The 71,098-nt window shown below is 43.3% G+C and overlaps 4 protein-coding genes, 1 non-coding gene and 1 pseudogene across 8 annotated transcripts in view; 2 read left to right on the top strand and 4 right to left on the bottom strand.

The window, feature by feature from the left end:
- Positions 1-1,727: 1,727 nt before the first annotated feature.
- Positions 1,728-3,602, top strand: LOC139285802 (cobalamin binding intrinsic factor-like). 3 transcript variants are annotated; one of them, XM_070906452.1, is made up of 6 exons: positions 1,752-1,788; positions 1,924-1,962; positions 2,147-2,227; positions 2,360-2,501; positions 3,106-3,242; positions 3,349-3,602. In XM_070906452.1, the coding sequence occupies exons 3-6, from the start codon at positions 2,155-2,157 to the stop codon at positions 3,408-3,410; spliced, it is 414 nt and encodes a 137-aa protein (XP_070762553.1). In that variant the 5' UTR covers positions 1,752-1,788; positions 1,924-1,962; positions 2,147-2,154; the 3' UTR covers positions 3,411-3,602. The 3 variants fall into 3 exon arrangements, with proteins under 3 accessions (XP_070762554.1, XP_070762553.1, XP_070762555.1); XM_070906453.1 differs by lacking the exon at positions 1,924-1,962 and having other exon boundaries at positions 1,728-1,788; XM_070906454.1 differs by lacking the exon at positions 1,752-1,788 and having other exon boundaries at positions 1,828-1,962; positions 2,150-2,227.
- Positions 3,603-4,991: 1,389 nt separating this feature from the next.
- LOC139285862 (cobalamin binding intrinsic factor-like) lies at positions 4,992-6,351 on the bottom strand. Its single transcript, XM_070906533.1, has 4 exons — positions 6,283-6,351; positions 6,026-6,167; positions 5,280-5,413; positions 4,992-5,173 (listed from the first exon to the last, which is right to left on the bottom strand). The coding sequence occupies exons 1-4, from the start codon at positions 6,347-6,349 to the stop codon at positions 5,112-5,114; spliced, it is 405 nt and encodes a 134-aa protein (XP_070762634.1). The 5' UTR covers positions 6,350-6,351; the 3' UTR covers positions 4,992-5,111.
- Positions 6,352-22,827: 16,476 nt separating this feature from the next.
- On the top strand, positions 22,828-33,057 carry LOC139285221 (ATP-binding cassette sub-family G member 4-like). 2 transcript variants are annotated; one of them, XM_070905732.1, is made up of 15 exons: positions 22,828-22,878; positions 22,927-23,086; positions 26,449-26,566; positions 26,925-27,057; positions 27,312-27,362; positions 28,045-28,190; positions 28,796-28,919; positions 29,117-29,231; positions 29,349-29,491; positions 29,893-29,991; positions 30,165-30,333; positions 30,491-30,591; positions 31,320-31,478; positions 31,571-31,689; positions 32,832-33,057. In XM_070905732.1, the coding sequence occupies exons 1-15, from the start codon at positions 22,828-22,830 to the stop codon at positions 33,055-33,057; spliced, it is 1,914 nt and encodes a 637-aa protein (XP_070761833.1). The 2 variants fall into 2 exon arrangements, with proteins under 2 accessions (XP_070761833.1, XP_070761832.1); XM_070905731.1 differs by having other exon boundaries at positions 22,828-23,086.
- A 2,784-nt stretch (positions 33,058-35,841) lies between these two features.
- On the bottom strand, positions 35,842-54,933 carry LOC139285280 (alpha-2-macroglobulin-like; annotated as a pseudogene).
- On the bottom strand, positions 41,406-41,478 carry trnak-uuu (transfer RNA lysine (anticodon UUU)). Its single transcript has one exon. It is a non-coding gene; the product is annotated as a tRNA-Lys (tRNA).
- Positions 54,934-69,230: 14,297 nt separating the features above from the next.
- The window catches only part of LOC139285377 (serine/threonine-protein kinase pim-2-like), a 2,853-nt gene continuing 985 nt past the window's right edge, over positions 69,231-71,098 (bottom strand). The window contains exons 3-8 of the mRNA XM_070905941.1: positions 70,717-70,811; positions 70,578-70,625; positions 70,231-70,443; positions 69,770-69,947; positions 69,458-69,646; positions 69,231-69,322 (exon numbers count right to left, since the gene is read on the bottom strand). Of these exons, the coding sequence (XP_070762042.1) occupies positions 69,231-69,322; positions 69,458-69,646; positions 69,770-69,947; positions 70,231-70,443; positions 70,578-70,625; positions 70,717-70,811 (815 nt within the window). The remainder of the gene's footprint in view (positions 69,323-69,457; positions 69,647-69,769; positions 69,948-70,230; positions 70,444-70,577; positions 70,626-70,716; positions 70,812-71,098) is intronic.

Genomic DNA, 71,098 nt, shown 5'->3' with positions numbered 1-71,098 from the left:
ACTGTCTACGCTGCTAGTGAACCTAATCCAGTGATTGGAGAAAAGTTGTTTTTTTTTATAAATGAAATTTCTAGGACAGAGAAACTTGCAAGGGGTCATTAGGGGCTGACAGCTCACTTTTGCTCTGGGTCCCCCTAGTGAGTTAATCTGGCCCTGGGTCTGTGCATGAGTTCATGCTGGACATACACTGGACCCCAAGACCTATTTCATTACAAACAACAATACTGGCTTGGTGTAGCCAGAGAAAAGGCTGCTATCTGGATGGTTGGGATCCTTAATGATGCTCCGAGCCTTATTCTTGCAGCACCTGGTGTACATATCCTTCAGGCAGTGTAGAGCACCACCTATTGTACGTTCAGCTTAACTTTGCAGAGCCTTGCAGTCCTGTTCAGTGTTGTTTCCTCTGTGCTGTTAGAAGTCCCTCTGTATTTGAATTTCTTAAAGCATCTGAGGTGAACAGCCCCTGCCTTGCCGTTTTCACCACCGAGTCAGTATGCAGCGCCCATGTCAGGCCCTCAGTGATACGAACACCAAGGTGTACTTGAAGATGTCCACCTTCTCCACCGAGGACCCGTTGACAACAAGGGTGGCATGCTTCTTCCCAAAGTCCACTATCGGCTCCTTAGTCTTTCTGACAATCAGGAGGAGGTTGTTGTCCTGACACCACCGAGTCAGGTCTTCTACGTCCTTCATGGCCTTTTCATTGTTGCCTGTGATCAGGCCCACCACAGCTGCGTCGTCAGCAAACTTGATGACGGTGTTGGGAGTTGAAAGTGGCTAGCTTTGGGGTGCTCCGGTGCTGAGGACGAGGGTGGGAGAGGCGTGTCCGCTCCCCCCTCACCACCTGGGGTTCTGCCTTGTGAGGAAGTCAAGAACCCACATGCACAGCGAGGTGTTTAATTCCAGGTCCCGGGGCTTTGTGACGAGTCTGGAGGAAACTAAGGTGTTAAAAACTGAACTGTAGTCAATGAACAGCAATCTTATACATCGCTCACTTTCTTCTCTAGGTGAGACAGGGAAAGTGTGGAGGACGTGTTCTACGGCATCTACCGGTTGGTCTATCGGTTGGGATGGTAGGCAAACTGTTTGGCAGAGGAGCGCCTTTCATCTATGTTGCTGTTTTCACTTGAATAAATCTACTGTAATCAGAATCTTGTACAAATATATAACCAGTAAATAAATAACTTAATTAATTTATTAACAATAAATGACGATAAGGTGCAACAATTACATTGATTTGTAATTTCTATACTGACAAAAGCTGACAGAACAGTCACAAGAGGTCAAAACTCCATAGGATACCGTGATTTTTGATATTAATAAAACGTGGATTCATATTATAATATAACTGACCATGAGGTAGCAGTTCATGGTAACAAAGCTACACACACACACACACACACACACACACACACACACACAAATACACTAACCATTGTGTTTATAAAGAAGAGAAAGACATACCAAGGTGATCATGTCACCTCCTTGGCAAGAGTCCTTCGGTTGACGAGTGTGAAATTCTTTAGTTTTGCTTGTGTCCATTGTTCATTGTTCATGATGGCACATGTTGTCCTTGTAGATGTGAGAGGAATATGAAAGGTAGCATGATGCAACCGGATATCAGCCTGATGTGCGATGATTGGTTGCTTCAGTACGATGTGATGTGTGGAGGAGAGCTATAAAAGTTACTGAGCAGTAGCTCTATCCAACAGGACCAGGTGCTGCTTGAAGAATAAAGATTTCCTATCAGATCTCAACAATCTTAACTTCTCCTGCACTATTCCACAGGTCTGTCCGAGGTTAGAGTGAGGAGGTGAAAGAGGCTAGAAAGACTGTTGGAACCAACTTTTTTTATATGTATTTTTTTATTTACTGATTTACTGCTTTGACTTTCTTGCATCAAACCTTTTGACTGTTGAACAGGAGGCGGTACGGCAGGCCTATGAGTTACCCAGTCCAAAGGTTTTTTTCATTTTACTTTTTGGGTTTTACTTTAGACCGTTTCCAGCCAAAGGATAAGAGTCCTGTACTGAAAGACAAAAAACACACAATCTTGATGTAACCTGACGTTTCAACAGTTCTTTCTGAAATTTGTTAGAATTTTAAGGATGATACATTGGATGTTATTTCTGTGTCTTGTGTCCAGCAGTCAGAATGAAGGCGCCTGCTCTCCTCTCTGCGGCCCTGCTGCTGCTGATGCTGCTGCTTCCTGGGTTTCCAGATGCATGTAAGCTGCAGAAAAGTTTAAAATGTCCTCAGTAAATGGCCATTGAGAATAATGAAATGGTATTATTGCAGTTATTGTTTGTCCTCTCCTGATTTTATCTTTTGTACTAACTTTGTTTCTCCTTTTTTTCAGGCTCTGCTCAAACTCCCATTGGAGTCCTGGTGGCAAACTCTGTAACGAACCCTCCCAATCAGACTTACAGCACTTATGTGGTTTACAGAGGAATCTTACTGGGTGGACTAAGGAGACTGCAGGACTCCAACACAGGCTTTAAGTAAGATCATCAAATTTGCTGTTAGCATGAGCGATTATCTTAAAGTCATAACACGCGTGCTTCACTCTTTCACCAGTTGTAACTTTACACTTAGCAAGGGTTCTTTCTACAGACACATTTCCTCCCGTTCTCTCATTTTCACGTTTCAAAGTCGCCTCTCATGTAAATGGGTGTGTCTCAAATGACTACTCTTGCTCAATCATATTTTCTCCAGCTGAGCAACATTGAGTCAAAATGTGGCTGCCCTTGAAAAACTAACCCACACTTGTATCTGACCACACAGTCATCTACAGTCATCTGTGTAAGACCACAGTGCTTCATTTACAATGGTATGTTGTGAAAGAAATTGCAGCTCCTGCGATTTGGACATTGCGCTCCGCCATATTGCAGCATCCTCCTATCGAGTGATGTTAAATTATTGAATTGATGGGGAAAAAAATGCATCAGTGAGTTCATTGTGTGTCATTAATTAAAGCTTCAAGTGATGCAGCCTGTGAGAGAGCAAAAACAATATCTCTCTTTGCTATCATAACATTTCTAACTTCATTCCGTGTCTGCAAAGGGCTGAAGTCCTTCACGAAGTCATCTTGTGTTGTCCTCGCAGGTTCACCTACACAGAGGATCCAAACTACGGGCCGTACCTGCAGAGTGTGAACGGTCTGGCTGGAAGCATTGAGAAACGTACCTACTGGGAGCTGCTGGTCAAGACAACAAACGACACAATCACGAGACCTAATGTTGGTGAGTCAACCAAGAGAAAACCTTTCCGTCTGTCTTTTTACAGTCAGCAGTCGTCTCGTTGCGAATCAGCTCGTGATCTTTGTTTTGTCTTGATTTTGTTTGGCAGGTATTGGCTGTTACATTCCGAGTGCAAACGAGCAAATCATCCTGAACTATAACAAGTACTGAAGGGATCAGCGACCCCCGAGACATCAAAATGGGATCAAAGCCAGAGTCGGATCAGCTCAGTGAGAGTACTGACAAGGAAAGAGTTGAAATGACTTGAAGATTTCTTCTAATTACTTAGGCTGTGGGATAACGTACGTGTGTGCTACTGTTACACACATGCTTTGTGTGAATCTTTCTGAATTAAAAATCGAACTGGGCTAATCAGTGTCCTAAGCCTATTTGTGACTGGAAACCCTCCTTTCTGCAAAGAAACCAGGTGTGAGCAATAGTTACTGTGATGCAAGCCAAGTTTGTTGTACTTCCTCAATCATTAGATGTGTTCCTGTTCCACTCTTCCGAGTCTGTGGTGTGCTCAAAGTGACAAAGTTAGGTGAAATTTAAAAAAAAAAAAAGTCAGTCAGTTTTGATTTGATGGTTACATTTTTAGTACAGATTTAGCTGAGGCAGCACCAGAAATATCATGGAAAACCAAACACTGGCATTAGTAAGTAAGTATAATTGGCAGTGGCATCCAAGGTCAGCTTGATCAACATCTGTTAATGCACATATATTACCTGTTTGTGCAAAACAGCAAAGCACATTGTTTGCTTGCATTCTGTAAAAGACAGTATACTATATAATACATTCTGTAAAGTGTTAGTATTTAGTATGGAAATGGGACACAGCCTCAATCCCATTTCAGAGGTTGCCTCCTTCAAAGAATGTGCCCACAAAGGCAGGACCTTTGGAGAACTAAGGATGAGGCGGTTTAAGTGTCCTCTGAAAGAAAGGCAGCGCTTTTTCAGCGTGGCATTTTGGATGAACAGTCTTTTTTAGCCGGTTACAGGATGAGTTATCCAGTCTTGAAACACAGGCTTCAAATGGAACACAATGTGCAGCACTGAAGCTTTATATTCAGTGTGTCGTTTAACTGCCTTTGGTTTCTCGGAAAGGACGCTCGGGTTTATACAGGAAAAGTTACGGGAATGATCCGGCTCTTTGCCTGCAAATATTTCAGCAGAACGTTTTCACCTTGCATTGTGTTCTTTTCACAAAGCCGACTCTCTCTGAAAGTGCGGTCATGGTTACAAAGTTTCCAAGATGTGACATTTGCTGACGTTTTAAAAGTGGCAGAGACGGTCGTCCTCTTGCCGTGGCACGGCATTTAAAAACACACCAAAGACTCAAAATTGTCATGTCAAAAATCAAGTGCAATTTCAAGGCAGCGTCAGTCCAAACAAAGGGATCAGTGTGTCTCTCTGCCGGTGAGGACTGGGTTACGGCTCCAGTTGCTCATTTTGATCCGCTTTTAACTGAACTTTTAGCTGCACGACAACACGTAAACGCGCCATTCCTCTACGTCAAACTCAGATGCTCTCATTGGATGATCAGGGTCAGAGGACCTGCTTGCTAGTTAATGAACAAAACGTAGTGGGCAAAGAAGTAACTCTGCAAGGTAGTGACGCTTTCACGAGAAAAATGTCGGACAGCGAACATGACCTGAAACACACGTCATACATTCAGCGATAATATGTCGGCTGTGTTGACAACAGTTCATGCGGTTATGTTTATTTCCTCTTGCAAACCAATGAACTCAACACATGGGAGGGATGTTTTTATTCAGATGGCATTATCACTCAGCATTAAGCACAGATGCACGTTGTTTGTTTGTTCAGGTATGAAAGACGTTGTTATACAGGGGATTCCAGCACTGCTCAATCTTCACCACTTTGCAAAATTCAGAATGATTTGCTCGTTTGCACTGGGAATGTAACAGCCAATGCCTGCAAACAAGATCCATATAGAGTGTTATAATCTGATTTACAGTAAAAAAAAAAAAAAATGACAGCAAGAAAGACTGATCGACAGACATTTTCACCGTGGACTCACCAATATCAGGTCTTTTTTCACCCTCTGGAGTCCTGACCAGCAGCTCCCAATAAGTATGGTCTTTATCATTTCCAGCCAGACCGTTCACGCTCACCAGGTATGGGCCATAGTTTGGGTCCTCTGTGTAGGTGAACCTGCGGGACCAAATGGAGGAACAATTGATGTCCACCAAGTGAGAAGAAATAATGACCAGCAGGGTTTCCCCCAATGAAACTGGTTAGTGGAGGTGAACAGTGCAAGTCCAGCTGGTCAATACAAACTTTAACCTTCAACTCAATGCACGAGTTCAAGTAGAATTTCAAAAACACAATCATCTGGTCTTATTGATCGACTTGTTCATCTTGGATTACGTTATCCTCATCTTGAAGTTATCTATAAACAACTCGTGTGTTTTCTTACGGTGCGTTCGCGTTTTAACCAGCAGACGTTGCCGGTGAGCTTTGCAACCACTAATGTTTTCAACCGAGCAGCCACACTGTGCCTGTAAACATCCCAGATTAGCATTGGCTGTTTTGCTAAGGTCGCTAAGGTTGGTGTTGCATAGACACACTCCTGTGTGTTAGAGGATTGGATCTGACCACAAACAGTCTTGAGAAAGCCCACTTTAAAAATGCGTATATTGTGGAAATGATTCCGTGAAAAGCCTACGAATCTCGTCTTGCAAAGTAATCAGCAAGTTTAGCTACTTGTAAGGTCATTTTTGAGGACTGTCACTCTCAGGTGACAGTTGGTATTAATCAGCTTACTTAAAGTTTGCATTGGCGTCCATGAGTCTCTTCAGTGCACCCAGTAGGATCCCTTTTTTAACCACATGAGTGCTGAAGGTCAAGGGAGCGGTGCCAAGTAAGCTGTTCTTCACGACTACGTCAATGGGAACGGGTTCATCATCTGAATGATAGATGACAAAAACAGCAGAAGACAAACAAGTAGAGGGGTTCCTTGATATTTAGTAATCATGATAATCAATTGCAATAAAGTTTTCGGATTTTTTTCTGAAGCTTACTTTGAGTCAGAGTCCCAGGAAGCAGCAGCAGCAGTAGTGCTGTGGAGAGCAGAGCAGGCACCATCATCATGGCTGTTGGCTGTATTAGTGGCTGTACTTCCTCAGTCGCCGTGTTTTATTGCAGTCATCATCATGTTTACATACCGGAGCAGAGTCAACTTTGTTGATCTTAGTTTGCAAATGCTGATAATGTTTTCCACAGAGCCAATTCAAAATGTCACCTTGAGGTTATGAAATAATGCTTGCACTGCCAAAGTCTGTAAACTGCGCAATGAACAGTGACTTTCAAATATGCTGCTCCTCCACCACCTCCCTACATTGGCGGTTTATTAAGTCGCAAATCACGCCGGCGTGATCAAGGGTTCAAGATGTCACAGCGTAAAAACGGAGTCACATTGAGCGCCGCGGGTCGACTTCTATCGAAAGCGCTGGCTTCAAACTCCACGGTAGCCCTTGTTTGATCTTGATAGACCAAGTAAAAAGGGAGATAGGACAATATGCATTTGTTACAAAACTCGTGCTTACGCGTATGTGAGATGGGATGGGGCAGACGTTGTATTTATTTAAATAGCTTTGTTTTTTGTCACATGATGAAACGGGGGGGAAAAAAAAAACGCCTGAATTTGACGACTCCGTTCTACAGGCTGAACGTTTTAGGGAGGTGGGGGAGGCGCCAACTGAGCAGAGAAGTGGACGTGGGAGTGCGCTATTTGGGAACCCCGCACACTCTGGGAATGAAAGGCCTAATCTGTAGCACTCTAGCGTTATTGTTTACAAAAACTGTTTCGAAGAGCGAAACAGCTAAGAAGACAAAAGACGCCTATGGCTACACCTGCTTTTTGTTGTAAGTAGTTGTATGTTAGCTTGGTGCGACCTCGATTTTCACAATTTCACCGTTCACGTGTTATGTTTGCTACCTGCGTTTACATTTGCGACCTTTACAATGCTTCACTGAGCATGTTTGTGGCTTTGACGGGAAAAAGAAAAACAGCATGTTTCAGATCTGATTTGTATGCGTTTTGTGCGTTTATGTGTCCAACGTGCTGATACAGTACGCCAAAGTGAAATAATAAAAATAACGACATCAGGTCATACAGGTGATGTTGCGCAGAAGACAAAGATACCAAACGTTGGCATGGTAGACATTTTTAGAGTGGCGTATAAAGGCAAGATCCAAAGTATTCAAAAAAACAGCTCTAAGTTTTAATACCTGTAAACTGTTGCACATTGTTATATGTAGGACCTTTAAGTAATGAATGTCATTAAAGTATATTTCATAGTACTGGAGTCAACTTTGAAGTCTTTTTTGAGTTACTATAATAAAACACTCCAAATCTTTTAATCTGGGTCTGTACACATCAAATGTAAACAGGCTCTTTTCTTATCAGCCTACCTTTGTTACGTCAGCCTACTTTACTGTAACATTTAGTGGTCTCTGAGATAGAGCAAGCAAACAAGTGCCAAGTGCCAAAAACACTATATCAAGTTTCAAGTGGGCATCAGATGAGGAAATATGTGTTTGACTTCATGTGAACAAAACACTGAAAAAGGCCGTTCACACTGACACCAATGCGCTTCATATGAATATGTGCGGAAGAAAGTGCAAAGTCAGCAAATCAGGTGAATAGATATTGGTTTATCAACTTCACGCCAATACATGCAACCTTGCTCACATCCAGCAAATAACACCTAGCAGCTTAAACTGATTCTACACACACACACACATGCTAGTGTCAAAGGGCAGATTTCAGGATTTATAGAACTGCATTGCCTGCATATGGATATGCCAATTAGAATTAACTTGGATATTTGGCTACTATGTGGTAGAAATGTGTTATAAAGACCCTCACGGCAGAGCCAGGGAGTACAAGAGGGGATACAAGAGGGAATCAGGAGACATATGATAGCAGCTGAATGGACTACACCTTTCATCGCGCCATCTGGTTGTCACCACAAACCCTGACGAGCCAGGAAACAAATAGATGGTTATGTGATATTTTTTGTTTATGTAAGAGAACACTGGAAGATGAGCCTGTCAATAACAATCAGAGAGAAGACTGTGATTGCAACAGGCAAAATGTACTCTGCAGCCCTCTAGTGGCCTCTCTTTTAAACACACCCACACGCATGGCCCTGACACGGCTGACGATGCAGCCAGCTTGCCGAGTCATGATGCTGCAGCACAAGCACATCAGGTGCCGTTATCAGCAATACTCTTGTTCATAAAGCAAAAGGGAAAAATCCACTTGTACAGATGATGAGTTACAAAGAGGGTGGGTTACGGCTGTGATCAGGGAAAATGTGTCAGTTGGGTGTGAATGTCCAAATGTCCTCTGGATTGGAGTGATGCTGTGCCAAGACCCCAGGCTGACGATCAGTTACCTAGAAGTCACCGTTGCAACCGAGTGTCATGACATCGTGCCTTTATAGGGGACTTATCATCACCTCGTGCCTAGCAGTTCATGCCAGGATATAACACTATTTATTGTTGCTCTGGAAAGTTGAAGTTTGATGTGCAGGATTAAAATTTAAACAAACAAAATATGACTACATATATATATATATATATATATATATAAGCTTTAGAGGTGCTGGTTGGCAGATTTTGTTACCTTTGAACAGACAGTAATGTAATGCTCTTTGGATGAAAGGGAATAAATGTATTTTCCTGAAATGATGTCACATATGGTAAATGAATAATGTAATGACAGACATAAAGTATGCCAGCCTCCCTTAACAATACTAATGCTCGGAATACCGATGGGCTTAAAGTACTGTAAGCACCACTAACAGGACACCTCTTCAACACTGTGAAACGAAATGAAAGTATTTTCTGCCAGAACCCCTTTCAACAAAAAAAAAACGATTCTACCGTGATCAAGCAGTGGCCTACAGTTATTTCTGGCTCTCTGCACATTTGTGCGAGGATGCACTGGAGTAAGGTGGGTAGCAACTGAAAGGCTCATCCAAATCGGATTTAGTGTTTGACAGAGAATGTGAATATGTGTGTAACAACAGCCAGGTGTCAGTCCCCTTGAACTTGTTATATCAAGGGACAAATTAGGTCTGGAAAGGCTGTTAAAGCTACGGGTGAATATGCTGCAGTGTCCTCCCCCGTTATTACCAGCCCTGGGGCCCCATGAGGGAGTGCTGTATCTCCAATTCTATTTACTCTTTATACAAACAAGTTTAGGGCTAACTCTGGTGTTTTCAATGTTAAATTTGCTGATGACACAGCGATTGTTGGTTTGATCACTGAGGATCAAACAAAGACGTGGGTGTGTGGGTGGGTTTGTTGATTGGTCAGGCCAGTTTTCTTCAACTAAGTATCAAGGTATTTGAATTGGTAAAAGGAAATTATTTTTGACCATGCGGCCATCTTGCTGAAGCCAAAGTATGTAAACAAACTACGATACCCCCAGTGACGCAGGAAATAGTCAGGACAATCAGAGGCTGCCCTACAGTCTGCACGACTATGACGCAGTCCGGAGCACATTCCAGGACCCCACCGTCGACGTCAGCGACGACATCAGTGGATTCACTGAGTCTGTGGTGGATTTAATTTCAACAGAAGCAACTGTACCCACAACTACAGTTAAATTATTCCACAACCATGGATTACCAGAACCATCCGAGATGCCATAAACGCACCGCAGCCTTACAACCTAGGGCGGCAGTCTGCCGACATGGACAATTATAAAGCAGCAGCCTACAATGTAAAGGGATTACGAGAAGAAAGTGGAACTACAATTCCAGGGGGGCAATCCCAGAAGCATGTGGCAAGTGCTGATGCATCTCTAGCAAGGTGAGCTAAACAAATTTTATGCTCCCTTTGAGGCCATCCGCAGCCAACAAGCAAAAACAGGTTAATAGATGGATCTTTCTGAGCATGACATCGAGAGGGCCTTCAAACTTTCAAACACCACGAAAGCAGCAGGACCAGACGGTATGAGTGGGCAAGTCCTCAAACTATGTGCTGACCAACCAGCGCCTGTATTCACAATGATATTCAACCTGTCCCTGGCTCAGTCTGTCATACCCACATGCTTCAAGTCCATCATCATTCCTGTGCCCAAGAAAACAAGACTTGCCTGCCCAGCTTGCCTGAATGACTACCGCCCAGTGGCACCTCTGTAGTGATGAAATGCTTTGAATGGCTGGTCAAGGATTACATCTACTCCTCACTACACAGCGTACCGGACCAACTGTAGTTTGCCTACCCTTCCCTACCACTTTCAACTCCAACACCATCGTCAAGACGACACAGCTGTGGTGGGCCTGATCGCATATAACAATGAAAAGACTTACCTGAAGGAAGTAGAGGACCTGACCCGCTGGTATCAGGACAACAACCTACTCTTGAACGTCAGCAATGGACAGCTTCAAGTACCTTGGTGTCCACATCACCGAGGGCCTGACCTGGACACTGCATACTGACTCAGTGGTGAGAAAGGCAAGGCAGTGACGCTTGCGGAAACTCCGGGTATCCCCTCAAATATTGAGGGATTTCTACTCCTGCACCACCAGGAGCATCCTGACAGGGAACATCACTGCCTGGTATGGAAACTGCACTAAACAGGCCTGCTAGGCCGGGCAAAGAGCGGTACAATAGGCAGTGCTCTACCCTGCCTAAAGGATATTTACTCTAGGTGCTGCAAGAATAAGGCAAGGAGAATCATTAAGGATCCCAACCACCTTGATAATGGCCTTTTCTCCCCGCTGTGGTCGGGAAGAAGGAACCGGATACACCAAACCAGCATTTGCCTCCATTCGCAGACTTTTTTTCATTCCGTTTAAATGCCCATCCATTGCAGACGTCACTGTGGGTGTGAAGCAACCAGTCTGAAGTGCCCAATCATCCCTATTTGACACCAGGTGTGTTCACTGGAGAATTCCTCCCCTCTGGCAAGTAAGACGGACAGTCAGAGATGTATGAGAAACAAGAGGGGGGAGAGCGACAAGGAGAACAGTGTGTATCTGTACATTGTATGGTGTTGTGTATTTCAAGCCTGAACATGCCAGGCTCACGTTTAACAGTAGATTCAGTCCGTGAGATATGGGGTCCTTGTTGACAAGTTGTGGCTTGTTGCCATATTTGTCACATCCCCCAAAGACTCTGAGGAATTCAGCAGCGTCTCCGACTTCCACAGGCTGTGTCAGAGCAGCCTGAACACGAAACACATGGAAACATGTGAACACACACACAGGAAGGCAGGTGTCAATGGTATCTCTATAATTTGAGGTTTCTCACTGAAAACTGCCATTCAAGTTCAAAGCCGGCAGGTAGGCGGTATTATGTTTAGAGGTCATTTCAGTGAATGCCAATTCATGTGAAAAAATAAAATAAGATTTGACCATAAAAAAAAACAAAAACAAAGCTTTACTTAAGGTCCAACCCCAGGCTTTTTTGAGAGCTTTCAACCACATCTCATGATCTTTCTCATTGGATGGCATTCACCTTGTTGGAGTTCCCACAAAACTGCAGAGCAAAACTGAATGTGTCTGGGGGGGGGGGGGGGGGGGGGACTGGTAAGTGGGACGAGAATTCAGAAATTGGAAATGGATTTTCCCTGAAATATCAAAAATTGCCATGACAGCGATTTGGCTCAAATGTGTGCACAAGTTTTATCACTTGAATACGTCACTTTTGCATAAATGACGTTTCTTCAGATATTAGAAACATTACATTGGTGAACTTGGAACACGTGGAGCGGGAGTTGGTGGGAAACGCGGCCCACAGGTTACAGAAATGTGGGTTACATAAACATAAGCCAACACCTGTCACCCGCGATGAAGATCACGCAGACAGAAATCCACATTTCCACGAAGCGGAGGGGTCATTTCTCCTCGCATGTGACCCGGCGCTGACGGCAGGGTCTGCACAGCAGTTTCGTGTCCCTCCTCCGTTCATCCCGCTCCGTCCCGGCCCATCCGCCCCCTCCCCTCCCCTCCCGCCTCCTGTCCCGGCCCCGCCCTCTCTGCCCGCTCCCCGCCGCGCTCTTCACCGGCGTGCAGCGACGCTGTAGATGCGGCAGACGGGAACGGAGCGTGTGTGTGTGACAGTGAATGCAGCAGCCGGGGAGGATAACGACATCCTGACAGACACCGCCGAGGACACCGACACTCCACCCCGCAGCAGTCAGCGTAAGCTTGTCTTATTCCTCCTCCTCCTCTCTGGGAACTATTACTTTTCTTTTTTCTTTTTTCTTTTTTTTATCTTATATGACTCATCTTTCCCTGTGGTGGATGTGCCCCCCCCCCCCCCCCCCCCCCCTTCCTCGTCCAGTCATACTGTCTTATCACAGTGTTCCGTGGGTTTACGCAGTCCCGTCAATGCGCCTCCAAAGCGGAACAAGTAGCTCATTGTAACACACAGTGAAACTGTAAAACTGGATCAGTAGAAATCGATTAGAACACACCTCAAATGTTGTTGTTTTTTTTTTTACATCTTGTTGAACTTGTGAAACCCTTTCATCATGCTTTAACTGCAGTGTTTACTTGGAATAAATGAATATTAATGGGACAAGTCAGTCAGTTGTTGTTCATGTGATATCATCATGATATCAGTCTATAATGTACGTCGAAGAGTGACTTTGTGAAATGTCGTTTCCCTTGAAAAAACAAAAAAAAAATGTTTGGGTGGGGGCTAATGTGACTGAAACTGGGAGTCTCACAGACACATCAAACGCCGTTGTATTTATTCATTTGTTCTTTCGTGTCCCTTGATTTTTTTACTTGACTTGTAAAAAAAAAAGAAAAAAAAAAAGGGAAGCAAACCCTCCTATTATCTCAATTCATTCACTTTTTTTTTTTTTAAATTTAATTCACAGTCAAACTCATAGTTAACGCTGAATGGTCCTTTGAGAGCGAAAGAAAACAATCCCTAAAACAACAGGAACAACGGTGAGTATTAGTGGTCTTATTTGTCCCTTTATTAAGTGTTATCAGCTGAGATATACAGGTTTGAACGCTGATGTTCTAGGAATGGTCTCGATCTCTGAGGAAAATGAACGTGCGCTCGTCGCTGTTGAAACCTTTTGAAATGGCTGGAATACTGAACCAGTTGAAGTGACTGCTGGAACGCAAATAGTGAGAGAAAATGTGAAGTGTTGAAGAGTTTCAGCTGAGCGAAGTTGGATGTGCAATTTTGTAACAACAACAACAAAAAAAAAACGAATGAATGAAGTGTCCGTTGAAATAAAAGTGCTGAAACAGGTTGAAGGTTCGGTTCAAGTTCAAGCACTGAAAGGAACTGAAATGTCAGCCTAAGTGCAGGTGATGCTGAAAGGACTGAAAGTGCCGGTTGAAGTGGACGTCCTGACAGAAGTTAGCGCCATGTCAAGCGTATAAGCTGATACTGATGCCAGCATTGTTTTTTGAGAGTTCATATATGTCGTTATTTATCCCTTAATTACTGATACAATTGTTATCAGCCGAGATATACGGGTTTGAACGCTTACGCACTAGGAAGGGTTCCTAGTGCATTCATTCGTCTTTATTTCTTCTCATAACAATTGTTAGAACGTCATTTTACATATGTGGGCTGACAGACACGGCGACGGCGACATGTCTGCAGTGCCGGTTGGGCTCTAATATATAATATAAACTCAGTGTATTCACAGTTTAAACACTGATGTTGTAGTAAAACTCATGCAATTGACATTAAGTGACTTTATGGGGTGAAAGAAAACACATCAATACACACACGTTAGCTATTATTTGCCTTGTAATGATAAGCATGCAGTAGTGTAGTAGATCACTGTATCACTTATTACTGTGACTGTTCAGATGGGACAGTTTTCTCTTTGAAATTTCACAGCAACGACGACCCCCCCCCCCCCCTCTGCTTCAACTTCTGTCTCATGAATAAAAAGTGCTGTTCACGGAGCCTCAGTACGCCGTAGCTTTGACTAAGAATGTACACAAGCTTTTAGGGGTTTTGGTTTTTCTTTTTCTTTTTTTTTTTCTCTGTCAAAGCCTCTGCAGTGAATTAGCTCTTATTCTTACAAAGTCATGGGAGACCAGCACTGTTAACGTACTTCCCTGGGTCTGATCTTAATATCCTTACGCTCAGTTCGTTATGTAAAAGCCGCCAGTCTTAGGAAGGAGGCTGCTGCTCACTGGCAGAACAATCCGACAGTATCTGAGGGTTAAAGAGGCTGCAGCAGCCATGTGCGGCTGGCTGTTCTACCTCTTTTCTGCGTGCGGTCGTGTTAACTAAACGTTCGCATTCAGCTGACACAACAGCTCTAATTCTTGCAGTGCATACAGTACTCACAGCAGTCTGCGAGCCATCCTTGGGTCTGTTTAGAGGTACTCATTACACCTGCCTTCAGCCTGCACAGAGCATACATTTTCATTTATGTACGGTTGTGTGGACGGGAGCTCCGCCATATTGTTTGTGACAGTAGGAATTCACTGCGTTTTGATATGTATAAAGCAGAACACAGCCAAAAGTATAATGCATAATTAATATTTTTGTAATATAATACTTTATTGGCCCTGGAGGGGAAATGTGGTCCGCAGCCAGTATTAAACATATTGCCGCAAATGACGCTAAACGGCAAACATTATAAACCGACATATGGAAAGCATGTGGTTGGAACTGTACACAGTTACTGGGGAAAAGGGAGTGCACGTGTTCAATTGCTTTTTTTTTTTCATTCGGGTACCTGAGGAGAAATAATGAGGTCAGGGGTTCAAGCTGCTTCAGGTGATCAGGACAGCCCCCACTAGCATTGTCTCTGCTTAGGACCTCAGCTTCAACCCAGCATACCTGCCAGTAGGACACACATAGCCAGCTCTTACTAAACAAATTTTTTTTTTTTTTACCAGACCACAATTGAGTCGTCCCACAAAGACGAGGAGCTGCGGCACCTTTCGGAGATGGCAGCTGCTATTGTGAAAGACAGTAACTGCAGTTATAGTCCATCAACTCAGTGGTATCACCTTTAAAAGTAGAGAGTAGTAAAGATATAATATTGCAGCGTTTAAAAGCTCACACATAGTCAGTTTGAAGTGGCAGTTCGGTAGAAGTCTGGATTATTTAATTGACTCCTGGCTTTGAAATAACTGCGGCAATTAATGTGTTGTAAATCCGTCTTTATCAGTTGCTCTTTTTTTCCACTTTCGTTTCATGGTTAAACGGGTCTGAAAATCATACATTTCACCCATATACAGGCGCAAATAAAGGAGATTCTGCTCACTTTTTTTCCCCCCCTCTCGCTGGGCAAAAGTTACCATTCAAAGGGTCATACAGCATGAATTAAGAGAACAATTCTTTGTTTGTGTTCATTTAAGTGGGATTTTCAGGCCTCTTTTGCAGTGCAGCAAGTGCGATCAGAGTGTGGAAGAGACGTCGACCCGTGTTTCCAACTCACGGAGCGCTGATTAAAAAAACAAACAATTTTCAGATGCATGTCGATGCCCGACAGCAATTCGGGTTCAAAATCTCTACTGAAGGTGACTTTCTGTGAGGATGAATATTGCTATTAAACTGCGGACGGCCCTCCTCCTGCGCAAAAAGAGTGAAGCCCTTTTTTTACGATTCTGCTTTGTTTGGAATGATTGAAAGTAGCCGGATAGCATCAGGGGTCATATACTCTCACGGCTGAACACTTCAGGGAAAGGGTTAGGGTTACTAAAACACTACAATCCAAAGGAAATGACATTACCGTGTGGACCAAGTGATCTGTAAACGTAGTGAAGGAAATGCAGCAGCAACTGTCCACCGCTGAACGTCATGTCTCTGTGCCGTCATCATGTCTCTATCCCTCATCTACATTTTCCCAGAGTGACCCAGAAACATTCCACCCAGGAGAGCACGTGCTCGTTGGTATCAATAGCTGGTTCTGAAACAGTGAAGGGAGAATTTTTACTTTGAACATAAAATGTTGGTGACTTCAAAAGACAGTTGTTTTTTTTTGGCTTTATTGGCCTTTCATAGTAGCTCCACACTCTTAGCCCTGTGCTAAGACCCCAGTTTTCCCAGGGTTCACAGCTCCGTTAAAGGCAATCCTAGTCAGATCCTACTTTATTCGTCATTTCACACTTACTGCATAGGATATGGGATATCCCCAGTGGCACTGTTAGCTCCTGCAGAGCAGTGCTAACCTAATCTTAAAGTATTCATCATCAAATAACATCTCGAGAAGTCGTCACGCCCTTTTAGCCTTAAATACATGGCAACTATGGACCATCATTTTCAAGTATAAATCTTTGACCCAGGGTCTGGACAGCGACAGACAAGTCACTTTTTATTTTCTGGTTGCAAAGATAAATACAGATTAATGACTGAACCTGTGATGTGTAACTTTTAAGACGAGTTATCACAGAGAGGGTTCCTAACTTTACTACGGCCACATAACCCTCGACTGTGTCTTACTTGACTTAACAGAATGTCACGGGAGCTCTGTTTTCCTTGTCCACGCTGAAACACAAAGTTGGCATTTTAGAATGTATCCACTCGGTTTTACGGGTCAGTGTGGACGGAGGGCAAAACAGAGAAATATGTGCATTTCCAGATTCAGCTTTTTTGCCGAGAGTTAGATGGAAACATCTATACCGTTCTCGTTTCCTGGGCTAAACGCTAAATATGAAGAGAGAGTCGGCAGTGGCTTCTTGACATCTTGCGGTCACCATGAGAATGCCAGGTAGGACGGATTAGACCAGGGCTCAGAGATGCCAAGTGTGAAAAGCCTGAATGAAAGTGGGTGCTTGCTTAAGCTTTATTTCGTAGCATTATTAAGTGCTGAAAGCCAGAGCGCATAAGCACACGACAGGGTATGTGTGCTCTTACTTTCAGAGAACCTATGGTACACATCTGTAGGTCGGACTTTTGTTCTGGGTTCATTCCGGTTAAAGCGGGTACTTGGCTCGGTTTTGTATCATCACTTTGATGTTTCCATTTAGCTGTGGAACTGACCCGCTTTTATTTGATTCTAATGGGCCTTTAATCCAGCTGCATTTGGGCATCAAGTCTTAGAGTCAGACAACAGGTGTAACAGGGATGAACTGTAGATAATCTGAAGCGGTAGGATCCCAGGTCACTGAGTTCTTTGCCTCTCCTCTCTCCCCTCTTTGGACCGTCCCTCTCGTCCAGAGCAGCGCAGGCCCATCCAGGTTGACTCGTGACATGCTGGCATGCGTAACGTGTCTCTCCATTTCCCTGCCTCCTTCTTATCAGGACCATTTGACACCCAGAAAAGACTTTTCTTTGGCTTCTCTCTCCTTGGCTGTCAGTGAAATGTGTCTGCGTGGAAGTGTGATCTGGGGGGCAAGTGAAGGAGCAGTCAATTCCCATACATTAACTTTGGCTTGGTGCTTGGTAGTGTACCTGAGTCTGCAGAATTTTTTCCCAAGCCAGTAACTCCAGCCCCCTCCGGCTCCTAGCAGATCAAGGGTAGAAAAGAAAGTTGATTTTAATCCCCAAGGGGATTAAGAACCCCATGAGTGATTAAATGAGACCTCTGTCTCAAAAAGGACAAATTACTGTACCACCTCAGACTTGGGAACCGTTTTTACAGTGGTCTGCGCTGAACAAAGTAGCTTAGACGTATCTCCATTTCGATGATCATTAATCACCTCGCGATCACAGGGGAGGTTGCATATTTCTGCTGCTTAAAGTCCCGCCTGGACAATGGAAATGGATTTTGTCTGACGTTGGTCATACCTAAACTGTCTTTTCCCAGGACACGTATATACATTTCCATTGAAGCTGGATTAATGACCAGCAGAGGTGTTGTACAGAACATGTGCAAACACATCTTTAACACCGGTTCTTCAAGCTGAACTGAGCGTACTGAATCATCTGTGTCACTGACCAAATCAGTGGCTGTTTGCACTGGAGGTCCCCTGAAGATGATGCTTATCAGCTCATGTGTGTGATGGTGTGATTTTTTTCCAGACCACTAAAGTCACAGAAACAATCATGGTGTGATAACTCTGTTGCAGGTAGGTGGCTATAAACAGTGCATATATATATAAATATATATATATATATATAGTAGGTCATCATTGATTAATCTGTCAATATTTTCTTGATTAATCTTTTGGTCTATGTCCATCACACTTTGCCAGAGTCCATGGTGACTTTTTCAAATTTTGTTCGATCAAGAGTCCAGAACCCAAAGATATTCAGTTGACTATGATATCCTCACACTGAAGACGCTGGAACCACCACATTTTTGGGCATTTCTGTTCGATAAATCCCTTAAGCGATTAATCGGTCAGTGACTGCAAAACATTTAAATGAGGAGAGACAAATTGGAAGTGTATAACTTTATATTGCACTTCATCGACGAAGCATCTTCAGTAAGCATATATGAAGATAGGAGATAGGATATATCGATCTATCTATCTATCTATATATATATATATACAGTGCTTCAATTTATTACACCACCTGTCATAAAAATGAGAAAACACAAATATTTTAGAAATCTGTCAAAAACTTGTTACTAAAAACTTTATTGTTATTTATTAGGCAAATAACAAACTGGAACAACTAAATAGTCCTTATTCACATATATTAGCCAAAAATCTTAATATTCTGTATGACCTCCTTTGGCCCTGATGACAGCTTGCATTCTCGCAACCACTAAAACAAATGTTTCTGTTCAGGAATGCAAGTAAATAACTGTGATTTGAATAAGATAAGAATGATGTGCTTTACTATATTTTTCTGCTTTTTTGTAAAACAGTAAATTTGAGAATTCATGGATAACAACAATAATTCTATTTCAGCATTAAATATATCATTTTGATTAAAGAGCTTGGCTTGCACATACTGGTGGATTAACCATTACAGAAACATCAAATATTTTGGTCATCAGCAATACTGTTCATGTAGGCCAGCGGTGGCAAACACCTTACACTGGGTGGTGGGCTAATACATTTGTTAAGCACTGTATATATATAGCCATAAAATCTCCCTGCAAAAGGGCTGTATGTGCAAAATGTTCACTGTATTTAATTAGATTTTCTTTCAGTATCCCCTCCTCGCAACTCATGTAGGATTCATGTTCTTATGGTTATGTTTAGGAAACTCAAATATAGACAAATGTGAGACTCTTCCCTCTCCGTCACTGCCACTGTCTGAGAGGGGGAATCCACCACAATGTTCGAATGCGCGACAGGCTGGACACACTCTGAACTACAGGTTCCTTCGTCCTGGAGTAGAAATGACATAGTTCTCCGTGTGTGAGGACCTGTGAACCTGGCCTGAAATGGTGACCTTGATCGCCAGGACAGAATTGGTGCCGCCCAGCCCGTCTGTTATAAATGTGCTTCATTTTCTCTCGGGCTCTAGCCAGTTTTCTCCCTTGCCAATTCTCCTGCAACATACAGCCTACACCTGAAACCATTTACACAGTCAATCAGGTTCTTTAGTTGTCCCTCAACACTGACCAAATGACCACGATCAGATGATGTGCAAACACTAACTGTGTCAGGGCTGACTTTGTGCATGATAGGCGGACAACTGAGAGTGCGTCACCCAAAGTTGTTTTAACACCCGTGCCGACATGTGGGAGGAATAGTTATAGACCCTTGAACACTTTGAACAACCCTGGAATTGCCAAAGATGAAAATAACAGACCTGGTTGTTATTGACTGCGGGGGATATGCAGCTGGATATCTGGTGGCCTGACACAAGACTGTCAAAAGACACTTTGCTCCTGACCTAGAAGGAGGCAACACAGTTCAAACGGTTCACCAGTGGCAGGTGGTGGGTGCAGTGGGGCAGGCTTAATAACATGGTTTGTATTTTGATGCATCCTTTTTTACCCGAGGTCAAAAGAAGTACCATAAAATACAGTCACGTGTCTTCTGGACCACCCATATGCCCTGACTGGTCATGAGACCACTGCAAAACCAAGTTAGGAAATTTGGCTGGTAACTACAATTTGGAAAATTGAGTTTCCCACACCAACCAAGGCACCCATTTCCTTACCAGCAGACCATTGTGAAGGAAATAGCCATGTGCAATCTCCAGCAGCTCCTTAACGGAGGGATCTGACCGCCGCTCCGTTACCGGTCCTGAAGCAGACAACGAGAAATCAGTTCACACGTGACTCTTTTCAGGGTCCCTTTCATTGAACCTCGGAAACCAGCTGCAAATTACCAGGTCAATTACCAGATCAAAACCTGAAGAGGCGCGATCAACTCCACCTAGCTCGGCCTACCTTCTCCGAGCAAACTTAATTCATCACGCTCCAAAGCGATCGCAGCCTGCTCTGCCTCACACTCCATGTTTTCCAAAGTCAGTTCCTTATCATCTTCAACCCCCGATGATTTAGCTTTTCATGTTCCGTCTGCGGCAACCGTAACTCCTTCTGCTGTTCAAAGGACAGACCTGCTCTCTGACGGCGACGGCAAAGACACCCCAGGAGCGCCCACAGCTGTACCCAGCGGCAACGCGTTCACCTCATACAAGTTGGCGTTTGAAATGGACTTAGCAGCGTCCTTGAGCCTTTTCGGCGAGGTCGGCAATTTTCGACAACCGCTCCTTTGTGCAGCCATCCGAAAGCAAGTCTGATGGAGTCTCGCGAAAAACATCCCAATAGCTGATGATGACATCTGCAACACAAAACACACAACCAGGCAGCCCTGCAGTATAAGAACACCACACTACCATATATACCTAGACCAGGGGTGTCGAACTCATTTTCACCGAGGGCCACATCAGCGTAATGACTGTCCTCAAAGGGCCAGATGTAACTTATAAATGTAACTAAATGTAATCGAATGTAATGTAAAATAAATGTAACTACTCCTTAATGTTAAATAACTCTGAATTTATTACTTATTCAAGTCACAAACATTGCAGTTGCATAGAAAAAATATGTTTGTTTGTTGCTCTGTTATAACATAAATCCTTTTAATTTGTCAGCTTATGAAACCCACATAACTCCATCAATCATGGATCAAACTATCCAAGTGAATGAAGAAAAATAACATAATAAATAACTCTGAAAAAACACAGGCATTGTGGGAAATGTAGTTTTTGGTCAAAGCACTCTTTTGACCTATTTATTTTTAGACACTCAGACCTTTTAAGCTCTCGCGGGCCACATAAAATGACGTGGCGGGCCACATTTGGCCCGCGGGCCTTGAGTTTGACACATATGACCTAGACTAAAAATCCTTGCCAGTGAACGGGATCCAGGCAGAAACTCACTGGATTGTGTTTCCATGAGACATGGTTGATTTGTTCACACCTATCGGAGGCCTGACTGCAAACGTCTTCATTATGAGGCAGCTTTATTTATAGAGCATTATTTATAGATTTAAGTGAGCTGTCTGTGCTGATCAGGGAATGGGCTTCTACTCAGACACACATTTTCTCTCGCTCTCTCTCTCTCTCTCTGTCACACACACACACACACACACACACACGCAGCCCACTGAGACGCGCTGTTACTCACCGCCGTCTCTGCATTGTCAGCACTATGCAGACGCTCAGCACTCTGTCTCTTCCACCTGGCTGCTTTATGCGTTGTATCTGGTGTAGCCTCTTCTTCTCCTTAAAAAAAAAACATTTGGCCATAAACACATTGAAATTTGGACATAGATGAGATCGCCGAAGTTATTACAATCGAGGGGAAAAAATGAAGGTCTGCGCCAAATGTCATGGCAATCCATCCAAAAGTGGTTCTTTCAGTTTGGATAAGTGCCACGCCACATCAAATTCAAGCTGACCATCTGCACTTCAGTCATTGCTTGGTTTAAAATCAATTCTTCTAGTTGCTAACACACTGTGTCTTCATCAATGCGTCCTCAGCGTTTGATTGGAGGTCTCGCACTCACCTCACTTTACCCACTTTTACCTGTTGGCAACAATAAATCACGTCATAATTATGTGGTTCATTTGCGTTTTCCTTTTAACATTCTTTCCGCCGCATCGTGAACTGTCTATACACGTGCACTTATAGAGATGAAATGCCGAAGGCGCCTTTTTTCTCGTGAAGTCTGGGTTGCCGGCTCTTGAGCTCAGGCCTGCTCTTGTATCACAGATCGTCTCCGAGAGCTGAACGACATACTGAGCCTCACAAGTTCTGTATGTTGCGTATGTTATTTCCATGTTAGCATGCATATAGCGGTCATGCTCTGTTGGTAGTAAAGACACGCCGCCACCGCCAAAGCAGATATATTTGAAGACCTATCCTTTCCTCAGTGTTTTGGCCTTCCTTTCATGCCAACGCTGGATTCTCCAGCTGAGGACGTGGGGAGAAAAAATGCCAGCCTCATATTGTAGTGTGGTGCTGTAAAACATGTATTACATAGACATATTATTAACAATCCAAATCCAAAAGGTCCAAGCTGTGTTTGTGTTTGTCTTGGCACGTCTCCCACTGGATATTCTTCTTTCTTCTTTCCTTGTACTTGTTTATTGCCTTCAAAAGCAAACGTTACTCCTCACGATCGCTCCAAATAACTGCCACACTCATTCATGATCTGCACACTACCTTAGAAACGCTGACTGCTGCCCTTCTTTTTGCTTTCCCTCTCCCTTCTACCCGAACCCTCCGCAGACTGAGAGCTGGTATGGACAATAAGGCGTTGGAACCTGAGTCTGTGAGTATCCCCATGGAGGAGGCCATCATGTGTAATGGAGGGGGCCAGCCTCAACAGCAGCCTCCGCAGCAGCAGCAGGACGCATCCATGCTGACCCACCTGAAGAAGATTGAGAACCAGATCACCGAAGCACAGCGTTTCTCCCACCTACCCAAACGCTCAGCCGTGGACCTGGAGTTCATCGACCTTTCCTACACCATCCAGGAGGGACCATGCTGGAGGAGGAGAGGTAAGCTTTTTTTTTTAATTCTCCAAGACATGTGGTGCTTTGATGATGGCGGTGGAGAGCGCTTCAAAATCTCCCACAGACGTCCAGTTGCGCCCTCACGACCTGAACGGAAGCATCTGTATTCGCTGTGTTTCTCTGTTCATTTATTCAGGTGATTTCCTTTGTCTGAGCATTGTAGGTTCACGTGTAGGTTCACATGCTAGCCGTGAGAAGTTGTTTTCCTTTTCGTATAACGGCATCTGCAGTCAGCTGGGATTCACAACCGTTCCGGTGTATACCAGCGTCAAACTCAGTTCCACTCAGTGGCTTTTAGGACGCCGACGTCTGGCAGAAGTTGTCGGGGATAAGAACTGCTAGCTTCGTGCCGGTCTTGCTCTGTTGCTTCTGTCCGGCCCAGCAGCTACAGCGAGGTAAATAACTCACCTCCGTTTGGCCTTGCACTAGCTCTGTTCTCCTGCAAGTGTCAGTCTGAGTGAGAAAAATCTACTTACTGGACATATTTCGCCCCCTCTCATCTTATCAGTAAACTAAGCCGGCGGCACATGGCTGACTGACTGAGGCCTCTGGCGGTGAGTGCTGAACCGGTGCTTACAGTTGCTGTAGCAAACCATGAGCGGTATTGATCGCTCTTGTCAGGATCATTTCCCCACATAAGAGACAGAGAGAAGAGAAGAGGGGGCAGGGCTCCCCGGGATCCATCAGTGTCCATTGATTTCACACAAAGGATCAATGGACACTGCAGAGTGCAGTCACAGACTGTAATACACAAATGCAGTCGCAATTCACGTACTGCCATTGTGTGTATTTGAATCAATACAGATCGAAGTCATTTACTTTTTTAGTATGTCGTTTGTTCGTTTTAAGTATTCACAACAATGTTCAAACACACACAAGTACACATTATCAGTAAATGTTTCACTCGGTTCAGGCCTTTAGACGCATTTTTTTAATACAGTAAATAGCTCAGCAACCACATGTCCACGCCCTGCTTTTATTTATCCTTTAACCAGGAAGTAACGGCCAAAGTGAAAACCACTTTCAGCAATCTCAGTCAGTAACAATGGTGGCTCATTACACATTACAGTCCAGCTCGAGGGTTTGTTGTTGTTGAAACAACACATTTTTTTGTGTAAAAGTGAGATTTTTGGCCTGATAGCAAATAGTTACTGTTTCAGTCGTAGCATTTAGAGTGGTGTAATGTTTTCCATTTCTCCCAAAAGTGCAAAGGGACAGTGTTTGGACACCTGAAACGTGCACAAGCTGATGTGAAAGACCATGAATGTGAGTTAGATGCTGTGAACCAGCCGGTCTCTATCCCTGACTCGGATGTTTTGCGTATGCTGTGTGTGTGTGTGTGTGTGTGTGTGTGTGTGTGCGTGTGTTTGAGTATATCGTCTGAGGTTTCCAGTAAGTGCTGCCTCGCCTGAGACAGTTTAGATCATCAATAATGTAGCTCACCTGGTGAGCCGAAGGACAGAGGAGAGGAGAAGTGAAGGGTGTGTGCCAGGAGACAAAAAAGTAAATTCCTCTCAAGCTTTGAAGAAAAGACGAAACGCAAATACATTTCACTTTGTATTGATATGCTGGGTCTAAGATTTCATTTCATGTGTTTGAACTAGTTTGAAGTGTTGTTTCAATAGTTACACAGTACGGCTCCTTAGAAAACCCCCTTTGAGTGTGTGTTTGAGCAGCCACGGTTCAGAATGTGTCACACAGCAGTGTGTAAATTAAGCTTCTCAGCAATAGTACCCTGGCTGTGGTTTTGAATAGTTCTGACTCCTTTGATCAATCAGTATATCCAACTTGTGTTTGTGTGTGTGTGTGTGTGTGTGTGTGTGTGTGTGTGTGTGTGTGTGTGTTTCAGCATCATACATTTACTGTACCTCGAAGGTATATTTTAATCCATACATGCATGTAACTAACAGAAGATATCTGTTGTATTTTAGCACAAATAAAAGCATGTCTGGTTGAACTAGTCATATAATCCAATTTAAGAATATGCAATAATCACAACCTACTAAATTACCCTCCTTTTGCGAAATACAAAATATATCCTGAGGTGCAATAAAGGCATGCCTGAACACTCTTAGCACCATTAACATACCCTCAGAGCAAAGTAATGTCTTGGAAACGTGACAAATATGACATTGAACTCTGAGCTCAAATCTCATCATAGCCGTGAGACAAATGTAGTCTAACAAGTCTCACAAGTCTCACAAGTCCATACGAGTTCAACCAAAACATAGCCGAGAGCCAGGATGACAGCAGAAAATGTATAGCTTGTAGCTACATATAGATATAGACATGATGAGGGTATATGAGTACACGCTTATTTTTATGATCAAAACCAGTTTTGAAAGAAAAATACAAATGAAAACAATCCGTTCAACTTAAAATCACGAGGTTCCGATCTTTTTTGATGCGTTTGTCAGCAAGAAATAGGAACTTATACATAGGGACATATCCCAAACACACCTCAGTGTTAGTTATATTTAATCAACTTAGCAACAATTGAACATCCATTATCCCGTTCAGGGTGGCAGCAGCTTATCCCAGCATGCAATGTATGTAGCCTGAATTATAAATGTGCACAATGGGCCTTCAGGAGAGCAGGTGTGATATATAAGTAATAATGTATATAATGTATAACGTTGATTTTTTTTTTTTGAGAGTTTGAATTGTAATTTACAACCGATGAAGACTGAACTAAAGGTGCAGTTACGAAAGTCAGTTAAGGTGAAACTCGGCCCATCGAACACAATGGGCAGTGTTGGTGGGTGTCTGTGAGGCTGGTAAGTGATCGCGTCCTTGTTGCAGCACTCTCTACTGTCTCTACTGTTTCTATACACTCTGTCTGTACACCCTCCCCCGGTGCAGAGGGAATTGGTGAATTGACCAAATTGCCTTTCAAAGCTATACAAAATTGTATTGTTATTAGTGTTCTTAACAGTGTTATATTAACTATTATTATTACTTTTTCTGTAAGGCCCTGTATATCCATTTGCTAATTTTGTATCCTTGTTGTCATGTTTGATGTTCATTGTATTGTTTTTTTCTCATCCCAGTGTCCGACCTGTTAACATTATCATTATGATGACTTTACTTTTACTCTTCATCATAGAGCCCATTGCAGGTTTATTTTTTTAAAAAGCACTGTATAGATAAAGGTTATTCTCATTGTGTTTGTACTTAATGATATTTTTGAGATGTTTGAGTGTTCATAATTTGGAATTGTAACGTTTACTCTTTCAAGAAGCTAACACAGTGACAGAGAGTGGTGATGTTGACGTAAGGTCTTGTTGAATGACGTGATTCTCTCCCCCTTATTGTTGATAAAGCCATTCCACCTTTGTTGTTCCCAGGTTTCAAAGCCTTACTGAAGTGCCTGTCTGGGAGGTTCTGCAGTCGGGAGCTGATAGGAATCATGGGGCCCTCAGGGGCCGGGAAATCCACCTTAATGAACATTCTGGCTGGATACAGGTGAGAGTGCCAAACTTCCCCTCCATTTCACAGTTAAGTAAAAGGGTTGTAATCACGTCCTCAATATCATGAGGCGAAGTAGCTTAGTCTCATCCAGAAAAGCTACTTGTGGACAAACCACCGAAAGCAGGTTAGCTGCACAATTAGGAGAAATTAGATTTCATCACAGGTATAGACACTGCAATACTGAAATGAAGGCTTTACATAACTGGTGTAGGAGCCCATGTGTTTGTGTATCACGTCTTCAGTCTATTGCTTCCGCTATAGTCTGTCTAGCCCATTGAACTTTCCAGTGTGTGTGTGTGTGTGTGTGTGTGTGTGTGTGTGTGTGTGTGTGTGTGGTTTTCTTGCTGCCCAGGGAAACAGGGATGAAGGGTCAGATCCTGGTAAATGGGAAACCCAGGGACCTGAGGAAATTCAGGAAAATGTCCTGCTACATCATGCAGGAAGACATGCTGCTGCCGCACCTCACTGCACGGGAGGCCATGATGGTGAGCCGTTGCTGACGGGCCTCGTAGCACAGCCAATAAAATTTGAGCTCATCCTCAAAGTGTGCTTTTGTTTTTAAACTTTGTGCTCATGATGATATCATTTGTATGTGTAAGTCCGGTCTGAACTCGTAATGAAAAGGTTGGTAGTTGCAGGGATGGGCTTCTGACCTGAGACTGCCACCCACTTGCTCCCCCAGTTTAAATACCTGCTGCATTGCAAGATTATTTACGCATTTGCTTCCTCTTTGCTGCAGGTTTCAGCCAACTTAAAGCTGGACGAAACTATGGATGTGAAGAAAAAACTGGTGAGCAAACAACAAGCAAACATCTACTAGCTTAAAGTACACAGGAAAAAAAAAAAAGGTAATAACAATAATACATCCTCTTGAATACTGAATCCTGGCCTTAATCACACCAAAGTCATATCTTGACTTAACTTGCCAATCACAGTTAATATGGAGGAATGCCCGCTCTCTGTGGACACACCAGTGTACCCGATTTGGGTAAAGGGACAATTCTCCAGGTATACGCACTTCACTCTTTGAGCTGTTGTCAAATATTTGACTTTGTAGGCTGCAGGGCAATCAAGAGCTGATGGGACATAGGGAAAAGATAAATACCATGTAATGTCCCAGAAATCCAGAAATGTATAATGTCAATGTTGTGTTTCCGCCGACCCCCGCGTGGCCAAAAACTCTACTAATGCAGCTTTAAAGTTGATTTTTGTTATTTATTTTCTAACATAATTGTTTCTGTTCTGATTCTGTGTGAATGTATCATGCTGTTAATCACTATTAATGACTCTGAACTACTAAATTACCATATATTTAATTATATCCTAGGGAGTAATTGTTACAACTGCAATGTTTGTGTTTATGTCTGCATCACTTATAAGCCGTAGTGTTTATGGGTACAAATGTAAAAAGAAAGGCTTTCTGTTTGCAAGCTGGCAGGTTCTCCTCTCACTCTCGGACTTTCTCTGTCCAGGTGAACGAAATTCTGACTGCTTTAGGGCTCCTTGACTGTGCTCACACTCGTACAAGCTCGCTGTCAGGTGGTCAGTGTAAACGGCTGGCCATCGCCCTCGAACTAGTCAACAATCCTCCGGTCATGTTCTTCGATGAGCCCACCAGGTGAGACAGATGCTGATGTGGGTGTGACGGTTAGATTTAGAACCTTTTCATAGTCTGAAATGCAGTTAAATCAGATACTTTGACCCTCACCATATTAAGTCAACAAGCTACTGCTGGTGTAACCGGAGGTAACGGTGTGTCACCACTCACATGTCTGTACGCTAAATATGAAGCTACCATCGGTCGCTGCCTAGCTTAGCTTAGCACAAAGGCTGGAAACAGCTAGCCTGGTTCTGTCCAAAGGTAACCAAAATCCGCCTACCAGCATCTCTAAAGCTCCCTAAATAATAATGTTGTTTAATCTTTACAAAAACCAAACTGTGCAAACAACAGTTTGCCATTTTACAAGGGAGTTATGTGCTGGACAAGTTGCCAGGCAACCAACAGAAACGGGAAGTCATTTGTCTCGGCCGAGAGTACGTAAAATGGTAAAATTGACGTTTTCACACATCAGTTTATGTACAGATTAGACATGTGAGTGGTATTCAAAATGAATCAATGAACGGAGCTTTTTGTCGTAATAGCTCGGTACTTAGTCCTTACCTCAGGTAACTTCCCAGCTGCTCATTAATTTTGTCCCATTCTGTTTGTCTCTCTCCATTCAGTGGCTTAGACAGTGCGTCATGCTACCAGGTGGTCTCACTTATGCGCTCTCTGGCGTTGGGAGGACGGACCATCATCTGCACGATCCACCAACCTAGCGCCAAACTGTTTGAGATGTTTGACAAGGTAAAAAATCTGTCAATGAATGAGGACATGAATGGATGGCTGAACATTTATTTTACGAGAAGCTGTGGCGCATGCCAGGACTGCAGTATCTTACATAGACCACTGGCTGTTAAAAGAAAAGAAAATACAGTTTCTGTCTTCAAACTTTTTGAAAGGTCATTTGCTTGTCAACCTAGAATACTTTTGTTCTTCCACAGCTTTACATTCTTAGTCAGGGACAGTGCATCTACAAAGGTACAGTCCCTTACCTCATCCCCTATCTGAAGACTCTGGGCCTTTACTGTCCTACCTACCACAACCCTGCAGACTTCAGTATGTCCACTTTTTCACATTTATTCATCTATATGCTACACTTTGCTGAGGATGATCCGGAACATCACTAATTCCTTCATTGTCTTTATGTCTTTCTGCTTTTGGCCCCTGGTTCAGTCATTGAAGTGGCATCAGGAGAGTATGGAGACTTGAACCCTGTGCTGTTTGAGGCAGTCCAAGGTGGAATGTGTGCATTAGAGGAGAAGAAGAACCAATGTGATAACAACGGCCCGTCAGTCTGTGCAACAAAGAGCCCAATGGTGCGTAGTAGAAGTGGTGCTGTTTTCAGTCTAAGTTAAGCTGACCGCCTCCTGGCTGTAGCTTCGTATTTCTAGTTGAGACATGAGAGTAGTATCAATCTTCTCATCTAACTCTCGGCTAGAAAACAAATCAGTGTTATTTCCCAAAAACTATTCCTTGAAAATAAATGTATTTATCATCTACTTATCACCAACTTACTGACCTATACCAAACATGGAGCCATTGTAGTATCCAGTGAGGAAGAAGTGGTTGGTTTCTGGGGGGCAAAATAGGTTGGGGTAGAACCCACACTTAATTTTTGCCGGCAGAATGTCGTATTGTGCGGCACTTTTATGATGCCGAACATAATTACAGACACATTTGTCAGTGTTATGAGATTATCTGCTTCCATTTTCCCCAGGAGGCCGGACACGTAGAGAGCCACACTTTTGCCACAAGCACACTAACACAGTTCTGTATCCTCTTCAAGAGAACCTTCATAACTATCTGTCGAGACCAGGTGGGTGACAGCATTTGTTCAGAAATGTTGCATAAGTATTTTAGCTGTGTACTGGTTCCAAACACAAGGAAAAGGTCTAGTAGCTAATTAAGTATTCTTAAAATAAAGTGAAAACAACCATGCAAGTCTGAGACTGGATGTTTATTTTTTTCCTGCTTTTGTTCTGTTCTCAGGTTTTGACCCACCTCAGACTGATGTCCCACATCGCCATAGGTGTGTTAATAGGCTTGCTCTATCTGAACATTGGCAATGATGCCAGCAAGGTCTTTAACAACACCGGGTTCCTCTTCTTCTCTATGCTCTTCCTCATGTTTGGAGCGCTCATGCCGACCGTGTTAACCTGTGAGTCTCATCGAGGGGATTGACTCATATTTACATTTGATTTTTTTTTGTCGATACTGTTGTGCCAATCAAGGAGGTCAAATCTCAAAATCCCATATGTTGTGAATTGATATTGACAGATGTCTTGTGAACGTTTTTTATGAACCTGATCTGTTAGTTCCTCTGGAGATGTCTGTGTTTCTGAGGGAACATCTTAACTACTGGTACAGCCTGAAAGCCTACTACCTGGCCAAGACCATGGCTGATATCCCATTCCAGGTGAGCTGGCAATGTTGGGGTTGGAGGGGAGGGCTCGGCGTCCTGGATCTTTTCCACAATGTTGTCAGAAGTAGCCCGCAGCGATTATGTTGCAGCCATTGCAACCTGTTCACGGCTACAATCTACTGGACCGATTAAAAAACCAAAATTTGTAAAAAAAAAAAATAGGGCTTGGGTTTTAAAATTGCTGGAATTACCCTTTAAGCGAATTTTCCTCAGGCAGATAAATTGGATTACGAATTTACTGTTTGAAAAGAGCACTTGAGTAAGATCATCTGAATTTTGTTGTTGCTAACTTTGAAGGAACAGTTAACCCCAAAGTTACCTAACCCAACAATTTAAGTGTCAATAATGGCATCAAAATCTAAATTCTTTTACTAGCTCAGTGGTTCCCAAAGTGAGTGCCAACAAAACTAAAATTAGACTCCTTGGCTAAAGGACAGGATTTGGCTGGTTGTCCAATGTCACATTCAGTGTGGTGCTGCGCGTAGCCACATCATATATATATATATATATATATATATATATATATATATATGTGATGTGGCTCTCTCAGCCCTCATTTATAAGCTCAGGGCCTAACTCTGTGTGTGTGTGTGTTGTCGTAGCACCAGCTTCAGTACAGTTTCAACTGACATCCGCGTGAGGGTAAATTAGATAAACAAAACTTTTGTTTGGAGGTGAGCTGTTCCCTCATTAAATAAAGGTTAATGAAGGTGTTCTTTTAGGTGATCTGCCCCATCATGTACTGCAGCATAGTGTACTGGATGACAGAGCAGCCTCCCGAGGCCAGCCGCTACCTACTCTTCATAGCCCTGTCCACCTGCACTGCCCTGGTAGCCCAGTCCCTGGGCCTGCTCGTTGGGGCCGCCTCCACCTCACTACAGGTACTCCAGGTTTGCGTTGTTAAATGTAAATATATGGCTTGGCTCATGTTATACATATAAAACCCGAATACGTCCTCTGCATCCTTACACAGGTAGCCACATTTGTTGGACCTGTCACAGCTATCCCAGTGTTGCTCTTCTCTGGGTTCTTTGTGAACTTCGACACGATCCCCAAGTATCTGCAGTGGAGCTCCTACGTGTCTTATGTCAGGTGTGTACCAGTATTTTTTTTAATGCATTTGCAGTGGGCCATAAGCATGACGGTCTGTCCAGAGCAAAATATCATATATACATTTAGTACATCCTGGGTCTTATTTCTTTAAGATTTGGCCATCATTTCTACTCTCACCAAGTTCAGTTTTTAGATCTGGGAATGCAGCAGCAACTATTACTTAATCTGTCCGTTGTAAAAGTCCATCAACTTACTGGTGTTTACAGTAGACAGTATTTACCATAGCTGTGAGCGCTCACAGTTTTCCTGTGCTACAAGGAACTGTTGTTACGGACTGGCAGTTCTCCGTTTCAGAGGCGGTTTACACTTTCATTCATCTTTCTGAATTGGGAAAGACAAATGAAACGTTGCTCGAGGGCTGGCTACAGCAATACTGAACTTTACCATAAATACACCAATATAACAACGAGCCTCATGCAAGAACATTTCTCTTACTTTTTCCAAGTCATATTCTATACTATATTCTATTCTATACTGACTATACTTATAAAATAAGTAGCTTGTAATAAACCAAAATTGTCCTTTAACAACTTCAGCGCACATTGGTATAAAACTTGGCATGGATATTCGGTGATTGATTTCTAAGTAGTTCTGTAACACTCTTGACATTTACATAGAACCACTATCATTTCAAAATGTTCCTCTTGACAAACATTGTGGCCCGTAAAAAGCTAAGTCAAAAACTAATGGCTGGACATCCATGAAATGTTCTGTGAATATTCACTTGAACACAAGGACAAGTCCATGTTCCCCAGAAGATGACCCCTTTCCGTTTTAGACACTCTGCGACCCCTTTTTTCAAGGCCCACCTTCAGCTTTCTAATCTAATAACCAGATTGCCATGTTATTAGCTGGAGCACTGATTTTTACTGACCTTACTTTTTACCAAATTTTAGGACAAACTTTACGTTTTTAACCTCATTACTAACTCGAACTCTACCAAAATCATCCGCATGTTGTTTCTTCCATCCAAAACTTTCATATTATGGACTACTGTGAACATTGTAGCCTAGATGAGCTATTAGTAGAGCTGAAGAAGAGTTTTGACTCAGAATAAAGAGATGACTTACTTAGCTATTTGCAAATGCGAATTTGTCTCAGTGTTTGTGTCTCGCCCATAGGTATGGCTTTGAAGGGGTGATCCTGTCCATCTACGGGATGAACCGCTCAGAGCTGGAGTGTCCAGGGAAGGTGTGTAAGTTCCAACAGCCTGAAGAGGTTCTGCAGTTATTGGATGTGGAAGACGCAAAGCTCTACATAGATTTCATTGTCCTGGGCATTTTCTTCATCATCCTACGGCTGGCCACCTACCTTGTCCTCCGCTACAAGGTCAAGTCCGAGCGATAGGTTTTGCTTGGCTCATCTTCCAAATCTCAAGGCCCTCCCTAATGTCATTCCTGGTCTCTTTTCTGTGCACAGAAAACAACCTATCTCATGTGGGAATTTGTTTCCTTTCATTGTACGCATTGCTGCTAAACGGACAGAACATAAATTCTGATTTGTTCTACTGCCAACAACTGTGGAGGGCAGTGACTGACGACGCAGAGCAACGGAGAGTCATCTTATAAATCAGCATATACCTGTTTTACCTCAGACATCAGGACTTAACTCCTGCACGCAAAGCCAGATCAGCAGTGAGGAGGGCACAGAGACTGAGCCACATTCAGCAAACATGTACTGTACATTTCATTTTCCATCCGCCTTTGAGAACAAGGCAGATGTGATGCAGTAGCACTTATTAAAGTGGACATGCATATTTATTCTACACTGTGTGCTGCCATTGTTTCAGCGTTGGAGTGTTAGGACTTTGGTCCATAAAACTGCCCCCTCGAGAAAGCAAATACAAACAGAGTGTTTACATTGCTCCATTGGTCAAAAAAAAAAAAACCTAAGGACAAATGGTTGCACTGGAGAATACGTGTGGTGTATTGCGCCTGAAACACTGGATGGAAGCAGCTTGAGATCGTTTTTGTTCTATATTTTTGTTGTCAAATGACAGTTTGGAGTCCCAAACCACTAACTTCCTGTGTGCGAATATCAAATCATTGTATGAGCTAGATTTTTTTAACATGTACATGATAGTAAATTAAGCTTTATCATGATTGTGTACCGAAATTTGGTATTTTTTCGTACTTTCGTAATATAATCTTTAAAATCTTAGTTGAAATAAAACGTGTTCAGCCTTAATCATTTTATACTGTACTATATTATCTTTAGTATTATATGCACATGCAATTATATAAATATATTTAAGCAAAATAGATGAATTACTCTATCACTGTTCTTTTGTGTCCACACTGCATCCAGTTAAAGTCACGAGGACAAAATGTGCTCATGCTGTCATGTTTGGTGCTATCTGAAGTTTCGTTTCAAGTTTTATTTGAATTATGTGTAAAAAAAAAAAAAAAAGAGAAAAAAAAGTATACTGAGCACTTGGAGAACAACCAAAGAAAACCAATTGTAACTGGAAGTATGCCCACATTTTACTTACAGCGTATTGACAATCTTTCTGTTGTTGTTGTTGTTGTTGAGGGGGTGTATCATGACCACTTGTATGTTCATTCATCCTCTTTTGAAACATATATATTTTGGAGAACAATAAACAGTGATCTAATTAATTCAATGAAATATCTCAGTTTATTAATGGCCAGTGAAAAAAACGACATCATCCCCTCCCACTAGGACGTTCCCGGAATACCTCCGCAGAAGTTCAACACACTCAGGATATCTTGTCGTTATCTGGCTAAGTCTAACAACCGCGATCCTGCTAAGCGGCCAACTCGGGTTTTTCCCAGTCTCGGTGTTTGCAGCATCTGACCAATCAGAAACATGGACACACGTCTACTGGCAGCAGAGCAGCATATTTTACAAATGAAGAGCAAACTATGATATCAGACAAATGCGAAGAAGTTAAACACACCGCCCAGGCTAAAAGCAACACAGCTGCAGCTGCTAAATGCAGGGAGGACATTTCATTTTAATATTCTATTAATTAATTAATGTCTTGCTTAGACGTATTCTTATTGCGTGTTTCACAATTTTAGCCTTATTCTGTCAGCTGCAACCCCGGTGTTTCAAACAGACAGGGAGAAAATCACAAATAAATATAAAACCTCATTCAAAGCAATGGGTGAGTAGGCTTTAGTGTTTCAATCAGTCTCTGTTGTAGAATGATGTCAGTATACAAAAGCACAATGAAATGGCTTTGACATACGGCTCAAGAAACCGACGCAGATAAGTCATTCCCTCCGACCAGAATCTGTATCTCTCATATAAAACACCGCCAGGGAAAGCCAAAGTTCTCTGCCGGTCTCTGAACACTCTTGCCCCCCCCCTAAGAGACCCTCTCATGATCTGCACCGAGCTCCACGGGATCTTCTATGATTGGTGATGCCACTTTCCAAGAGAACTGATTGGTCAACATAACCTGCTCCAGAGCTCACACGTTACTGTAAGTAAGAGTGAGTCGCTTAAATAAATGTGTCTGATTGTTCACACTGGTCGCCGTCTCACTCCTGACTCCTCGTAAGTTTTACACCAGTAAAACAAATAAAAGAGTAACTATATTCCTTGACAAGTTGAATGGCAATGTCCTTATTTAGGTTCATTCACAGCAGACAGAATACTGGGCTTCCATAGGAAGGCTCATTCAACTTTGGGCACATTTCACCATGTGTATTGATAACACATACACACACACACACACACACACAAGGATTGTCCGCTCAGCATATTCCGTTTCATTCAATATTTTCAGATTTCCTCAGTTTTCTGGTCAATTTTCTCATGAATAATCTCCTAAACAACATACAATACACTGTAGTTTCTACAACAATGTCTATGCTTTTAAAGTCCACAAGGGGGGCAGTATGGTAAGGGATCCTTCTAGGTGTTAAACTAAGCTAAGCTTTACTTAGCCTGATCATGTTAGCTCGAAGCTGCCTTTGTGGAAAGACTTCAGCCTGCATCCATGGAGGTTAATTGAAGCCAGGTTTCTTGCCTTTTCTTTGCTTGTCCCTAATAACCTTGTTTTTGCAACAGCTGACCTTGTTTGGAGCTCTTTCCTATATACCGTGAGGGTCCCTAGAGCACACAAGCAGACATGGACTGACATGAATTACAAGTGTAGCTTTAATAAAAATGCAGTGACATTTGATGTCTTCTCAGAAAGATCCCTGGGGTTGAGTGGGTGACCACACTTCACACTTTAAGCTGAAAATCAGTCAGAAAACAATTGATTAATTCACTCAAAATACACATAGTCTACATTTTCCAGTAGCTTTATTTTGTTTCATAGAATTACTTAATTAACATATTCACTTTAATAAGTAGTTATGTTATGTCTTGTTGATGTATCAGTGCTGAAGTAATTAAACAGTATATATCAGCATAATGTCTAAAATCTGCGCCATACTAAACAAGAGTGTAAGGGTTCTTGAGCAATACATCATGTAGGTTTGGTTTGGAGGAAATGTTGTGTTTCTGCCCTTTTAAATTAATATCTGAACAAATGTCACAGTCTTCGTATACATTATTATAGATTGTTACCTGCAGGACAAGGGTACATGTAGTCTGTCTGCACCTGGTCACCTGAGAGGAAAAAGGGAGAACAATATAGTTCAAGAACAAATAAAACTGTGCGAAATCTCCTTCATTTCTCAAACACTGGATTCAAGCATGTACAGATAATGAATGGTTGGCAGGACTGAGTATATGTTTTACTTGGCTGGTAGTAGTCATACATCTTGACCACGGCTGGCTTCAGGTTCTGCACTGGGACCTCCTGTACGAGCTCTAAGATGTAGTGGATGGGTAAGTTCTTCTGTAACTGTTGGAAGAAAAACATAAATATACATAAATGGCATAATCTGTAACAAAACTGGAGACCACCATCTCGTAATTATCACTGTGAATTCCTCTCACCTCATTTATGTACAAGAGAACATGATCTTCCTTCACTTCAACACGATCCACCCCCCGGGAAAATTTGAGCTGTGAGGAGATGATAATCAGCTGGGTTATCTCGTCATCATGACATCAACAGACACAAACATTTCTAGGATGGTGAAAGTCAATGTAATAACTCACAATATTCCTAAAACTTGGGTCTGGCACAAATCCAGAGAGCATTTTGACATCCAGAATCACCATGTTTGTGCTGTTCTGCTTTCCACTATACCTGGAACAGTACCACAAACAGCATTATTGTGTTTTCCACTGTTTTAAATAACCCACAAAGACAGGATACTGTGCCTAGACTAGGTATTCCTGTATTGTTGCTATAAGTAGGATCTAGTTGTTACTTACAGGGTCTTCAGTATCAGAGACAGTTTAGGTATCTGAGACTGGCAGTCAGCCAATAGTTCTGACTTCACGCTGAGAGTGGTGACGTCAGCGGGAGTTGGGATGTTATAGTGAAGAGAAATCTGAAAAACAAGACGGTTTTAAGATCATATTCATGAAAATTGAATATGAGAATTGAAGCAGATTTTGTTACTGACCTGTGCCTGAGATCACCTTAGTGGCATTATATAGTATGTACTGTATGTGTACAAAATAGAAAAAGGTTAAGAGCCACAGGCTCCTCTGACCTGCATTGCGGCACACGCAGTTCCCTTCACCTCCAGGCTGTACTTCCCTGTCACGTCCTGCAGCAGCTTCTCCTGGTAGAGCAGTTTGTTGTTCGGATTCACATCAAATGTCAGCTGGCCACTGGGAGACTGGACTGTCACTGTGCTTGAACCCCTCGGACTGAACACTACAGTGGAGTAAAGGGCCAGAGCCTGGAGAGCCACTACTGTGTCCTGCAACACACACACACACACACACAGAAAAGTTGGACCTCAAAATGCCTCAACAGCGCTCCTCTGTCAGTCATCTTATCAAACCCGCCCCGTATTAGATAAACGGTTGTGATTGGCCCGACCCGGGCCACCTCGGCTGGAAATCTGTCTGAGTGGGAGGAGGGCCAGACATTTTTTTTTTCCTTTAAAGTCAAAACAATCCTTGTAAAATCAAAGACGCCACAGGATTTCTTACTCATTAGCAACCTAGCGATAAGAGTTTGCCTCCTACTTGGTCTTTATTAACTTTAATAGATCAGCCCTTTCTTGGTTAGAGTACATGAGGTTTTTTTCTTTCTTCTTTGCACCCACTGACTTTTTCGCCACCTTATAAGCCCCCCGGCTCCTAGATTCCTCTTGGATGCAAGATTACGATCTGGCACCTCGTCGCCCGCCGAGTCCCGCCCTCACATCCTGCATCCTGTTACTGGCTGGAGGCTACACACCCACTGCTCAAAGGTTCACGCCCAGAAACGTTCTGAACATGGCAAAATACGAAAATCCAGGCGGAGGGCAGGGTCTCTGCAGATACAGACACTTCTAGTGGGCCATAAATGATGATTGAGTGGGATTATTTTTGTATGAGTCTATACAACTCATTCTGCCTTTAAGCAGAAGAGCATTTTCCTGCCAGGCCAACATTGGATGCCATTAAAATCCACAATAATACTAATAGAATTGTTAACCTGTACAGCAGCTCTACCTCAGCTACAACTGCAGCTGGGATGTACCTGTGTAGAGGAGAAGCCTCCATAATGGTTCTGCTGGCCTGTCAGCCATCTGACGATGCGGGTGGCGTAGACCAGGTCTTCAGCAGTAGGGGAGCCACTGAGTTTGGCCAGCAGCACATAGGAGCTGATCTCCACAGACAGAGAGGCTGACGTTTCTGTCGCTGTCTGAGACCAGTGCAGGACACCTCCTAAAAACAGCCATCCATGCACAGGCACTCGGTAAGCTGACAGTAACATGACAGTAAGGATTTGTTTTAGGATGGCGACGCACCTTGGTTTAATGCAACCGTGTCCAGGTGCTTCAGAAGGTGAGCGCGGGTCTCCACGTCTCCGGCCAGGGTGAAGACGTACGCCAGCAGAGCTGTAGTGTAGGTGTTGCTGAGGTCACTGATGGACTCCCTGAGGCAAGACAGGCTCCTCTGCACCGCAAGATGCTGTAAAAGAAAAGAAAGAAAGAAGAGGTTTTGATCATCTCTCACAATAACGATATCATTTTTGTTTTTCCATAGATCCTAACCTTAGTTATCAAGTTAATCTAATCAGGGGTCATGTACAAACAATTCAACTCAGATACAACAGATGGTTTGCTGTAGTTGTGTGCATTTGTCTCAGGTGTGTGGGTCCAAACTTCGTAGAAGGGAACGAAACCAGTGCAGACTGAGAAGACATACTGTAATCAAGGAGGCAACGTGATGGAAAACACTGTTACAAGTGTGTCGAACCCTAGAAATGTACTGTATAATACAATACGTTGCAGTCAACTACATCTGTTAAAACCAGTGAGACGTGATCCCCCACTGGCTTCCCACCCATGAACACTGCCAACTGTGTTTGTTGGAACTGATTTTCGAATTCCTCCATGAAGTGTGCAAGTTGCATCTCAACAGGAGAGTTTTGAAAACAGACACTTTTACTTACAGTTACTGACATATTCATCTCCAAGAAGGCAGCAGTGATGTAAGCACTGAGAGTCAGTTCATCAGATACACCACCCTGTAGAGGGGAAGCACCGGGAGGTATCAAAGGCATGACTATCTTCAAAATCCAGCATGGCATGGAATCTTATAATTTCCCGTAATAAGAAACACAGTTGTTGTTACCGAGGATCAACAGTCTATTCTGCAGCTCTATGAAATTTGCTTAGGTCTCTTGATGATACGAAATCTATGAACAGCCGCTCTCAATGCACATAAACGAGGAATACACTAAGGAATACAATACAGTGATTTTCACACAAATTCCACAAGACTTTCAGATTACCTTCATTCTGTTGTTAAAGAGTTTTCCCGACTGTTCAAAACTGCCATTTGGTTGTTGTTTACTCTCCAGCCAAGCCTTGGACTGTTCTATATTTGCCGGGTCAATGTAGATGAAAGACTGTGCTTTGGCAAACGATCTCAGCACAAAAGCGGTCAACCTGTATGCGCGTTAGACAAGGTCAGACATTCACATACCAGTTCATTAGTACTGCACTGCAGTTTTGAAGTTTATTTCATGTGCTGGTGTGCGTCCCTGTGATTCAGTAATGTTCTCACCACGTGTTCCTGACTCCTGTTCCAAAGGTGCTGTAAGCACCACCATTGTCCTTGTAGTTCAGCTGTCTCTGGTAGCCTGTAGAACAATGATAACATGCAAATCAAGATCGTGATCATTAGTAAAAGCTCAAAAACAAACAACGTTTTTAGATTAAAACCTCTCACACAGATGTCAACCATCAAACCACCATTCTTTTTTTGGTTTGTTTTCTTTGAGTATACTCCAATCGGTGGTCTTCTGCAAGCTAGTCAGTCATGCAGTAGGTTGCAAAGTACAGTTTCATATGGGTTTCACCAGCTATTTGGAAAACTATTACTTCATCCAGGCATTAAGGTCATGCCTGATTCGTCCTTCACTTGCCATTTTTAATTGGCTTTAATAGATAGGCTTCGTAATAGGTCAGTTCTCTAGTCCTCCTTCCCTGTTTCACTCCATCAGTCCCATCGGCATGGCCACCAGGAAGCCCTCTGGCAATATCAGTCTGTCTTATTGTAGTGTTATGATGATGAGGATGATGAACAATTTTTAAAAATGAAGCGAACCTTTCCTGATTTCGCTATTCACATTGCCTCTGGGTCACGAAACAGGCCTTGCGGGACTCAAGGAGAACAGTGACAGAAGGTACAGTGACAAATGGCTAATTTACGATGGGACGAGCTCACCCTAAGGTGATGACAGCCGATACCCCCACACTCCAGGATGTGGCCTGGAAATGATCACAGATGGCACTATGAACTCAGGAAACAAGGAGGGACAAAAGGGACTGACTTTGTAATGTAGAATTGAACGTATACTAATTCATATGTCATGCTTAGTGTGAAGCATATGGAAGCGTATGAAGCTTTGATTTAACATGCTGATTTTGATGCAGGGACAATAGAATTTGTCATAGATTGTAATAAGAGAAAATGCATGAATGACTATTCTGACTCTCACACACACGCCCCTCCACTTTTGCATCCCTCTCGGGGGAGAAAAGCACATGCCTGCATTGATTTTATTTTACTATTGCATTTGCTATTGGCTATTGCCATCCACACTCCTGACTCATTCCTTTCTTAGTCTCAAATGAAGTACGACAGACCAGCTTGGCATGTCTCACTCCATATTTCTCCTCCACCGAAATAAAATGTGTAAACTCTCCAGGACCTTCTCTTCATCACGGAGATGCAACATGCTTGTGGTTCCATCATCGTCTTCTTCTTCAGGTTCTGTCTGGGTCAGGAACATCCCCAAAACTATACTCATGTCACTCTTTACGTATCCATGAAAGGATTCTCATGCCGTACCATCTGAGGCTTTGGCTGCTGGTCATCACAAGCCTGCCAGAGCTACATTCACAGCCAACTTGAAGACATCAGAAAGGCCTCGTCTCACTTCAGTGTAAGAAGCACCCCTTGAGAAGCCAATGGGACGCCACAAAGGTTCAGTGAGATATGTCCTAGGCCTTTCTCTATACGTCAGTCTCTGGTCGGAAAAATGAGTTTGGGTTTTTGTGTTTCAGAATCAGAAATACTTCAGCCTTTCATACATGAACGGCATGCTGTCAGGATGACATGTTTCATCCCGGAAACACTAAACCATACGCCTGAATAGGGACTTGAACCCTAGACCCTCAGATTAAAAGTCTGATGCTCTACCAACTGAGCTACCCAGGCTTCGATACATAACGAACAGGGACTCACCAGTGGTTAGGAAATTGGTAGCCTTTTCCTTGATGGCTGTGGTCAGCTGCTGGGTGTTTTTCAGGTACTGGAGGATGTAGATGTTTGGGGCCAGGAGCACCATGTTCTGCTCCCCACAACCATACGGCATCTTCAGCAGCCCATCCAGGTTCTTCAGGGCCCGGCCCAGGATGTCACCTGTATAAAAACACTGACTTGTTGAGACTGTTAGATGTAACCTTTTGACTTTGTTTTATTTGACTAATGTTGCTTTAATGTGTTAAATATGCATGTTGGATAGCACCTTTTGGACTTTGGAAAGCGTGTTTTAAAGGTAACACTAGTAGCATATTTTTTTTATGCACACGCAGGTGGCTCTCAAGGATATGCACAATACATTTTGGTGAGTAACAACGAATGTAAACATAACTTTTGCTTGTTTAAAAGAAAACTCCACAGGACACCTTTATTGTGTCCCTCATGTCCACAATCTCAGCAGCACTTTACAAAAACACAGCTCATTAATTCGATGAATTTGACACACAGTGATTAAACTGTTGGTGGGTAGCCTAAGTTCCAGTTCTTGGGACAGTATGGGAAATGAGCTGAAATGGACTGTCGTGTATGCAGTCGAAATAGTCCGTAGTCAAATATCTGCAATATTACTTAAGTGGCTACAATATGCACAGCCATCTGTATGATCTTTAGACAGTGCCACGGTTCAAAGAATTATGCCAGAATTATGACTTTTTACTGTAGTGCTTCAAAAGGAATGGAACCAGTTATCCCTCCAGTGGTCGTTTTGTTACAGTGAATTCAAATCTAAATAATCAGATTACCAAGCACTGATAGTGACGCCCGGGCAGATCCATCAACCACATTCTCAGGGAGCTGTAGCTCTACTTCCTCAGTCAAAGCCTCTCCTGGGTACAGAAATAAACAAAACAACACACGCATGAGCACTGGTGCAGAAGCAACTACCTTATTACAGCAATCAGAATCATTTGTGAATTAAATAGCAATTCAAAGAGTGCTTATGGCCCCAACTTGTTATACTTGAAGATGCAAGCGTAGCAAATGCTGCACAACTGCTTGACTCTCAAAGAGACACACACACACACACACACACACACACACACACACATACAGAGCCAAAAACTACACTGACCTTTTGGACAGAGCAGCCAGTTGAAGGTTTTTGTCATCTCAGTTCCCTCAGCCTGAAAGGAAAGGAAAATCATCCAACTTGCACATGCGCACATCAACATTGTCTGTTTATTTCGTCATCAAACATAAGGTTATGGGCTAAACGTTTTGTCGTCTTGTTTTCAGGCTTCCCACCTTTACTACGAGGGGTCGCGTCACCACGTCGACGCGACCTCGGCCTGGCACGCTCACAATCTCATTGTTACATGACACGTGGGATGCCACAGCCTCAGCGCTCACTGTCACATTCACAAACCCTAAAAAGATCAAAAATCCTGTATGAAGATCGATCACCTGCACCTTCAGCTTTTTCTTTTTTTTTTCTAGACTGGCGTCAGAGCGCCGTCACTTCAGCTCCATGGTCACCTTGGACACTGAAGTTCGCGGTGCTGTACGGTGCGGTACAAAGTGGGAGTGGTTCAATCAACAGCTCTGATCTCAACGTGAAGTCAAATATGTGGCACATTGTGACGGAAAGTCAGATTAGCTAGTTTTATGTAGTTCACAAATTCTTGTATAAAGCCTCTGCATCGCAATGAATTTGTATGCATGAAATATGAAACATTTTATTTCTAAAAAGAAAAATAGAATAATAAATAACTAGAATAAATCATTTTGACATAAACTCTGGAAACAATGAGACATGTTTGACCCTTACCTAAGACTGAGGAGGACATGGTCCAGCTGAAGGTTTTGCGTTCATTGGCACACAGACAGGATGTGTACTGGGCACCAGAGAGATGGGTGAGGGTGTAATCTGAGGACGGGGCTAGAGTCACATTGACCTGTTCAAGAAACACAGTGTCACTTTTAAACATCCATCAAATTTTTTAAATCTCCATCAAAGGGGACTGCAGTGGAGAGAGTCAGCAGCACCATAGATAAATGGCATAGAGCTACGCTATATGCTGCGTGTACATAAGTAACTGCATATATTGTTCTTATTTTTATTTCATTCAAGTTGTAAATATTTGTATACACAGTACGTTCTGTGTGTGTAGCGTGACGGGGACTACAACTTTAAATTCATTGTGCCGCCCTGTGTTGACAAATAAATGTGCCTTGAACATTGAACTGGGAATTTCATTGCCAGTGACTGCTTCACTGTAATCGTTGTGCATATGACTAAAGAGCTTGAACTTGAAACTGGAAAAGTTACAAAAAAAGGATTGACAGTCATATAGGACAAAATTCCATCCAGCAAAGAGCGCATTATATGGAGCACCTCACAAAATCTAAGGCAAACATCATGGATACTTTTTAGTCTATGCCCAGTACCTCCTTTCTTTTATCATTCTGTGTCAAACAATGTATATATTACGTAAATCCACAAATTCATTTAGAGAATATATCTCTTGACTACAGAGGCTGCAGACTTTCGTCCCAAATTGTTGTCCAGCACATACGATCGGTAAGTCGTGCAGTTGTTGTGAGTGTAAAAGCATTGATTACCATGATGCAGCTGGACAGGTAGTTGAAGGTGGTGGCCCTCAGTTCAAAGTTCTCCCCCCGGATGATGGAGTAAGGCAGGCTGAGCTCGAGGAAGAAGGGCTGGAAGGCAGTGAGCTCTTTACGAGGAGCCAAGCCAAAACCCTGAGGGGACAAACAGAAAGCCTCCGTCTCCCAGGTGGTGATGGTGTCTGGGACGGTGAGGGACACATCCTTCGTTCCGGACTCTCTGGATCAGCAGATACACAGTGACACACGGACACACACTATGAGTTAGAGGGACGTACTTTCAACATTTTCGTGCTCTTTTCCTAAACCCAAACTCTTTTTCATGAGGTTTGCTCGTTTGAGTGTTCCGAGTCAGATTGAGTAAACCTTCTCAATTGCACAAACCTGTCGTAAATTCCTTGTTACAACTTGATAGATGTCACCTTTATGTGACCTCAGGAGTTTGACTCACTCTACTAGCATAATCAAAGGCAAACAAGAGTTTTTCTCCCTTTGAATAAAGACAGACTATCTGGACATGACCAGTAGCCTACCACTGATATAGGAGGCTTGGACTCTTTTGTTTGTGCTTTGGTTTCTGAATGCATCAAATTTTCATGAATCAATCGAACGCACCACTTAGCATGAGGCCCAGTGTGACTGGATCTGGGCCCTCCTTTGTCACTATCAAAATCACTAAATACATTTTGTGTAATATTTAATGTTATCTAAATCAGCCGGTGCGTGTGTAGGTGGATTTCTGATGCGTTCAAGCCTAACAACTGCAGGGAGAGCAATGAGGGTTTGTTTTCAGGATAATGGGCTGTCGGAAAATGGGCTTTCAGTCCAATGGGACATTTTTCGGACTTTTGGGGTTTACAGTGGACCATTGGAACTATAGCATGGCACCTCCTGTACTGTATCCCTCCTTGTAGCAAATAGTAATTCACATTACATAGCTTCTAAAACAGCACATTGTTCATGCTATTTGTAAAACTACTAGACACAAAAGTTTCTTTGAGGTTTCCTTTTTTCAATTCACTTTCAGTTTCAATTTCTTTACAACATCAAAAAAAAACAAAAAAAACATTCCTGTCATGTAAAGAGGCCTGAGACAGAAGCTCACCCAACTTCCACCAGGTTCCATATCCAAGTCTCGGGGAAGAAAGTGCGGACCGTCTTTAATTGTAGAACATGGCGTGGCATGGCATACGTGAATGGCATCTGTATGTTTTCTAACATGACTAAGGAAACAGGACAACATTCAACCAGAATCAGAAGTAAACTTGAAACAGTGAACTTTACTGAAGGTATGCTTGTTAATATTCAGTGAGCTTCACTTGCTACGGCATAAGAAAGACGTTTCACCAGGGTTGTATTCTTGGTAGTATTTTGTTCCCTTGAAGTTCACACACGTCGGCACCCTGACAATCAAATTTGTGGCAATCTTCAGGCCCAATTTCTAGATAAACCAGCAGCATATGAAAACGTCATTGCAAAGCTGGATCTGAATTAGAGTATGTAATTGCGCAGTTCGTTATTCAGTATCTTCCAATTCATTTACAAATTGTTGCATAAGAATCACCTTGAAAACTGCGCTTGCTTCCTTGTCACGTTTGGGCCTTCGCCAAAAAGATCTTCTTTGTCTCACTTTTAAACATGATACAGGATCTTCAACATTGTGTGGGATTAGTGAAAATGTCCTAACAGGCAACAAGTTAAATATCTGAAAAGAAAGATGAGAGTCAAGGTTATGAATTGCCAAATGTTAAGGACTGACTAATAAAAAAGTATTGACAACTATGGGGTATTCTTATGTCATTGGGACGGAAGGTAGTGATGGAAAAGATTCCCAATTACAGCTTGCAAGTGTTCGAAGCATCAGACAACCTAAAGCCCCATTCGGACAGGATTTACGTCTCTAGGGGAGGTGGGGAGATTTTAATCCCGTCTGGAGAGTGTATGTGGGTCATTTTTCACTCCCCTATAATAATTACAGCCGCAATTACCTACTGTTTTTCTGCGGACTGGCTAGTTCTAATTATAATAACTACCATCCGGAGCAACGTCCTTGTATTTCAAAGTGGATATCTGAGCTAACGTCAACATATATTTGGGAACCAGATATATATAATATAACATATATTATATATAATATATAACGATGGAAAAAATAAAACCATCAGGAGAGCAAGACCCCAAAAAAGCTCATCAAATGGGCTGTTATGTAATGTCAGCTACAGGTAGATACTGCGTTTGTGTGTGTTTTTTGACAGATAGTTATATTGTATATATTGTATCATTAGTTATATTGTATATACAAGGTACCATGATTGATGAGAACATGAACAACGAAACAAGTCGACTTCAGGGGATTATGGGAATCTAGGGTCAAATTTACTGACCCTCATCCTACTGGGCAGCTATACTTGGGTGGTCAGTGTCTTGCTCTATTTTAGCAGGAAATACTGGAAATGGAGAGCATTACTCCCTAAAAACACATTTTGCCAACCAATGCCAGGACGTAGACTTGTAACTTTCAGGTTACAAACCCACTACAGTAACACGGAACACAATGAATAAACAAAATAATCTACTGTGGTTGATCCCAGCAGCTACCTTGTCTGCATCTAGAGTCTTCCCTGGCTCCTCGATGAGGACGCTCTGGTCAACGGCACTCACACCGCACAGAGAGCCCGGATGGGCCGTCACCTGCAGGGTGGTTTCCTCTCCTGGTACAGCTGAGGATGGAGAAAACTCCAAGGACACCTGGCACACACAAACACATGCATGCACACATGCACATGCACATCCACACACAGTACTTATTGTAACAGTCCCTGCTGTGAGCCCACCGGATCTCTCACCGAAATTCGTCAGTTTTACAGGCTTCAAATAAAAGATATATATAATATTTGCAGGTTGATGCCATTTGACAACACCTGAACCACTGGCTGTGGACATACCTCTCTTGTGCTTTGCCACCGAACCAAACCATTGTGAAACCAGACGCCTAAATATTAAACCGAACCGACAGATCATTTCACACCAAAATCTGACGAGCTCAGGTTAGCCTCCAGATGTCTTCATCGTTTTCACACTGACCTTGTGACTGAAGCATTTTTCAGTCGAGAAGTCGGCACTGTGGGCAATCACAATATCATTGGGGAGAACGGTGTAAGCCACAACCTGGAATTCTGGTGCCATCTCTGCAGACACCTTCAATGTAAAGGACACCTCGCCCTCGGTCACTGCAATAGCGAACTGAATGTTATAATGAAACATATCAACCAACACGACGCACGTCCTTTACAGATTCTAAGTACATCAACAAGTGTAGGTGTTGGAAACTTTAATCCAAATTTAAATGTAGGAAAATTCAATTGACTGAAAAAATGTGCGGCTCATCCATGTGAATCAGCTAGCTGAACAAAAGCCTTGTCTTTTCTCCGCCAAATATAGAATGAAGCGAAATCCCTCTGAAAAATCTTTGTTTTGTGAAACAGGACTGGCATGGGAGCAGTGTCAACAAATCAAATTTTTAAAGCCATCTTTACCTACCAGGATCATTTCACACTTCCACCTTTTGAAATCCTTGCATGACAATGGTTCCTTTGGATAAGACCTGGAGAATTGAAGAGAAAATGGTTCAAATGGTTAATAATACACACAGGAGGAGAAGTCTTCAATTAGAGTACATTAGAGATCATGATTTGTTGTGCTTGACTAGCATCGCCAGACCAATTCGCAAATGCAAATTAGTCTCGAACCCCTCCGCTCATTTTCGATTTCCAAGGGGGGGCGCTATCAACAGGCGCAGACCAAAATGCCTCTGGACGCTACAACCAATCAGAGCAATGGAAGGTGTGCTAGGTAGCTGGTTCCAACATCCAATTCATATGGCTTCTAGTTCAACATAATACACAGACGTTTGGCACGACATGATTACCACCCAGTTCGTTTAATACTGACGTGATAGCGGATTCAGAACGTTCCACATCAGTGGCAGCCATATTGGTTGTTTAGAAAATGCCTCAACGGGGCTTCAGCCCTCTGCAAACCTACATGAACTGGATTATAAAATAATTGTCTCTCAATTTCCCCTCTATTCTCCATTATTTAGTTTCCCAACATGTTTGATATATGATGGTCCTGACTGGATTAGAAAAAAAAAAGTCCTTAAACACCACATAACGAAGGATATTATCCTCTGAATGTCAACAGCAAGTGACCCAGACTACAACGAATTCAGTTCGACTCGGCCCCAGCAGACCAAACCCAAATTTTTACTATGATCGTGATGTTTATGGGCCCCTTTGAACAGTGGATTCTAGCTCAGCTGTTGCAATTGATCACAAAGTGTAAACACATTTCACCCACTACTCACCAAATACATCACATCCACAGAGCCCTGGGTCTCTCCTACTATTGCATATTGGATGAAGACGTTCTCTTCTTTGTCACAGGGAAGTGGTTTCTCCTTCTTCTTCACCTCCAGAGAGCTGGTTGGTTTATAATAAGGAGTAGATGGAAGGACCAAGGACACCGTGTGATGTGCACTCTCATAGTGTGGACTACGATGTGTTGGCTCCGGCCTTTGTGTGAGGCTAGCCTGGATTGTGGAGAAGACACGCTATTAACCCATTCCAAAGCCCTCCAAACCCAAGAGCTGAGCCCAGAAAAGAGCCCCCCTATGCCAGTTGGTCAGCTGAGACTAACTGCCCCCTCTCACAAACACACTCTGACTAGTCTCACAATAACACTGCTTTCCAATGTAAAGAAACCTGTTTGGAACATTGAAAAGAAGAAACTAAACGCCAAAGTAAAGAGACAATGAATTGGCAGAACATCTCTCTGCTGTCAGAGATAGAAAGCAGAGACAGATCCTAACCTAAGTATGCTCAGTGACCACAAACTGGCAACCCAAAAATCATGGGAACCAAAAGAAAACAGAATATGTGGTCACTGTTCGACAGGTGAGGCTGAGACAGAGATGCACCTCCCCCTACAATGTAAAACATTCAATGAAATAAGGAACATTTACTTCAAGTTCAACCCCCGTAATTTCAGATTTCAGGTTGAACGGCCTCTCAAAATGAAAGGCAAGAGTGTCTATTTGCACCTGAGTACAAATATTTACACCGCAGCTATTTCCACCCGGCATGAGCGTCGTCCGTGGGTGATGCCGCAAGTGTTGAGTATCGACCAAGGGTGGTTATTGGCCGCTGCGGGTGTTGCGCATTGGTCACAGCTTTGTTCGGTTTAGGCACCGAAACTACTTGGTTAGGCTTTGCGACAGAAATGTTTTCTAACACGTGGTTAATGTTGTGCATCACTCTGGGCAGAGTGTTTTTGTAGTTCTAAAAAATCAGCAGTCATATTCTTCCAGTTAATCTTTCATTCATATCTTATCAATAATTTAAGTGTACCAGCTTTATAGGCGATGTTCAGGGTGCCAGTTCATACCTGCTCTTTATTGGATTTAGTAAGCATGCTATGTTGGAAAAGAATTAACACCTTGATCATCATATTTACATTTCTCCATACAATTCTACTCACTATAATACTAGAGTTAGGGCCTGCCTGAGGCCCTGTTCAGACCTGGTAGCAACATTCACCCTGATCACAAGTAGACAGCTCTAATACCAGGTGTGAATGCACCAAAGATGCACTGAGATCTCAGTCGCTCGGAGGTGGTCTGTGCAGCTTGTGTCCACATTCTTTCAGCAGTGTGTGCGCAGATGGGTCCTGGGCCACATTAAAGGAACGCACTTTCTCAAAATGTGAAAGAGCAAGGCTAGGTAGCTGGTTCCAACATCCAATTCATATGGCTTCTAGTGCAACATAACACACAGACGTTTGGCACGACATGACTTAGAAGCCAACACTTACCATTTGTACGTAAGGTGAGCTACCGTCCAGTTCGTTTCATACTGACGTGATAGCGGATTCAGGACGTTCCACATCAGTGGCAGCCATATTGGTTGTTTAGAAAATGCCTCAACGGCGCCGCAACGACAGGCAAAATAGATCCTCGTGGACGGAGTACGCACGAGTCTCCTGATCGACATCATACGCTGATATGAAATGACCATGTTTCATATCATTTCATTATAAATTTGATGTTCATTTAGTTAAGGTTAAGAGGCGTGCGCTCAAATGTAAGTGTTGAGTTAAAAAAAGAAAAAGTAGGCAAGCCTCCGCATCTCTAGATGACAGTAACCGCTAACTGTAGCTGGTGTTATTTAGTTAGCCATGCAGCTAGCACCCAGCTACCTGGACTGTGAGCTCAGAGCACCGGGAGAGTGTAGGTGTTTACACTGCTAGCACGGGAGCTTTGGACCACCGGGAGGAGGTTCAATAAAACTTTATTTAGACTTTTGGACCACTAGCTGCACAGCTAACCAAGCTAATGGGCTAATGGCAGCTACAGTTAGCGGTTACTTTAGCAACAAGTAAAGTTAAAGCTATCTGTCCCTCAGGAAACTCCATAAATCACTGAGAGTTGAGGCCGGAGGACATCAGAGGGAAAACAGAAAATATTTTCTTCCTTAAAACACGTTTCACAAGTTTCACCAAAATCAGTGAGTTATAGTTTTTGTACAGTTGGTCTGTGTGAATGGAAGTTATGTACGTTTGTATTTGCATATAGAGCAGAGAAGTGAGATCCGATCACAAGTGCTCACTGGAGACGCATGTGAATGCCATGTGTGCCCAGACGTACTTTGAGCTGCCCACTTGTGATCGGATCACCCAGGACGCATGTTGATACCAGGTCTGAACAGCCTCTGAGATACTTCAGCGGGGAGTTCCGCAGCTGAGAGGCCCAGACAGCAAATGCCCAGCCACGTTTAGTGACAAGGCAAGATTTTCAACCATTAATAGAGCGCTGCTAGAGGATCTCAGTCAGCAATCAGGCTCTTAGGAAATTAGGACATCACAGATATAAGCAGGAGCTTGACCATACAGGGCTTTAAAAAAAAAAAGCAATAGAATACGACAATCACTTCTCAAACAAACAGGTAACCAGTGATGGGCAGCAAGGACAAGTGTGGAGTCAGGAGGTATCATCAGGAGGTGCTTCGAATCAGGTGTAGTCTGTAGAGATTTAGCCTGCTCAGACCAGAATAAAGTGCATTACAGTAGTCAAGCCTGGAGGCAATGAAAGCATGGACATACAATTGTGCATCATCCATAAAAGCAATGTAAGTTGATATTGTGTCCGATGATACGCCTGAGGGGCAGTACGTAAAACAATAGGGGACTCAAGACATATCCCAGGGGGACTCCGCAAGTGAGGGAGTAGTAGAGGAGGAAGCATCTAATTTAACCCCTGCTAACACCATAATCCTCCACTTACTGTTAGCTGGATGTCTTCGTTGTGGTTGGTTGTGTTTAACGAGAAAGTGGCGATGCCATTGCTATCAGTTGTGAGATTCTGTAGCAGACGTATTGACCACATTTCACCGTCCAACAAATGGACCAGCTTGCCAGGAATAGGCGTATTATTGAAGTTCACCACTTTAACCTGTTGGAAGCAAAAAGATGTATCACTGAGAACGCACATGGCTTCAGCTGCACTGTAGTCTTCACGCTGAAGAAGTGAAGACCACGTCTGTCACTTACTTTTCCCTCCAAAATGAGTCCCTTGTCGTAAAACTTGGGCGTGTCGACAAAGGACAGCTTTCCAACAGCGTAAGAGAGCTCCATTGTTTTCCATTTTGAGAGTGAAACGCCTGTAAGAAAAGCCTGTTACAACAGCGCGTACGCCGTATTGTTGAAACATTTTTCAGACACTGCTTTTGAAAATATGTCGACTGAAACTTGCCTGTCCCCTCCTCTTCCGCTTTGGCTTTGAGAAACAGTTTATCAAACAGTGCCCTTGTGTCAGGTTTAGTGAAAGTGGACATCTCAATCATGAATGTGGCACAGCCATTCTTTTCTGTCTAGATAGTGCAAAAATATATAAAAAAACAAAAACAATATAATAAAACATGTTTGAACAGAGTTCTAGTTGTAGCTATGGCTCATTGAAAAAGTATTATTTTTCCTCTAAATCACTTTATCGCTGTACCTGCTTTATCTGCTTGTAGTGTGGGGCTGTCGTGTCATTGGCTGAACGTGCAGAGCTCAGAGGTGGGAGCATCTCAAGTTCAACGCTGCCTGGCAAAGGCTGTCCATACGTATATCTGATTGGATGAGTAGTTTTAACAAAATGTTTGTGTGTCGTTGAAAAGGGTTCACCAATATAGATTGTTCTACATCAGTGAGCAGGTCTCATTACTTACTTTCCACAGACTTTCACTTTGATTTCCTCCTGTCCAACGTTTATTTCATCAGGGGCTATTACTTTTACGTCAAACTTTGGCAAAACTGAGGGCAAAGTACGGTGGTTAGCAGTCTTCGTTCATTACAAAGTGTGGGTGGGAAAAAGGGCCGTAACTTACCATATGTTTCCACCTTGAACTCATGTGATATTTTATTTCCATCAGTCCACACAATAAGGCTGTAGCTTCCTTCACGGGCCTCTGAGTTCAGGGAGTAAGAAAGCTGCAATATTGTACCATTGGACGTGTTGTTCAGCCACTGCCCAATGATGTTGTTGCGAGCATCCTGTTAAATCAAATGAATGGGAACAATGTACTCGCAAGTACGCTTGGGCAGGGCGGCAATGGTGAGTGTCTGTCTGAGCGACTCAAAAGGACTGCGTTCAAAGTGAGGTGAACATCCGTCAACATCACAGTCGACATTCATTGTCGTCCAGGTTTTATCTTGGCTGAATCATGCAAGAGATAACGTAAACATGTACTTCTCATTCCTGAATGTGAAAACAATGCTATTTACTAAAAAAAAAAGTGACTTAACTTGACTTAAGATATGATTCACTACAATTTGAACTACTCTCAAACTGTTCCGTTCTGATCTTATTTTTAGAAGGGGAATAAAATAACAGGGAAATAAAATCGCCATTGGGTCACTTAACTATCCTTGTACAAATCTGATTACAAAAACAAGCCAACGGGCCCCAATACACATTTGGTTGTGAATATTTCCCTGTTTACCACAGAGTCTTACCTTCATTTCAATAACGTCGTACTGCAAGGAGAGAGCACAAAGAGGATTGTTAAAGGGTGAGTTGTTTTTACAGCCGCTTACTGTCCAAAATGAAAGTTAAAAACGACGTGACCACGACAATGACGCGCCACAATCCAGTTACAGTAAATAATGAGCTGCGACATTCTTATTTCAAGATATAACATATGCTTTTTATGTTTCCTCTCTTTTTTTTAATATTTATCATTAAAAAAAAAAAAAAAAAAAAACTTACATTACTTCCTGTGTTTTGCCCGTATGTGTTTGTGTGGAGGAATACAGCTTAATGTAGTTTTAAATAGAATAGACATCAAGATGTTTCATAGCTTCAAATTTGATTCTCTGCGACGAAATCTTGCAAAGTTTGAAACAAGCGTCAGCCTATTCACAGCATCAGCAAGATATGTTTGAAGGCCCTCACCATAAATGGGCCCTGGTTGTACTATTGACCCAGAACGTCAACGGGAGAAGCTATTTATACAGACTGATTAAACACATAGAGGTTAAAGAGTGCACTCGTGTGGGTTTCACTTTATTCTGTTCAGTTCCACTCCGCTGGCTGGGCTGATGAACGTGGCCCACTGGGACACAAATTGCGGCCTGCACCGATGTCATTCAGCATTGCTTCAGCTGTGTTTGGGTGAGGTCTAAAAGAACTCACCAGCCCATTGGCGGGTCTGAACTTGGTGTCCAGTGTAATGACTCTGAAATGCACTGAGAGAAATGCAAAGAGTTTACGTGAAGCTTCCGCCAAAAGCGGTGAAATGAAATGTATTTTATCGATGACAGAAATGACAAATGAGATAAATCCTGGTAGCTTTTCATTATCTGTCGTGCAGTCTAAAACAATGACATCAACAGTTAAGATCTCACTTCAGCCGAGGTACTGTAGCCGTCTGTTCATCATTTTTCTTCTTAAGTTTCATGGCGGGGGTGTGAAGCCAGTACCAGCATGCAGTGGGTTTATATGCAGTTTACAGTTACCTGTTTGTCCAGGGATGTAGATCGGTTTGTCTGTTTGGATGAATGTGATTTGTCGATCATGACTGGCCTTGATCATGACTTTCCTGACTTCTTCTGAGTAATAGGTGTCGCCTCGGACCTCCACCTTGAAGTTCTGCACCTCATCATCCTGTACTAAAGGAGCCTGTGGCAGAAATATAGAGACCAGCCAAGTGAATCATTATTTATGTTATGGGGACTAAATGAACTTGTGAAACAAAGAGTGGGAGGAGGTGACCTGAAACTGAACACAGGCATGAAACTCCGTGCTGGATGTCTTCTGGAGGAGGATTGTCTCCTTCTCTTGGGAGATCAGAGTGACGGTCATGGCCAGACTTTCACCGGGCTGCAGGAGGCTCGCACAGAATTTGGTCTCAGCTTCAGCCTTGATAACGGCAGGAACGGCTACCATGTACTGCCTGCATAAACAAACATGCAATACAGTAGATACCTCATAGACTCCGATATGGAGGAAACTCTAACCCAAAAGATTGCGCTAGAAAATAAGCCGATGATGCTAATCCTCTGCTGAGTTGCTGAAAATGCAAAAGCAAAACTTAAACACTGCAAATCTATTCCCCTGCACTGGAAGTATTTTTTTTCGGACATTTTGAGCAAAACTTACGGTTCTGCCACCACCCGACTCACAAGCATCCAGCTCAGGCAGACGAACAGTGTCCGTGTGCACGGCTGAATCCCAGGAAGACCCATGACTGACTGGTGTGATCTTTGGAGTCTCCTCTCTTAAATAGTCTTTGCTACAGAGCCCCACCCCCCTTTCACCTATCACACACACACACACAAACACACTTTGGCAAAGTGGGGGGACGCATGTAAACCAAACCAACCCCCTTTTTCGAGATGTCACTTTCTGAATAGTTTAGAAGGATGGCACCACCATCAAAACATTACAAATTATACGCACATACTGAGAATCCCTTCATAATTAATGTGCAACTACTTTTTGTAAAATGAAACCTTCTGTTTGGGGACTAAGTACTATTAAAGCAACTTGTGGGATCTCACAGTTGCTCGGGTGTCATGAAAGGCTCTTCATTGTGGCTATAACTAACAATTATTTTCATTATCAACTAATCTCTTACTTACTTTTGTTGGCATTTAACTTTTTGTGCCTTTAGTTGTGTAAAATGTAAAATATAAGTATATGTGCTGAACACCAAAAGTTCCGCATTTGTTTATTTTATTTATTTATTTATTTATCCTCACAGACAAAACCCAGATGTATTCGGAAACAGAACAACAGTGACTCACCAATGTTTACTATTTTCATTTGGTAAATGACTCTTAGCCACACTACGCTGTCATCTGGGAGTGGAAAAATGTGTTTTCTGCACAGAAATTCCAAAAGCAGTGTCACTGTACTTGAAAGTTGAGAATTAGTTTTTCGAGCACTTTTGAACTTTTGTATTCAATAAACTGTGTGTGTGTGTGTGTGTGTGTGTTTCCTTACATTTCACCAGCGTAACCCTATGCACGCTGACGTTGTAGTACCGTACCGGACGGCGTCCACATCAAGGCACGCAGTGGTCAGTGCTTTGTCTGCAGGTCACAGGGTGCAGGCACATGGAGCTGCATGCTGGAGCAGCGGGGGTCCTTGGCACGGAAAAGGTTTAGGAGCTCCTGGTCCAAACTGGTACTGACCTCGTGGACAGAGCAGCCAGTTGTGGTTTTTGTCATCTCTGTTCCCTCAGCCTGAGAGTGAAGGAGGTGAAAAAATCATTACTTTTTTTTTGTTGTTTGTTAAATCAAACAAAAATAAGTTAGTGTTCAGGGAATCTAGATCATCTTATACTTAAGGCTAACACCTTAACCATGAGAGATAGTGTGACCGCATTGACGATCTCATTGTTACGCCACAGCCTCAGCAACCTGTATGTGTGCTGTTATGTGCTGTATTATGTCACGGGGGCGTGCTCTGTGTGGCACTGTGAGTTACGCATGGAATACTTAACTGCCGGTATTGTTCACGAAAAGGTGAAAAGCTGTGAAAGAACCCAAAACAACTGTATGAAGATAGATTTTCTACATTCTTAGATCCTGGATATTCTAACACTGTCATTGTGAGTGATTCCTTCTAGTCCAGTTTACAAGATTATTGAAGCATATTTCGACATCGTGTGTAGCATAGCAACAGAACTGCATAAAAACAATAGCTAAGCCCCCTTTACACGGCGGGATCTTGCTTGTCTCACTGTGCGACACGAGTCTCATGAAATCTTGATCAATCGGTGTCAGACTGTACAACATGCGATGAATGTTTGGAACCAGGCGGCAGGCAAAGTCAGGGTGCTTTCCTCAGACGATGAAAACTGGTTCGAGGGACGTGGAACGTCACCCCCTCTGGTGGGGAAGGAGCTGGAGTCGGCGTGGAGGCGAAGCAGTACCAACTAGATGTACCTGGACTCCTACAACTTATAGATAGGGACTGGACTCAGAGTTGCAAAACTTTGAGAACTTCACCACACATCGGCCCACACATGTTTATTTACTAGAAACAACACTTACTTTTGCCCTATTAGTCATGGTAAAAGTTGTTTTTATGGCCAAATCAAACAGTGTAAAGGGCAATGTTGCAGTATCAGACATGACTTGACTGTGAACTGAGTCAAGTTTATGTGTATCGCCCAGTGTCACGTGTCTCAATAGGCTTCACACGCACAGCGTGATTTAACCAAGTAGGACATGTTCCTGGGTCAACATCTCACTTTGCGTTTCTGGACCAACATTGCGATCAACCAATCACAGCCCCCTGACATCACAGGTGAACTGCTGCTCCTCCTGTGCGTCTTTCAAAATGTCTTTGTGCTTCTTCAGAGGAAAGTAGTACAACTCAACAAAATCCTCAACTGCTTTACGTCTTTAATATTTCATCTTTATAGTCTAGTACCTACCTAGAGCTGTAGCTATATTAGATGGCAAACTATGTAGCCAGTAAGCTTGCCAATGAGCTAGATTGTATACAAAGGCGCGATGAAATGCACACGTAAGTCATTCCCTCCGACCAGAATCTATATCTCTCATATAAAACACCACCAGGGAAAGAACAGACGCCAACACACCGTGGAAGAGTTCAAGATGCAGGGCCTTCCAGAAAGATTTTCTGCCATAAAGCCTGACCAAGTAGTTTTGGTGCCTAAACCTAACCAAACTTGGACTGCTTCACAACGTTAAACCCCGACTTAGAAAGGCCGTCTAAAAAACGACTTGTTTAGGTTTAGGAAGATGTTCATTTACGTTCTAACTTAAGCATCTCCATTTCCGTATCCTTTTAGACCTCACACACACACACACACACACACACACACACACATACACATGGACTGAGCTGGCATCCTTAAACCAATGACTACAAATACCAAGTTACTGATCCTTCTGTAACATCACAACAGACCGGATAGGCCCTTTTCACAGCAGATCATTTTGATGCGTAAATGATGAAATGAATGATGGCTCACTTGAACGCAACGCAGCCATTGTTGAAGTGATCAGTAACGCCGTTTGCTTTTTCCTGCTATGACAAGTCAAAATGTCTGCTGTTAAAAGTAAAGTGGGAGGAAGTAGGTCGGTAAAAAGGTTCATAATTCTCTAAGTCTGCAACGAGCCATCAAGTCTGCAGATATAAATGTGAGTGAGTCATTAAAGAGTTCATCCACTAAAATCCTTCATCAGGTTCTCACGGAGGCTCTGTTTTCACTCTGCTTTTCCTTATTCAACCCCCTGTTTCTGATTCTCTCCCTGTCGCGTTTTGTCCTGCTGCGCCCTCAGGTGGTTGAGGACTGCTACGACATCCTGATGGGGTCCAGCTTCTCCAAACGGGGGCCATAATTGATTGACTTGTTGTGTATATAATTAAGGAATAAAGATGAGTATCTCACTCCTATATGAATTCAAAGAGTGCTATCTGACTAATGCTTGAAACTACGGAAATGACTTTAAAGTGGAAAAGAGTTTGAGACAATGTGGCCCTCTCGTCCCGAAAGTACAATGATTCATTTTAAATTTATTCATAGATTTTATTTGACCCCCCCCCCCCCCCCCCCCTCAGGAAAAATTCAACCCATTTGCACACTATGTAACAATAATAAAGAGGGAGCCTATCTACATATAATGTGGGACTGCCCTGATATTTAGTATAGTATTTTTGGTCTAGCGTAGCACATGTGCTATCTGATGTAACTGGAACTAGTATTCCCAGATTACCTAATGTTTCACTTCTACATGATGATTCAGTTATTGATGTCACGAAATCTCAGAGAAGGCTTCTACTTTTAGGTCTGACAGCTGCCACAAAAGTTGTTAGTATTAAGGTGAAAGCCTCCCCATAAACTCCAAATGGATTCTGTCATTATTAGACACCATCTCGCTGGAACTACCTGTAGCTCGAACCAACGGTGCGGAGGGAAATACAACTGACACTGCAGAAAGTAAAATTCAATGATATAAACCAGACTGTGAGATAATGTCTGTGACACATTGTTTTTCTGACATTTATGACTGATTTACGTGTATGCATGTATATATGTATATATGTGTGTATGTGTATATACAGGTATAGGTATATGTATACTTTATTTATTTACTTCCTTTGTTTTTCCTCATTGGATGAAGAGTTGCACTTTTTTTTTTTTTTAACATAATAGCATCCCACCGGTCACAATAGTGACCGTAAAAAAATGTTTCATTTCTAAGGCTATAAAAATGTTACCGAATGATCTATCAATGCATTTCCAGCAAATATTGAAAGAAGAAAGGGTCTCAATGAAATATGTGCGGTGTCACATGTTTACTGTAAATTGTCACATGACCAGAGCTGTTTACTTCCTGTTTGCGCCAAGAGAAGAGGATGGCAGCCACAAAGCTCCCAAAGAAAAGGTTAGTAAAGGTATGTTAACATAAAGATAGGACATAGATTTTTGGTACATATCATGTTTAAGGTGTCTAGTATTGATGTATGCATTTGCAATTACTCAACTTTGTTCAATGTGGTCATAGAACTCACAAACATGTCACCGGCATCAATAGTGACCGGTGGGATAACCCATTGTATCTACATGCTAATACACATAGGCTACCTGTTCTACCTAACTTTCTGCTGCTACCTACCTTTCTACCTAACTTTACACACACAGACACACACAGACACACAAACACACACGCACACACACTGATACTGATGTATCCACCCACCCTGAGAGAGATCACAGTTGAAATGTCCAACCTCTACTCCACCCAGACCATGGGAAAGCAACTGAATGTGAGTATGGATGAGCTCCTCACCTTCTATGGGACCCTAATCACAAGTGGATACAGCTCTGTCCCAAGAAGACACATGTACTGGTCAGTCGACAACGATGTACACAATGAGACCATTTCAGATGCAATGCGGAGAAACCGCTTCGATGAAATAATGGCCTCAGTTCATGTGGTTGACAACACAAAGATCACTGATGACCCATTTTTTAAGGTTGGACCCATCTTCTCTGAGCTCAACCAGTCATACAAAGTCATGCCATTTCAGGAATGGCTGTCAGTGGATGAGAGCATGATCCCATACTACGGCCGACATGGATGTAAACAATTCATCGAAGGCAAACCAATTCGCTTTGGTTACAAGGTATGGAGCCTCGCCTCATCCAGTGGATACATGTACCACATGGAGCCATATTGTGGATCGCACACCCTCCTCCCAGAGACAGGGTTGGGTCAGGGACCCAGTGTTATCATCGGTCTGGCAGAGCAAGCTCAGGTGCCTCAAGGTTGCAAGTTCATCCATGACAACCTCTTTACCACTCTTTCACTCATGGATGAGATGACAAAAAGAGGATATGGGAGCTCTGGAACCATGAGGCAGAATCGCCTGTTTGATGTCCCATTCACACCATTGAATGCCTTCATGAAGTTACCCCGGGGAACCTCTGAGGTTCTGTGCCAAGGAGAGAAGCTGTTGGTCCGTTGGAAAGACAATAACATTGTCACAGTGGCAACAAACATGGTGGAAAAATACACTGAGACCTCTGTCAAGAGATGGAACAGGCATCGACGTGCCTTTGACAACATCCAACAACCAAAAAGCATCAGTCAATACAATGAGCACATGGGTGGTGTAGACCTTCACGACCCACAAACACACACACATACACACACAAACACACACACAAACTGCATAGGTCAAATAGGCCTATATTCAGTCTGTCCAATGGTTGATACAACACATTATCCCACCGGTCACAACTGTGACCGATCATAAAACACACTTTTTCACACTCTTTTCCATGAAAATTTCTAAAAATTATGATTGATTGTTTCAAAGGGCTACTAATGACACATGATTTGGATATTTTTGTGTCTGGGAAAAATTTGGGAATAAATGGGTTAAAATACAAATTAAAAAACAAATTGAAGACTTTCAGACACATATTCAAATAGAAAGTTTTTAGTCTGTGTAATTTTTGGAGACACATTAAAACAGACCACCATTAATATAGACACCCCACAATATAAAGACTGTATTATATATTATTGTACCACTGCTGATACAGTAACATTTGCTTTCATCATTACTGTTGTCACAAAGTGTTGTTCTTTTCTTTAAGGAGAGGGTACGTTCAGTACACGGGTATGATGGAAATGGATGGTGCGCTTCCATGCGGGCAGTAATGCCACTCCTGCAAATAAGCAGTAAAGCTGAAAACTCCCTGTGATAATAAACTTGACAGGACAGAAAGAAACATTTTAATAATCCAGAGGAAATGGTGTTAAATAACGTCCCGACTGCTCTAATGGAGCTGGACTCCTGAGGATGGCTGCTGCTCCAGATTGTTTTTCACACCTGGAATCAGTGTGTAACAGCACACCTGTCTGATACGTAGAAAGCAGTGAAAGGCCTCACTGAACTTGTTGCCTGCCACGTGTCAGGCCTTTTGCAGGGTGATCAGATGAAACTTTAGATCAGTCATTCTCAAACATGGGGCCGCGGCCCACCCTTGAGCGCCATCTACTGGGCCGCGAAAAACCTTCAGTTCTGCGCCTGTGGGCCCGCAATGCAGCTTCCCACCACTTGGTGACAGTGAGGCGTCATTCAGTTGTTGAACACGCTCCAATAAGCAGCAGCAGAAGAAGCCAGCTGCAAACTTTTGGCTGACGGTATGGAAAAGTTTTTAAAACGAAAAAATGAAGATGAAAGTGATGCCGGCGAAGGTTTTGCGCAAGTACAACCCTGACTTTATTAAGTTCGGCTTTGTGAACGGAGGTAGCGAGGCAGAATATTTTTGGCAACTTGATTTGTTAAAATTGCTCGCCTGTTCAGTGTTGTTTTATGTGCAGGTTTACATGAACCCTAACCCTACATGATATAAAGAAATGTCTTTGAGATGATCACAGCGTGTCATATCATTTATTTTACAAGGTTTTAGCTTGTTAAACTGTAAGTGGACTTTTTATTTTTAGTTATTGAATACAAATCAAACCAAGACTCGGATCAATTGAAATGAAAGTGTTAATATTTAAATGGGCCCCGGGCCACTTTGTACTGAGAAAATTGGGCCCAGAGGTCAAAAAGGTTGAGAACCCCTGCTTTAGATCACAGAGGAGAGATGTGACTGTAAAAACAGACGTGTACAAAATGGACACGGATGACTCCACGGTTGCCGTGTTTCGTCTCCAGGTGCATCATTTAGAGGAGATCATCATTTCAACACAAATTAAAACCTCAGACGGTCAAGAAAGGTTTTTCCACATCTTTCACTCGACGATTTCAGCCAAATTAGCGCTTCTACTGAGGACTTCTTGCATCCCGACAAGGACTAAAGCCTCCCAGAGACGGACGGAAGCCACTCAACAGACTTCCATCATGGAAAATGGTGATATTTGAACACTTTGAAAGTCTGAGGAATTTACCATGGAGACTTTCAGAGCCCTTAAAAGTTCACTGATGTTTTGCTAGCAGGCTCTGACATGAACTCTCACTGTGTCATGTGAAAATCCGGATTAAACAATTGCAGGAAAAAGCATCAGCCATGCATGCACGTTATAAGCCTAAACAATGTGGGAGATAATCAGTTCAGCAGCACTGAAGTACTTTCTGACATGACAAAGGCCTTAAGGTGAGTCCTGCTTTATTACCTGACCTTGAGGCCCTGAAGAGGACCCGCCCCCCCCCCTGTCAAAATCTAGTTTTAACCCTTTAACACCGAGTGTGTCGTAGGAGACACGTTTGCGCAAGCGCACTTTGGATTACCGTAATTACGTCACGGTTTGCGCTGTCGGACAAATTCCAACGGTTTCTGAAAGCTGAGACGTTGCGCTTTACAGCCAATATGATGTCATTACGGTAATTTCACTCGCGCCTCTCAGTCAAAATAAGCAAGAAAGTCCAGGCGGTCATTAAACCTGGAATTTTTCCGATAGCGCAAACCGTGACGTAATTATGGTAAGTCCGTCATTATGTTGCATATTCCTAAATTAACATATTTATTCAGGTTACCACAGTGTATCTGGAGCCTGATAGAATTAATAAAAACTGTACACACCGGGGGTTAGTAGGGGCCCAGCCGCTCATTTTGCTTCCTGTCAGGTTAATCTGGCATTGTTTATGGGGACATTTTAGCAAACAACAAAAGGATTGGGCCATTTACGCTGGTGAAATGTGACGTCATTTTCTAAGGGAAGGTCAAACCTTTTGCAGGAAGTTGTGAAATTCACATCCTTGTCCTTGTGAAGCCTAACGTGTGTGTAGAATCTCAGCACGCCGGGCAGAGAGTGCGTGGAAAGCCTGGACCCTACAGCAAGTGTCCATGCTGCAGGGACGACCAGGTCAGACATTTGATTTTTTTATATTTTAGGAAAAAAAAAGTTTATGTGCCAAATGCCTGACAATGGGAACCTCAAGAACTAGAGAATTACAACATGGAAAACACATGGCAGACTATATTAAGTTTTGGTCATAGTCTCGGCCTACTGTACAGGCCTGTTGCACTGCTTATTGGACTCATTTACATTACAGTGAGTTTCCTGTCAAGGTATAAAACGGACAGAACCTGTGACGGGTCTTCTAATTTGACAAAGTAGTCCTCTGCAGTGCATCTGATGTAGATTTTCTCTTGTAAGATTATAAAAGTATGTTGTTAAGTAAGAAGCCTGACTGGAGCCTGACAGCCTCTTGTGTGGCGCTGACCTTCCCCAGGTGCTGGAAGCGGACTTCCGTGGCCCGTCCTTCCAAACCTCCTCTGGATCTTCTGCAGGTTTCCACTCCGCAGCCCTCCACCCCAGCTGTTGACATTCCAGCGTTGTTGGATTTGGTCCCAAAGCCTCAGTCCACCATCCTACATGCTGACCTGCCAGTCATATCCAATGCGGCCCCCAGCCCCCAGCCCTCCACTGCAACACGACGGTCCTGTGACGATCCACAACCGCTCAGTGGTGGAGTACCAGCAAATCCCCCATGAAGTGGTAGATGACATGCTTGTGTCAAACAACACGACTCTTTCAATCAGATATCTTTTTCATGTATCATTATGATTTCATATTTCAAATCAAGCAGAAGCTGTGGGAGAGACTGCTCCTGCCTGAAGCATTCACCAGCAACCTCCAGCTGCAGTCTCCACCTCCACTTTCTAGTAGACAGCTGCAGCCTTAAGTTACTGCCAAATATCAGCCTGCAAAAGGCCTGACATCAAGTCCATATGTGACCTCCACCTGCAGATTGTGGCAGACAGCTGAAGCCTGAACCTCCACCTACAGATTCTAACAGACAGCTGAATCTTGAACCTCCACCTGCAACCTCTGCCACCAACCTGTAGGCGCTGCCTCCACCTTCAGAATCTGGCAGAGAGCTTCAGCGCCAACCTCCAACTTCAGCCTCTGCCAGCACCCTGCAAAATTCCCTCCACCTGCAGATTGTAGAAGACAGCTGCTGTCTGAAGCTCAGCCTACAGCCTCTGCCAGACGCCTGCACCTCCACCTGCAGATTGTGGCAAACAGTTGACGCCTGACCCTCCACCTCCAGACCCAGCCAGCAACCTGCAGGCGCTCTCTCCCCCTGCACCTTCTGGCAGAAAGCTGAAGCCCAAACCTTCACCTGCAGATTCTGGAAGGCAGCTGCAGCAAAAATCTCCACCTACAGTCTCTACTAGCAACCTGCACCTCCGCCTCCATGCGCAGATTCTGGTCAACAGCAGCAGCTCAAACCTCCACCTACAGCCTCTGCTAGCAGCCTGCAGGCGACTCCTCCACCTGAAGATTTTTCCAGAAAGCTGCAGCATTAACCTTCACCTACAGCCAGCACCACCACCTGCAGATTGCTCCACCTACAGATCCTGCCAGCAACCTGCAGGCGCTGCATCCACCTGCAGATTCTATTACACAGTTGCTTTCTGAACCTCAACCTAAAGCCTGTGCCAGACACCTGCACCTCCACCTGCAAATTCTGGAAGACATCTACAGCCCAAACCTCCATCAAGGCCTCTGCCAGCAACCTATACCTTCGCCTCCACCAGTAGTTTTGCACTCAGCTTTATGTAACTTATCTTTCTCAGGCCATCCCCCCCTTAATGTTCACATTGAAAGGATCCCTCGTTACATCCTGCTCCTCCAGCCCCACCATAAGATTCTGCCAGACATCTGCAGCCAAAGCCTCCCAACTACTGCCTCTGTCAACAACCTGCATTGCCACCTCCACCTCAAGCTCCTGCCAGACATCTGCAGCCCAATCCTCCACCTACCACCTCCACCGACAGTCTCTACCTCAAGATTCTGGCAGACACCTGCAACCCAAACCTCCACCTGCAACCTCTGCCACCCTCCACCTATATCCTTTTCTAGCTAGCTTTGGATCTTTCCCTCGTTACATCCTTCTCCTCCAGCTCCACCATAAGATTCTGCCAGACACCGGCTGTAACGTCTTGTCCTGTTCGTTAGTTTGTCTTATTTTGTTCATGTTTTATGTTTTGTGTTGCATATTTCCTGTTTTATTTTGTAGTACTTCCCTCTCCTCTCGTTTCAGACACTTCACGTCCTGCCCTTGTGTGTTTCCCGCCTTCGTGATTATCTGCCCCACCCTGATTAGTTTCACCTGGTCCTCATTAGTCCATCATCTGTGTGTGTATTTAACCTGTGTTCTCCCCCCCTCCTTCTATGACAGTTTGTTTTTGTCCTTTGTGCAAGCGTTACAGCGATTTTCCTACTGTTCTTTGTATTTTTACTACCTGGTTCTGACTACGTCTTTGCCTATTCCCTCCTGGACTATGCGCATTGTTTTGACTGCTCTACCGTGTACCGAACCCTGCACTCTGTTTTCAGTAAAGACTGAGTTTTTATTTTTTACCTGCCTGAGTCTGAGTCGTGCTTTTGGTTCCAGATGCAGCTCCAACTCCCGCCTACGGACTTTGGCACCCCACTTCATGCAAGCTGCTGGCCCATGAAGAAGCAGAGACCATGCTCCGTATGGAAAACACAACCTTTCACATAACATGCATGTTTCTCTCCGAGTAGATTAATGGAGGCCTTAAGGATGTAGAGACGCTCTAAGACTTCAGTGCCTTGCATTTCCAGTCATGCTCCCTTAAAGATGCCAGTTAGCTTGCACTGTTTCTGTGTACTTGGCCTAAAAGTCTTTGCACCATTTCTCAATAAAGTCCATCAATCTATGCAGTCATCACATCAGTCATTTGAATCCACAAAATGGACACCTTGAAGAGGACCTATATTATGCTTTTCCTCATTTTCTGTCTCATACATGGTTTTACAATGTTGGATACTCCTATTAAGCGTTACCAAAATTGCGAAATAATGAGTAAACTGTATGTAAAAGTAACTGTGAGACAAAAGCTCAGTCTTCAGACTGCTCGGAACGCTCCCTTCGCTTTTCGTGTCTTACTTCCGTGAGACTTATTACAAAATGCATCCCGGATTTCCTCAGAATGGTCATCTGTTCAGTGGCACAGCAGTGACGGCACGTCCACGAAGGAGAAAAAAAAGCACGCCCATGAAGTAGAGTGGCGCGCTCGTCCGCCCGCTCAGTCTATCTGTCTGAGTTTACTACTACAGGTTGTTCAGCATGTCTCACAGAAAGAGCTTTTTCTGTTGTGAAGGATAGTAGGTAGGTAGTTTCTTGAGGGATAGATGGCTTTACTTGTTAAAGTAATCGTTAACTACTGCTAACTGCCGTTAGCTGGTTAGCTGTGCATTTAGCAGTCCTCTTAGCCATAGATATATATCTATATATCTACAGATATATATCTATATATCTATGCTGTTAGTTAGCTGACTCTAAACCCCCTCCTAAAGCTCCTGTGCTGGTGCTGTAAACACCAACACTCCCCTGGTGCTCAGCGCTAACTGAGCTAACGGCAGCTACAGTTAGCAGCAGTTACTTTGTAAAGCTTTCTGTCCATCAGCAAACTCCGTAAATCACCGAGAGTTGAGGCAGGGCAGCCGGAGGACATCAGGGGGAAAACCAGAAAACATTTTCCCCATGAAATGATCAAGTTTCACCAAAATCAGTGAATAAACTTGTGTGTTTTTGTACAGTAATCAGTGAGGCCCAGTCCCCAGAAACACTCAGCTCCAGCAGCATCTATCATTTCTCCAACCTACTTCTTGACGTCTCGTCTTTGGCTTTCATTCGTGAATGAACTTGTGTGCACCTGTGTGTTGATTGGGTTAGTGTATGTCTAATATTGTGAAATTGTGACTGTTTCCCTGGGTGGAAGTCTCCGGGTGCGTAGTCAGGCTATATCCTTGAATCTTAGAATAGAAGTTTGTTATAATTGGCGATGTTTCGAGCTATCATGTATTCTGATTGTATGTGTTCTGTATTTCTCCACTGAACTTATGATCTTGTTTTATACTTTTCTTGCATTTACTTTACCTGTGACCGAAATAAAGTTTACATCTGTGAACTGAACATTGCTCCAGTTTGTTCTTGGGCTTCCAACTAAAGAATCGGGTTAACAAGTTCCCGCCACATGTGTAAGCTGCATACTTTTTTAAACCCTGATGGTGAATTCATGGTCCACATATGCGCATGTGGAGTGCGCGTCATTAAGCCCATGGCATCAAAATCTCACTCCATCCCGGTACCCAAAGTTGGCAACCCTAAAATTGTCCCGCTTTTCACCACAACTAAAATAATTATTACAGCATTATACATGTTTCCAGCACTTACATAGATGTTTATCATGTTCAGTCCCACTCGTTATATTACCTGAAGACATAAAGTAACGCACGTCTGAATTGTCAATCAATCAAAGTGTAGTTGTCAAGGCTGTTGCTAGGCTAAGAATCACAGGCCAGCGTCATAGGCTGTGACAGAGCCTGTCAGCGTGCGAAAGGTTAGTTGTCATATTGACAACATACTGAACAATAATGTAAACTATGCTAAGCTCTCTGTAAAGCTGCAAACCCAATCAAATATGTTTCAAGTTGCTCAAGAGATGCTTTCATAATATTAGAAATGATAATGGAAGTGAACTAGCGTTTTCTTTTTGCTACACAGCCTCCTACACATTTCTCAAAGTTGGGAACACATGACCATATTTTTGAGGCGGTCATGTGACCTGACTTCACCACATTCACCACAGACATCAGGTTAAAAAGACGATCTTTGGCTCAGAGTGAGTCTCTGCTGGGACTGTGTGTTTGGACGGAGAAATATTATTTGAACACACGTTTTGAACGACCACTCGGACAACTTCTGTGATGACATATTGTTATAAACACATAATGAAACACAAATGCCAACACTGGAAGTGAAGGTCAATAATGAATTTTTCTTCAGTGGTTAGCATCAGCATGACGATGAGTATTTAGATGGCTGGCCAACCCTTTACTAAATCACCAAGAAAATACTTCATGTTTATGTTTCAGGATGAAAATAAAAAAGAATTTCAGTTATTCACATTTTCCAGTATTAATCAACACAAAATGCTGGAGGACATTACAAGTCAGAGGATGGTATATTTATTCATATAACACATACAGCCGTGGCCAAACGTTCTGAGAACGACACAAGTATTGTTTTTCACAAAGGTTGCTGCTTCAGTGTTTTGAGATCTTTTTGTCAGATGTTACTATGGTATACTGAAGTATATTTGCAGTGTTCCCCCCTTTTTTTTCAAGACCTCTGCAATTCGCCCTGGCATGCTGTCAATCAACTTCTGGGCCACATCCTGACTGATGGCAGCCCATTCTTGCATAATCAATTCAGTTCAGTTTGTCAGAATTTGTGGGTTTTTGTTTGTCCACCCGCCTCTTGAGGATTGACCACAAGTTCTCAATGGGATTAAGGTCTGGGGAGTTTCCTGGCCATGGACCCAAAGCTGTTCTTGGATGGTTGGGAGAAGTTGCTCTCGGAGGATGTCTTGGCACCATTCTTTACTTATGGCTGCGTTACCCCAGTCCTCAGCAGTCCAATCCCTGGACCTTTTGCAGAATATCAGTCTGTCCCTGATGTTTTTCCTGGAGAGAAGTGGCTTCTTTGCTGCCCTTCTTGACACCCAGCCATCCTCCAAAAGTCTTCGCCTCACTGTGCGTGCAGATGCACTCACACCTGCCTGCTGCCATTCCTGAGCAAGCTCTGCACTGGTGGTGCCCCGATCCCGCAGCTGAATCAACTTGAGGAGACGGTCCTGGCGCTTGCTGGACTTTCTTGGGCGCCCTGAAGCCTTCTTCACAACAATTGAACCTCTCTCCTTGAAGTTCTCTTACTAGCAGCAATATCCTTGCCTGTGAAGCACTTTTTGTGCAAAGCAATGATGACTGCTCGTGTTTCCATGCAGGTAACCATGGTTAACAGAGGAAGAACCATGATTTCAATCACCCCCCTCCTTTTAAAGCTTCCAGTCTGTTATTCTAACTCAGACTCAGACTTTGTGAAAGTGAATATTTGTGTCATTCTCAAAACTGTTGGCCACGGCTGTATATTTACAGGCCCATATCAGTTCCTGGCACAAGGGGTGGTCGGAGGTGTTTGGGGGGTGGGTTGTGCAGCACTAGTTGAGCCAGGGGTGCCGCCGCATCTGCTTCAGAGTGATGCGCTCCTTTGGGTTCAAAACCAAACACATCTGTAAGAACTCCAGGCAGTCTGAGAAGAGAGACAGAGAACAAAGCAAAGCTTAGGGTGGAAGCTGCAGCCATCTGTGGGAACATGGAGGGAAAAAGCTTTGCACACTATGAGAACCAAAACTCAGGTACTGCATTGACACCAGTGTTGTCTTACCTCTGGACACTTTCAGCATCCGCATCTCGCGGCTGTACTGCATTTTCCTTTGCAGGAACTTGGTGGTGGTAAACTGCTTGTGTCCCTCCAGCAGTTCAAAGAGCAGCGCACCCAGCTGCCAGACTGTGGTGGGGCCTGCCTTGTATTTCCCCCGTATGAAAAACTCTGGAGGGGCGTACGCAGGCGTTCCTACAAAACACAGACAGATGGAGACAGGAAGAAACAAAGGATGAGTAGAAGGTTTCAATGAAAGTCATCACTCCAGAGATCAACAGATGGATGAAGAGCAGCAGCAGAAGCCAGACGTCGTACCAGAGAAGTCGCGGTGAGATCCCTTCTTCTCGAAGCAGCCACACCCAAAGTCTATGACCCGGACTCGAGGGACATCGGAGCAGGTTTCAATAAGGACGTTCTCTGCTTTGATGTCACGGTGGAAGACGCCCTCGGAGTGCATTTGAATGGCTGCTTTCACCAGCTGCTTCACGATGTTCTGAGACAGAGACAAACAGGTGAGTTAGAGTGAGGTGAAGAAGGGACTGTGGGGGGGTACTTTGCCATTATGTGACAAAGTTGCAGCTTTCACACAAAGATGTTCCTCAAAGTTCAGTTCAGTTCATTTGGCCAGGTGACAGCTATTTAAACCACGGATATAAAGGTGTGTTCACACTGAATGCGAAGCCACGACGGCATACGAAGTCAATGCAAAGACACGAGTGGATGCAAATTTGCATCCATACACTGGCACGGAAACTTGCTCCACCTAGCTTCAGTACCTTAGCCTGGTCTTCCTCCACGGGACCACCGTTGTCATTCAGGAAGTTCAGCAGGTCCACAGAGGAGACTGGTCTCTCCATGACCAGGAGAACCTCCTTGTCCAGGTCATACCAGTCTAACAATGACACGGCTGCAGATTCCTCTGGTCCATGTGCCACGCTCACCATGAGGAGCACCTCCAGGGGGACCATGCACGTCTCTCCATTCAGGACCTGAAGGAAACAGTATAACGACAATGTGAGTGTTTTGATAGACGTGGTCGTGTATGTGTGTGCTTTCTCCATCAACAACAAAGTAACAAGGAGGTGAACAAAGATATGCAATGATCTCAGATCAGGTCACTCGCCATTGGTCGACTTGCCACATCTGCTTTCGGGATATGTTTGATCGCCACCTACAGGACAGAGTCAGCAGTGCTTTGGTTAGTGCAGGGAGTGATGGCTGTGTGTGCATGTGTGATGTGAGAATACCTTCGTAATACTTACTGGTAAATAATCCGTTTTCCTGTAGCCGGCATAAACTGATCCGAAGCCTCCTTCTCCGAGCTTGTCAAGCTGCAGGTACTTGGCCTCAAAGTTGGCTTCACACACAAACACAAACACAGATTCACGTTTTACTACATTCGTGAGGAACATCCCACCCTAACCCCTCTGTGGTTGAAATCAGTGGTTGTTAACCTGGGGGTTAGTCAAATCTTCTTCTGCTGTTCTGCATTATAGCTGAGAAACTTCCTCATGTGTAAATTTTAATTACAGTTTGCTTCAAATCACAAAGACCTTGAACCTGCCAGCAGCAAGTTAGCTTAGCTGAAGGCTGGGGGTGGGGGCAAACAGCTGGTGCTGTCCAGAGGTAACAAAGTCTGCCTGC

Source organism: Enoplosus armatus, chromosome 5 (assembly GCF_043641665.1).
Source record: "Enoplosus armatus isolate fEnoArm2 chromosome 5, fEnoArm2.hap1, whole genome shotgun sequence".
NCBI lineage: Eukaryota > Metazoa > Chordata > Actinopteri > Centrarchiformes > Enoplosidae > Enoplosus > Enoplosus armatus.
Note: the sequence above shows the minus strand (reverse complement) of the source record. Positions and strands in the feature narration are given on the sequence as shown.

Excerpts from the sequence above, each read along its gene's own strand:
- LOC139285802 (XM_070906453.1), top strand. The coding sequence starts at position 2,155 with ATGAAGGCGCCTGCTCTCCTCTCTGCGGCCCTGCTGCTGCTGATGCTG. Across the intron at positions 2,228-2,359 it reads TCCTGGGTTTCCAGATGCAT|GCTCTGCTCAAACTCCCATT; the intron begins GTAAGCTGCAGA and ends CCTTTTTTTCAG. Across the intron at positions 3,243-3,348 it reads AATCACGAGACCTAATGTTG|GTATTGGCTGTTACATTCCG; the intron begins GTGAGTCAACCA and ends TTTGTTTGGCAG.
- LOC139285862 (XM_070906533.1), bottom strand. The coding sequence starts at position 6,349 with ATGATGGTGCCTGCTCTGCTCTCCACAGCACTACTGCTGCTGCTGCTT. Across the intron at positions 6,168-6,282 it reads TCCTGGGACTCTGACTCAAA|ATGATGAACCCGTTCCCATT; the intron begins GTAAGCTTCAGA and ends TCTATCATTCAG. Across the intron at positions 5,174-5,279 it reads TGAAAAAAGACCTGATATTG|GCATTGGCTGTTACATTCCC; the intron begins GTGAGTCCACGG and ends TCTTGTTTGCAG.
- LOC139285221 (XM_070905731.1), top strand. The coding sequence starts at position 22,828 with ATGGACAATAAGGCGTTGGAACCTGAGTCTGTGAGTATCCCCATGGAG. Across the intron at positions 27,058-27,311 it reads CTGCACGGGAGGCCATGATG|GTTTCAGCCAACTTAAAGCT; the intron begins GTGAGCCGTTGC and ends TCTTTGCTGCAG. Across the intron at positions 29,992-30,164 it reads TAACTATCTGTCGAGACCAG|GTTTTGACCCACCTCAGACT; the intron begins GTGGGTGACAGC and ends TTCTGTTCTCAG.